This window comes from Wolffia australiana, chromosome 19 (assembly GCF_029677425.1).
Source record: "Wolffia australiana isolate 7733 chromosome 19, ASM2967742v1".
NCBI classification, from domain to species: Eukaryota; Viridiplantae; Streptophyta; class Magnoliopsida; order Alismatales; family Araceae; genus Wolffia; species Wolffia australiana.
In genome coordinates this window covers 7,502,316-7,574,404 of record NC_135853.1, presented here as the reverse complement: position 1 = coordinate 7,574,404, position 72,089 = coordinate 7,502,316, and the positions used below count along the sequence as shown (strand labels likewise).

The 72,089-nt window shown below is 40.6% G+C and overlaps 2 protein-coding genes and 2 non-coding genes across 4 annotated transcripts; 2 read left to right on the top strand and 2 right to left on the bottom strand.

Moving 5' to 3' along the window:
* The first annotated feature begins 28,145 nt into the window (after positions 1-28,145).
* On the top strand, positions 28,146-37,786 carry LOC144715551 (NAD(P)-binding Rossmann-fold superfamily protein). The gene is made up of 6 exons (XM_078590480.1): positions 28,146-28,362; positions 30,342-30,511; positions 34,679-34,870; positions 35,522-35,684; positions 36,454-36,640; positions 37,545-37,786. Exons 1-6 carry the CDS (start codon positions 28,251-28,253, stop codon positions 37,681-37,683), a joined length of 963 nt encoding a protein of 320 aa, XP_078446606.1. The 5' UTR covers positions 28,146-28,250; the 3' UTR covers positions 37,684-37,786.
* On the top strand, positions 28,985-29,065 carry TRNAL-AAG (transfer RNA leucine (anticodon AAG)). The gene has a single exon. It is a non-coding gene; the product is annotated as a tRNA-Leu (tRNA).
* A 3,830-nt stretch (positions 37,787-41,616) lies between the features above and the next one.
* Positions 41,617-66,253, bottom strand: LOC144715690 (ARM repeat superfamily protein). The gene is made up of 18 exons (XM_078590654.1): positions 65,237-66,253; positions 61,764-62,304; positions 55,675-55,902; positions 54,974-55,065; positions 53,581-53,791; positions 53,315-53,496; positions 53,038-53,238; positions 51,722-51,879; positions 44,997-45,090; positions 44,847-44,900; positions 44,636-44,770; positions 44,368-44,436; positions 43,481-43,591; positions 43,154-43,315; positions 42,937-43,065; positions 42,761-42,862; positions 42,477-42,550; positions 41,617-41,998 (listed from the first exon to the last, which is right to left on the bottom strand). Exons 1-18 carry the CDS (start codon positions 66,209-66,211, stop codon positions 41,740-41,742), a joined length of 3,777 nt encoding a protein of 1,258 aa, XP_078446780.1. The 5' UTR covers positions 66,212-66,253; the 3' UTR covers positions 41,617-41,739.
* On the bottom strand, positions 52,498-52,622 carry LOC144715962 (U11 spliceosomal RNA). Its single transcript, XR_013584786.1, has one exon. It is a non-coding gene; the product is annotated as a U11 spliceosomal RNA (small nuclear RNA).
* Positions 66,254-72,089: the final 5,836 nt, after the last annotated feature.

Below are 72,089 nucleotides of genomic sequence, written 5' to 3'. Positions count from 1 at the left end.
CTAGGATGCAAGATGAGATGAGAAATGGTCTAGAACTGGGAATTTAAGCTCATATATTCAATCAAAACCAAAATGCAAAGATAAACACAATTCAATTCATCTCCAAGGGCATGTACATTTCGCCCATGCCTTGGTGTTTTAAAATTATTGAAGAAGATATTCAAATAGTGAAGAAAAACTTACAATTTGAATCCTTAAAGCAAGATCTGTTAACTTTAGAAGCCAATCATGTGTCCTTCCTGGACAAACTAGTTGGGGGAGAGTTTCCTCGGTGGTTTTCCCCTTCTTCCTGACCTCTATTTAAAAATCCAACCATATGGATCGTAGATGGTGAAACGACAAACCCACCCTCAAAATTTGGGTGCAATCAGACTATGTCTCAAGATATCGCCATTTAACTGGCAATTAATCCTAGTCCTTAGATCATTTTATCTCTCCTCAACGCAGATCCTAGTCCATTCATTCTCTCTATTGTTTGGGTGGGATGATATGGAATTAAGTAAATTTTGCTAAAATAATTGTTAAATGCAAACTAAATCATACAAATATATTCTTTTAACTTTAAAAATTGTTTCTTGGCTCAATACTGGTCAAACAAATTATAAAATTTATGGAAAAACTCTAGAAAAATTAGTCCATGAGATAGGAAATGAAAACTATTAGCCCCACATGAGGTTTGTGAATAAGTGATTGTCTTATAATGAGCAAGGAATTAACAAATGTTGCTTTATATAATGGGTATGGAGATAACATATTCCTACGTTTAGTTTCTTAATTTAATATTACCTTATATAACGCATTTTATATTATATACCCATTGAGGATTCAAAATATCACAAATTGATCGATTAAACAGAGATTCAGCAACTCAAAGAAAGATTGATTCTTTGGGATCCTTCCTTTAGTCAAACGGAACGAACAGAAATAGAATCAGAATGATTCCCAAAATGCTTTTTTGGATCTTCAGCAATGTCCCGGCTATTCGAATTGTGAGAAGCTGATAAATAATCATCTGCTTCCGTAAGAAATTGAAAATTTCCTTGGGAATCCTGCAAGATCAATTCATTCTTTTTTTCTCTAACAAATGGTCAGAACTTCATCTGGGTTCGAATCCTACTGAGAGGTCCACAAGAGATCAGACATTTTTTCAGAAAAAAACAAGATGTTTCTTTTGTCCCTTCTAGGCAATCAGAAAATAAAGAAATGGTTGATATATTCAAGATAACGAAATGATTGAACAACCGGGATCAAACAACCATCACTTACGGGTATTTACCACAATGAATTCTTTTACATGACCCAAATAACCATCACTCTGGGGGATCAAGTTAATATAGAAAAACTCACATTGGGTTTAGGGATAATCAGGCTAAAACTGATGACTTCCACCACGTCAAGGTGACACTCTACCGCTGAGTTATATCCCTTCCCGGCCCCTATCAAGAAATAGAACTGACTAATCCTTAGTCAAAGGGTAGAGAAACTCAATGCCAAACAATTCAAAATGAAAACTACTAACCCCATTACTATGCTTATAGAAAGAATTTATATGATTACATTTTTACCTGGATAATATCTCTACTTCCAATACCTATTACCATGATTATTGGAGTTGGACTTCTCCTTTTTCCAAGAGCAACAAAAACAATCGTCGTATGTGGGCTTTTTTTAGTATTTTACTCCTAAGCATTGGTCTTATGTTTTCGGCCAATCTGGCCTTTCAACAAATAAATGGAGGTTTTATTTATCAATATCTATGGTCTTGGACCATCAATAATGATTTTTCCTTGAGTTTTTCTTAATCGAATGGATTCTGTCTTATACACAAGCGAGGAAGGTAATAAAAAATGAAAGAATACTCTGACAACATCTAGGGTTCCTCGAACAAAGTGATATCTCAAACCAGAAAAATCCTAAACCCTTCCTCCTCTTACTAATACTACAGAATGTTCTTGTAAATTATGGCCAATGCCAGGTATATAAGCAGCGATTTCAAATCCAAAGTTTAATAGTACTCTGGCCACTTTACGTAAGGCACGGCAGTTTTTTCTTTTCGATTCACTGGGATTTTGTTTGTTTCATTTATTTTGTAAATATCTTCTTTTTCTTCGGAACCAAAATAAAGGTTTTCTTTGGTGGATCCCTCTACATCTTGCTTAGTTTATTTTGGTTCCGAAGTTATTTCTATGTCGCTTCCTTGCTCATTTTCCTCGCTTTCCTCTATTTCTGAGGTTTATTTCAGTTTTTTAATAATAATAGGTAAAGGCATTCTGCCTAAATAGTATACACAAGTAAAAAAAATTAGAATACTAAAGATCCGAGCCAGAGAATTTCTCAATTCTGAAAGAATGTACATATTTGATTGAATGGAATTATTTTGCCATATCCAGAATAATACTAATCCAACGCACTTAATTAAAAAATGTGACCAATTAACCAACCGATAAAATTACTTGTTACAAATAACATCTTGGTGTTGGATCCAAACATAGAAATGTTTACTAATCTGACTAGTGTTGAACTTGGTTTAAAAATTATAAAAAAATATTTGGCAAATATTCAAAAGAAAACGTACTCGAGTAATATGCAAATTCTACTACTTTATCAAATATCTCATTAAAAGAATATACAGAGATATCCTACTATGTACCATAAACAGTCTTACGACCAATGCACAACTTTTTCTTGAATCAACAAAAAAATGATCAATTAAGTCTTTCACCACAGTGAAACAGAGAATAACAAATGATTTTTAATTATTTTGAATACCTTGAATAAAGGGTTAACAGCCTCTAGCCAAGCATTTTATGCACTGCAAAAAATAAATTTTCAGTGCACTCGGGTCAAAATGTCATGTAAAAATGCTAAAAAATTAAAACAATTCATGAAAGCTATTAATGTCCATTTAATTATGATAACATGAAAATATGGCCAATAGAACACATAAATGTATGTAATAGTTATCAATTTTATATTATGAATTTTAAGTTATCATACCCCCCACTTAAATCATTGCTAGTCCCTTAACAATGTACCATTGTTTTCTTTAGGTCACATCTTCATCCATCAATCCTTGTTCAGTTGCATGAAGTGTTAGAGATATCAGTGACAAGCTTGAAAGGAACTCCCCTTGATAATTTGGATTTCATTTTTTCAGGAATGTGGGCGCCATCCCTCTTGGTTTGGGCAGAGCTAATGAAATGAGAAACACGTATGTACTTCTCTCCATATTTGGCACTATAATCTTAAGGTTCCTCACTGCACTATTTTTGTGGTAGGCCTCTCGCCTCTCATATCAAGGTCAGTCTCTTCTGAGTAGTTGCTACCTGATGTTAAAATTCTCCCACTAACTGTCCTCCTACTTTTATGATAAAAGCTAGACATTCTCTGCCTACCCATTTGGCACAAAATATCAAAGTGTTGCACTAGTGAGATATGTGTAATGAGGTTAACTTCAGAAAGGATGGCATGGGTAAGAGAATAAGAAAGAAAAGGAATGCTCAAAGGAAAGGAGATGAATTTGGTCGTATGGTTTAATGATGGTCATATCATTTCAGGTTGCCTTCTCCTAAGACTTAGACAAATGAGATGGATATAGAATGAAATGAGTGATGGTGTGTGATGCCCTCACTAGATTCAATGAACAATAGCTTGTAGGTAGATTGATACACCAAGATGCTTATCACAAGGCAATCCCCTTATTTAAAATGATTTATTTTACTCCAGTTTTTCTGGAAGTTGAGGACCCTTTTACTTTCCTTTATTTTTGTTGAGAGGTAAAGAAAATAATAAGGAATTTTATATCAGAAGAGGGTGATCATCAAATCTAGTGAGGACATTATGCAAAATCAAGGGAGAGAAGAGAAACTATTAAGAAGTTGAAGAGCGAAATTAGACAGAGGTGGTGACAGAGATGGTATGTAATCATGATCCCGTAGAATGGGAAATAGAATGACTTGGAAGATGGCTACCATCCACGATGGGCTTATAGAAATGCCTAGGACTTGGATAAATGCCTATCTTTCATTCTAGAGTAGGATTCACTTAATGAGAGGATAAAATATCCAAGTAGGATTAGCTCAATGAAATAAAGGTGTAGTGGGGTTCCTAAATTCACTCAACTCTCTACCTTTTAGAGTCATAGTGCTTCAATCCTTTTATTTCCTATCCCCTACAAAACCACTAGATACCCTGGCCATTTGGAAATTAACTCCGACATTATCCAAAATCAAAGCTTGTTTCATGTTTGGATGGTCATAAAGCGCTATAAAGCTAAACTCCCCTACAAATGAAATTCAGATTAATGGATGAAGATGATTTCCTAGAGTTGGGTTTAGATTTGTAAATGGAAATAATGCGGCAAAGCCCCCAATGCTTAGATTATGAAATGATGATTCTAAGATGATTGCAATTCTAAAAAAAATGACATGTTCTCCCCCCCCCCCAAAACATGAAATGTCCTCAATGTGTATATAGGAAGATAAACATAATTCAGCGGTTCAGAATTGCAAACCAGAGTAGGCATGATCCTTGATTTTTCAGAGCTTATTAATGTTGAGATGACATCTTGTCCTTAGTAGTAGTTATGTGAGAATTGTGTTTCTCCTTGTTTATACTTGGAAATTAAAACTGAAAGCAAAACTTACAAAATGGTAAGCGAGGGAAATAGATGAGTTCTTATTATTTTACCCTAGTAAATTAAAATTAAAGAAAAATAGAATCCAAGTCCTAAGATGCTGACTCTTGTTCAGTAATTGTGGTTGGGTTTTCCAAGAGTACTGTTGTAGGTGCTGTCAGATTTTCCACTTCTATATATGGTTTTAGCCGCATGGCATTCACTTTGAACTCCTTCCCTGTCTTAGGATCACAAATCAAAATTGATCCATTTCCATAAATATTAATAATTGTGAATGGTCCATCCCATCTTGATTTTAACTTTGCTGGAAAAAGTTTCAACTTAGAATTATAAAGCCATACCTTTTTATGTTTCTCAATGTATTTTCGACTCATGTTCTTGTTGTGAAATTTTTTTGTCCTGGTTTTATAAATTCTTGAGTTTTCATAAGCTTCATTCCTTAACTCTTGGAGTTTGTGCATCTGCGATAAACATTGTTTTTCTTTAGCATCTTAAGAGAGATTAAGTTTTTTGATATCCCAATAAGATCTATGTTCTATTTTCATTCAAAGGGCACCAGCCTTACAAAAAACAATCCTATAAGGAGACATCCCTAAGGGTGTTTTAAGCAGTTCTATATGTCCATAGAGCATCATAGAGCTTGCTTGACCAATCCTTCCCATCAGACCTAATAATTTTTTGATAATTTTTTTAATCTCTCTATTTGAATTCTCAATTGGACCATTGGCTTGTGGGTGATTCTAAAATGAACCCCATATCTCTTTAACATGGTCCTGAAATGAGAATTATTGAAATGACTTCCCCCATCAATAATAATTTCTCGCAAACAGCCAAACCTGCAAAATATGTGTTGTTGAATGGATTTAAGAACTACTTTATGATCATGAAAACTAGTGTGAATTGCTTCAAACCATATGGATATATAATCGACTTTCATCAAGATGTACTCATGTCCATATGAATTTGGGAATGGTCCCATAAAATCAATTCCCGATAGGTCGAAGATCTCTACTTCAATTATGGGCTGTAGTGGCATTCTATCTTTCTTTTTTACATTCACTACATCTTGACACTTTAAACAACTAGAGCAGAACTTAAAAGCATCAGAGAACAGACTTGGCCAATAAAAATGCACAATTAAAAAAAAAATATGCAGTTAATTTTGGGGCATATTGTCCATTGTTCCTCCTCGGGTACACATCTTTTAAACTCATGGTCAATGTCTAACTTAAAATTTTCAGATTCATCTTAGTAATAGTAATTAATATCTTTATATATATTTTTTATATCATTAATATCCTATTCATTAGAAAATAACCCTGTGACAAGAAATTTTACTTAAGAGCATACCATGGAAGTTTTTTACTTTGAATTTCTAGTATGTATTCGTCAGAAAATTCATCGTGGATAGGAGTTGATAATTCTATAGATAATCTAGACAGGTGATCTGCTACCGTATTGTCTATTCTGCATTTATCTTTGACTTCTAAGTAAAATTTTTGTAAAAGTAGAATCCACCATAGTAGTCTACTCTTGGTTTTCTTCTTATTCAATAAAAACTTTAATGCAGCATGAACGGAGAAGACAATTATTTTACTACCTAAAAGATAGGAATAACTTTTTGCTAAGGCAAAGATAATAACAAAAAATTCTTTTTCAATGGTTGAATATTTTACCTGAGCTCCTCCTAAAGTTTTGCTTGCATAGTATATGGAAACTGGCTTCTTATAAATTCTTTGAACTAGAATGGCTCCCACTGCACTGTCAGAGGCATCGCACATGATTTCAAAAAGTTTGTTCCAATCTGAAGCTTGTAAATTGGTTCTTGAACCAAAGCATGTTTGATCTGCAAGAAAGATGCTTTAGCATTTTCATCAAAAACAAACAATGTATTTTTTAAAAGTAAATTAGTTAATTGTTTAGAAATTTTAGCAAAATCCTTTATAAATCTTCTGTAGAAGCCAGCATGCCCTAGAAATCCCCTAAGCTGTTTTTGGGTCGTTGACAAGGGGAGGTTCTTGATGACCTAGACTTTGTTCATGTCCACCCTTAGCCCATCCTTTCTGATATGGTGCCTTAGGACATTTCCCTCTTCCACCATGAAGTGGAACTTTTCTCAACTTAACTCCAGATTGTTATGGACACATATTTGCAACATCTTGGTTAAATTAGATAAAAAATTATCAAATGATGAGCCAAAGACTGAAAAATCATCCATAAAAATTTATAGGCAATCCCCTACTAAATTACAAAACATAGCGATCATACACCTTTGGAAAGTTGCAAGTGCATTGCACAACCCAAAATGCATTCTCTTAATGCAAAAGCACCTACTGGGCATGTAAACGTTGTTTTTTCCTGTTCATTTTTGTGAATTTCAATTTGGTTATATCCTGTATATCCATCTAAAACACAATAAAAGTTTTTCCCTTAAAGCCTTTCAATATAATGATCATGAATGGTAATGGGTGATGATCCTTTTTAGTTACTGAGTTTAGCTTCATGTAGTCTATGCACACTCTCCAACTCGAAGCCACTATTGTTTGAACTTCATTTCTATTTTCATCCTTCATCACTATTATTCCCATTTTCTTTAGGCACTACATGTATAGGAGTTACCCATGGGCTATCTGAAATGGCATATATGAAATCAGCTTTAAGCCATTTAATTATTTCTTTCTTAACAAGCCCTAACTTGTGTGGGTTGAGTCGTCATTGAGGTTATCTTGTTGCTTTAGAATTTCTTTCAGTAAAATTCTATGCTCCACTCAACCAAGGAGAGTGTCTTTGTGGTGAGAAGATCGTCAAGATTGTCAAGGAGAGTTGAAAAAGAAGATGTGGAGATCCAAGTGCGACTTGATCATGTGGATACTTCTAGAGGTCGGACACGTGAACGGCTTCACAACTATTTTATCGAGATCAGGTCAAGGGTGGAACAAGTTCCCCATAAGGTAATCTGATGTATGATTTTGTAAATCGATTGTAACTCAATTCACGCTTCTACAGTCATGGAAAAACTTGTTTTCCATGGTTGAACCAAGGCACAGAACCCAACAAGTAGAATCTTGGGTTATGACGGAGGTGAAAATGGGGTGTTAATTTGTCGTTGTGTTATTTTCACTTCAATTAAATAAAATTTTTCATTTGTAAGCTTACTCAAAATTTTCTAGTGTTGAGCAATGTTGTCTCCACAGGGATTGGCTAGTCGAGTTGGAATTGACTATTGACTTAGAGAGTAAAGCAATGAAGGGACTTAGGAGGACGATTCTAAAAGGGAATTCAATTATTGTTTTTAATTGGAATCAAAATAGGAGAATGACATAAATTTTATCAGAAGATTGATAAAATTCAACGTATGAATAAGGAACTCCCCACAACGGTAATAGACAAACACCACTAGGTGTTTGTTGTGATGTCTAAGGGAGAAAAAGAGATAATTTGATAATGAGTTTATAAAGGAAGTCCCACCTAATAATTTTATCTAGGCCTCAAATTTTTTATCTTTGTGGTAGAGGAATATTATTGATTTTAGAAAAAAAAATGATAATTTTTAGAAGTCATTTGGTAGGAGAATTTTGAAGGTCAATGCATGGAGGTAAGGTGTTTGATAAAATGCCTAAATAAAGTAAATGGATATTTATGGATTTTCGATAAGGAACGAGAATGATTTTAAGATGTTTTATCTATGTATGTATATAGATTACGAATTTTGTCTTTAAGGATTTTATCATATATTTTTATAGAATTTTAATTGGTTTAAAAGTATTTAAAAGGGTGGTTTAAAAAATCGTTTAGAAGATGAGTTGGTCAAATGTTTGAAGCAATGCATTAGAGAGGTTTCGACCTTTTTGTGTTTTTGCGAGAAATGGATGGAGGATGATTCCTCAATCCTTTCCTATAATGAATGATATATCAATTAAATCTAAAGCAAAGTTGAATTACTTACTGGATTTTGGTGGTGGGTGGAGATTGTCGACAACTCCTGACATCCGTTCTGGCAGCGTCGTCCTTCAGGTAAGTATTCCTTGAAGATATTGCCTCTGATTTCTCTTTCTTTTAGCTCATGGAAATGGCCCTCCATCGTTAAAAATAAATGTTGATTTGTAAACGTGGAATCCCCCGGGGAAAGATCATTTTTCAGGTGATTTTGAGAACATTTTATAGGTTAGCAATGGTCCAATAACCTTCCTGACTATATGGGACATTCCCGCCTCCGTCTTCGGTGATAATTCAGCAGAAATCCACGTTTTAATCGCCGGAATAATGACTCTGGCAACAAAAATGGTGGCCGAAGGGGGGGAAGGTTGACGATGCCCTTGGGCCATTAGATTAAGCGCTCGGGATTCAACGGCTATGATAAAATTGTAGCCATAGACCCCCTTTACGTATGATGGTTCTCTCCTAGTCAGCAGCTACTCGTCAGCCCCAGCCGTCCACGTGTCGACGTTTGATTTGTCCACGTCGGTGCTCCACGCTGAGTTGTCGCCTGGAAATAAAAGAAGAATAGAAAAGAATTAAAAACGGATCTTGATCGTTCGATCTTCAGAAAGAAGATCGACGGTCAAGACTATATAGTTATTTTAACAAAAGCCCAAACCAAGATGGGCTTCGGGTCGGATTGGCTCGAAGCCCTGTCTGGTTTTGCTTCTAGTTTTCTTAAGATCCAACCCGATAGGCTGCGATCACAATCTTGCCCATTTATGGCCCAGCCCAATCTATTGAAAAGCGATGTGTGTAGCAATCCCATACTGCCATTTCTTGAAAACAAAAACAATATATAAATTCCAAAATGTATAACAGTTTGAATTGAAACAACATGCAGTTACCTTGGGCGCGGGCTGCTCAAACCTCGGGGACGCTTTGAGAGACGCTGGTCTTGGCTGCACCTGCGGGTGTCGTTGTGCGGTTGAGGCCTTGACTGTGGCTGCGAGTGGTGCCTACGGTGTGCAGCCTTGGCTGTGCCTTGGCGGCTCCCTAGGAGCCCCATATTTATTTATTATTTATTATTTATATATTTATTTATTATTATTTTGTTTTTATTTTCTTTTTACTTAATAAACGAATTTCATACTAACTTTTTAATATTGCAAAAATTCATTAAAATAAGACATTTTACATCATGACTGAATAATTGCATAAAAATGGAATTTAACATAAAAATTCATGTTCATTTCATTATATGACTTCATAAACCCTTAAAAATGTTCATTTGCATGCATGTTTATGGTACGTCAGGTTACTTGTTAATACATTGTAGCAGGAGCTAAACACTTTGATGAGGAATGCAATGGCTGTGCTAAGGCTGGGCATTGAATTATGTAGGTGGTGGCATGATGAAATCAGGACATAGAGGTGGCGTTGGAGGGTAACTCCACTATGCTCCATGGTCCATATGTGAGGATCAAGTTTTAAAATATCTGTAACAGAATATCATTTGATGAGAATGTCTATGGCTGATGGGTCATGGAAGGACTGGTGATCATTACTGATATGGTCAATGGTGGTGGGAACAGAGGGACTGATAATAAACCTAAATTTGGTGTTGCTAAATGCAAGCTTAAAAGTGTCGTTTTGATTTAGATTTATGAAATAAATTTATAGAATTCCCTTTTTCAAAATATAGAAAGTTTATGATGAGAAAGGGGTCGAACCACAAGGAGGCACTTGTAAGAGTTTTTATCTTAATTATAGTAATTTAATTCAAGGAGGAATTAATTTTTGCATTTAATGGGCCTTCATTGTGTTGAATTTTGTTGTGTAATTAATCAAAATTAAGCAAAAGGTTAACAGTGATCTTAATATTTTGGATCAAGACACTCTTTTATGTATAAATATGGATTCTTTTATTTAATTAATTTGGATTATCAAGATTTAAATCAATCTGATTTATCAACACACATTTTATGTATTAAAATTGGTAATTTATAAGCAAGAAAGGGATTTTGAAATTGGGCTTTAAGATGGATGCATTTTTCAATGAAATTTTGGATTTAGGTGTTTAAATGTTGAATAGAATTTCAATATCTAGATCTATAGAGAGAAAATGGATGAATTAACTTAGAGAGAGAAATTAGAAAGATTTTGGGGGAAAATAAATTAAAGATGAAATTCAACCCTAAGATGCAATATTAGATGAAAATCAATGTAGAACTAAGAATTCAGACTCAGATCCTAAATCAGATTCAAATTATAATGCTAACCACCATTCAAATCAACTCAAAGGGCATGTACATTTTTCACATGCCTTGGCATTTTAAAATCATTCAAGAAGAAGTTCAAATAGTGAAGAAAAAACTTACAACTTTGATGTTTGAACCAAGATCTGTCGACTTCAGAAGCAACACATGTGTCCTTCCTGGCCTAATTCTTGGGGAGATCTTCCTAGATGATTTTTTCCTTCTTCCTGACCTCTATTTAAAGATCCAAATGTACGGATCGTAGAGGGTGAAAATACAAACCTACCCTCAAAATCTGGGCGCAATTGGACGGCTAGATCTCAAGATATCGCCATTTTACTAGCTATTAATCCTAGACGTTGGATTTATTTTATCTCTCCTCCACGCAAGTAGAAATGTCGTTCTCTGATTTGTCGCCTTGTCTTCTCCGCCCTCGGATAGTGCGCTGTCATGTTTTTGTGCAGAAAACAACGCGTTAATTTTTGTGTAATGAAAACAAAAAACAAATACCTTTTGCGCAGTTGGAAGCGCGCCACGTCGCTCGAGCTACATCAAGACGTCTTGTTTTCAGCTAGAAAAATATTACACAATAATATTCTTAGTTCATAAATGCACAGGAAGATCAATTCTCTGCGTGCATTTATTGCACGAAAAAGCCAAATAAAGTTTTAAAAAAGAAAGTGTAACTTTTCCTCCCCGCCCGCGCCAAGTTTTTTTCGAGATAATGATTTGCTCATTATGGCATTGCACATTGCGATGCCATAAAAAGCCAATAAAGTTCTCATTTTATGCATTTAATCATTCGCCCAAATTTTTGGGTGGATGACGTGGATGCCACAAAATTCATTAAAAAATCATTTTAAAATTACTAAATAAATCGTAAAACATATTCTTTAATTCTAAAATTTATTTCCTCGCTATATAATGGTCAGAAAATTATAAAAAATATGGGAAAATTACAAAAGATTAGTAAAACCCTTAACAACCTCTAGCCAAGTATTTTATGCCATGAGAAAAATAATTCTTCAATGCACTGAGGTTAAATGTCATTAAAAAATACTAATAAATTAAAAATAATCATAAAACTATAGTGCAAGTCATTTATGTCCATTTAAGTATGATAACATGCAAATATGGCTGGTAAAACACATATATGTAATGTTATATTCATCAATTTAACATTATAATTTGCGAGTTATCAATTGGCAGGATTAGCAAATCTAAGGTCATTTGTGGTATGTAGAAAGGAGCCCGCATCATGCAAACCAAAAGTAATGATGTGCTTGGCATAAAGACGTGGGGCTTTGATTCATGACCTTCAATTGTCTTTCCATTGATGGATAGAATGCCAAAGAAAGATGCAAAATTCAGGTTCCATAAAGTGTTCCAAAATTATTTCATAAATTTTAGATCATGGTTAGACACAATTGTCATATGCATGTCATGCAACTTGACCACTTCTGAGAAACTTATCTTGTCAATATGCAATGGATCCGATGACTTGAGGCAAGCAATGGAAGGGGAAATTTTGGAAAAGCTATCAACCACTACAAGGATGGAGTCCTATTTGTTAGCATTGGAGGAAGCCCAAGGACAAAATCCAAACTAAATCTTCCCACAGGTGGGAGGGAATTCGTAATGGATTTTTAATGCCTTCATTCTTATTAACTAGTTTGTGCAAGTCCCAGGTTAAACATCATGTTTTACATGTGAGCTACAAGATAATCCAACCTTAGCCTATAGAATCATTCCCCAACAGCCTCAATGGTCTTGTTACAAGTCTGCATGGACCGGTAGAGCCTTGCATCTAAGTATAGGTTGTGTATAGTTGAAACTCCTTAAAAATAGAAACCCTTTTAAGAGACTAAAGCTTTTGATATTCTCGACGAACTCACACGTCATGTGTGCATAAATCAAGGAAAAAATCATAGAAAATCAGAATAAGATGTGAAGCTAGCAAGAGTTAACATTAGCTAAAAGAATCAGTGACCATATTATCAGTACCCCATATGATGTAAACTGAACTCTAAAGTGTAGATATTCAGCCTACTTTGCATGCCAAAGCTGTCTCTAATTACACAAATTTCATGTTTCATAGTTGGAATAGAGGATCGACTTGCACAAAATAATTTAATGTGTGCAGTGCTTCAAGAGTTGCACAATTGTGTAAAGATCTTTTTTATATAATGAGCAGGATTGTCTTGCCTCATTGAATTTCTCCATATGGAAGGCTACAGGCACCCTCCTTAGCTGAGGGCATCCTTAAGCCATACATAGAAGCTTCAGAGGCCACCTCAAATTATATAAGAATTTTTTAAGCATAGGTTGGAGACACTTACCCCATGTTAATTGTGTTTGGTCATCCTGCCACTATCACATTTGTGTCAATGTTGTGTCATCGTGTTATTTATCTCTCTATTCACCTCCTAATCTTATAATCATCACTTCATTTATGTCTCTCTCTTATCTCCAATCAGTACTAACCATCATCTATCATTCATATACATGTACAACTATTATTTATCATATTCATATAAATCCATTTATCTTTTTCTCCCTACCTCATATTCTATAAGTTTCCATGTTTAATCGCCATTTAAAAGATATAAATTCAATCTCCTTATTCCATGTGGAGATGATCTTTAATCGTCACCAAGGAGCTGAATTTATTTCAGCAAATATTTTATCAATGTATTGATTAAACTCAAGAGCCAACAATGAGATGAATAAAAACCCTAATTGTGAGTTTGTCAACTATATCTTAAAATGTTAGCAAAGTATACAGCCATAACATTGAGCATAAGTTCTCAAAATGTATGGATCATCAGGACCATGAAATTACTTGGAGCATTATAGACCCCAACGAGCACAAAAAACCACTCATAAATCTCATTTTTGGTCTCAAAAGATGTATTCCACTTGCTACTTTGCTCATATTCACTTGGTGGTTCCCAATTAGTGACTTCATTTCATCTTAGAAAATATCTCACCTTAAATCTGAAAGTTAAAATTAATTTTTCAATTTTTTATTCACAGTAATAAAAAATAAACATGTACTCATGTAAATCAATCTAGATAATTATGAATGTGGACTATTTCCACATGGAATGATAATGAAGTATTTGATATATCAATAAATGAGATCTGGGGAGATACATGTAAATTATAATTTTTAATCATTGGGTTTTATGGCATTGATTTGGATGGAACTCAATGGAATTTTACAATGGAAGACTCATAAAGAAATCAAAATGACATTCAAAAACTAATAACCAAATCAGATGGGCATGGATAAGATCCAGGGTTTCTTGGATCGTTGAGTCAAACGTGTTGAGCTTCTCAAGTGTACACCATTTGGATGTATCCACATGATCTCTTACACATCGGATCTCCCCCTCCATACTATCGAGCCTTATTTTCACTTCTCCATCGTCATTACACTCTCCCAATCTCATCGAGAATGGACAGGACGAAGGGGAGAAGAAGGGAAAATGCCCTAAAAATTATGGACTTGAGCTTCTTTCATGGCCTTCCCCTATTTATATTAATTGGTATTTTTCAAAAAAAAACCACAAACTATAAGTATATCTTTCAATGTCCAAATGACCATTTCTAAAGTTGGATCCTCTAAGCCCATGTATCAGTCTAGTTAATGACTCCAATGGCCCAATAACCTTTATTAACCTTATAAATTAATTAACTATATCATCATATAGATTAATTAATGTCAGACTGATTTAACCCAATCGATAGGTTGAGTCTCCAACCCATTGGGTGCCAAGCTATACATCATTCTCTAGAAGATACAAATGAGTTTAATGGCTCACTCGTAGAACATGTCTACCATCGGTTACCTTGAAGTGTAGTCCCTCATCTGATTGAAATTTCTAAGATGACTTAAGATACAGTCAACCATCAAACCCTAATTAATCACCCGAGTTTGTATTAATGCATTTAAAAATCATAATATGACTCTCCTCTGATACTCCACTTCCTTGGCAAAGGAATTCATCGCATCACCTTTCTTGAGTGAACTACTCTTATACCATGGGCAGATGATCTCATCTTAACCACTCAATCATCTTCGTGACATTCGATATATGATGCTTTGAGTATCTTCATGCATCAAATTTCAAGTTTTCTATGAATTGGATTCCTTAGTCTAGTGTAAAAACAAATGAGTGTTAATGATGGGTAACAAAAACAGCATTAATGATAGGTCTTTTAAAGTGCATACTAACATCAGTGCATCAAAGTCTTAATATAATTCCTTGATCTCTGATTGCCTTGAAGTATCCATTGCCAACAACCAGTTAGGTGGGAATCATACCTTTGTGTAACATATTCTCTGAAACCATGAAATTGGTTTCCTCGCATGTCAGAAAGGGTTCCTAGTTGGGTTCTAGAGGCCAATAACCCTTATTGGACTTCCAAATTAATCAATTATATCATCATATAGATTAATTAATGTCTGGTCAATTTTACTCAATTGATAGGTTGAGTCTTCGACCCGTGGGGTGCCAAGCTACATATAATGCCCTAGAGGATACAAATGAGTCTGTATCGTGTCACTCATGAAACTTGTTCGTCATCTTTTATTGTGTACATATAGTCTTTCATCCACTAGAAACTTCAAGTAAGTCTTAGGGTATTGTCAACAGCCAACCCCCGATCAGTCATCAGAGATAGTACTAATGTATTTAGAAATAATTTCAAAACTCTTCTCTAATATTTCATTGCCTTGGCCAAGGACTTCATCGCATCATTTTCCTTGAGTTGTAACCTCTTATATTGAGGGTGAAAATCTCAGATGACCATACTACGATCATCATTAAAGGTAAGTAAGAAGTCAGGGAAGTCAGGTTAGATTAAATTAGGCGCGCGAGTGAGCAGAGTCAGAAGAGTTTACGAGTAAGATAGTACTAATGTATTTAGAAATAATTTCAAAACTCTTCTCTAATATTTCATTGCCTTGGCCAAGGACTTCATCGCATCATTTTCCTTGAGTTGTAACCTCTTATATTGAGGGTGAAAATCTCGTATTGACCACTTAACGCCGATCGTTAGGTAAGTAAGGAGTCAGGGAAGTCAGGTTAGATTAAATTAGGCGCGCGAGTGAGCAGAGTAGAAGAGTTTACGAGCAGGAGCGGAGTCACAGATAAAGAAGATGAAGATGAATGTTTCGTTGCCAAAGTCAAATGGCATCCTTCCCCACTCCCTCTTTTTCTACATATGCGGTGGCGGGCAGAGCGTTCTATATGACTAGCAGTGTCAAAGCAACTTCATCACTTTCATGTACCCATTGGGCAGCAGCCCTTTCGGGGGTTCCTTAGGGACCGATTCACTCTGCGTAGATTTACTGAACGCAGAAAGCCACCCGAACTAAGATTATTTAGACTCCCATGATTAGATACTCGTAGGTCATAGTCAAAGTACAATTTTTTGTCCACAAGACATCTTGGTGTCTCAAGTATAAGGACTACTTATACAATCGTGATATGAACCAATCTGATTGACAGTTTGGTATAATACCATTTAAGGATTCGTACCGACTAATTAAGTGAACTCTTTCCACTAAAGAGCACACAGTACCTATCCTTAGTGTATCCATCCACTATAGAGCACCCACTATCTATAACCAATCATCATATGAGTGAGGCTAGATAGTGTTATTCCTTCTGGATACCTCACTGTCCTTCTCTCTTATCCTTCGAATATGAATATTTAGAAGACATGCTTAAGACTAGTGATCTCCATATTAAGATATCATTTTTAATTCACTATGTCTGATCATGTATTCATGGACTTTATTATAAGTATCACACATGCACTATTATGAATATTTTCTATTAATGAACATGGCATGAGATATGGAATGTGTGATTGGCTTGCCGACCATATATATTTCCATCATTCCTCTTACACACAAATTACATGGGAGTGAAATCCCTCATTTGTTTGTTAAAAAATGTGATTTGATGAAGCGTGAAAATGTGAAGTTTCCTGCCAATCTTTGATGCCTTTGTTTATGAATTTAAGGACATGCATCAATAGATGATTAAAGCATAATTTATTGTAAAAATTTTGTCCCATAATATTCGGGTAATTTGATGTTAATGTGATGCCCTGGTGATCTATGATGTGGATTAAGTAAGAGAGAGGTTGGTGGCGACAATGTCAATGCACCATCTTCAAACGCGCTACCACCGTCATCCGAGACGTCCCGCATCCTGACTCATTGCCAACATCAAGTCAACAATCAAGTCAATGTGCCGGCATTAGACGCGTCTCCACTTACACACAACACGTCACTCATCATGACACGTCGTCAACGCCAGATCCAGAACTTCCCTTTAACGGGACACGATAACACGTCATTTATTTTATCATATTTCTCATATTTTCTCTTTCCTCCAAGGCCTATATGTAGCCCAATGTTGCACGATACACTTGGTGAATCATTTTTCAAGAATTGGAGTTTTCTTTCTTCTTGGAGGATTTGTCCTAACTCTCTCATCTTATCTTCCGTTGCTTGCCATTGTCGCCGCTTGCCGCTGACACCGCCCTCGACTGCTTGTGCCATCGACCGCCGCGCCCGCACCCTCGACTGCCTGCACTCTCGGTCGCCCGCACGCATAGCCGCCCGCACCACACCACTCGCGCAGCGCGCTGTCCACGCCTCACGGCGTCCGCGCCCCTGCGCTACCAACGCCCGCATCATTTGAGTGCCTATGCTGCCAGCGCCCGTGCCCTCCACGCGCCCTCACGACATGCCGCCCAGACCCTACGCCGCCCGTGCCGAATACCACCTACGCCCGCGACTTCAGTGCCTGCATTGTCTGTGCGCGTCGTGCACTCGGCTGCCCGTGTCCCCGGCCGCCCATGCCTGCCGCACCCCAGTCGCCTGTGCCTGCTGCGCCCCCGATCACCCGCGCGCGCCCGTTGTACCCCCGGCCGCCTTTGTAGCCACTTGCCGCCACGCATATCGTTTAGGTTTCGGGGTGCTGCCCCGAGGGCGACTCCCCCCTTGACCCCCCGCCAACTGACCGTGCAGTTGGACCGTGCTATCCGGATTTATTGAACGTGTTGCTTTGTTTTCACCGTGGTGGTTGAAGACAGTACTCCCACCCTCGACGAGGAAAGAGGCTACACCATCACTATTTCATCGGATTTAATTCTTCGGAATCGATCGTGTGATTTGTGGTTTGGTTTATCCTACCCTTTCCTTAGACGTCCAATATCCTACACCCTTTTTCATTCCGCCCCGTCTCCTCTAGTCATCCTGCATCAGCCCGTCCCGTCTCCTCTAGTCATTCTGCATTAGAGGTATAAACAATGACTTAGAGTTCTCCAACTCCAAATAGTGATATCTAACATTCAAAGAGTCTAGGGCTAAAATTTTGAGGCTAACTGTGTATTTTTTTCCTCGATCTATCCAAGATATTAGATCTCAAAATAGCACCCCCGAATCAATGTAAAAAGGCCCCCCTTGTTTTTTTTCACAATTAAGTTTAACAAGCGAATTCTGTGTTTAAATTATATTATGTATCAATTTTTATTTTTAAGAAGGATGGGTTATAGTAGTGTTGTATCTAATCAATAGCCTCAAACAAGGTTTTAGTGATCTTCCATCATTTACAGTCTGATTTATTTGTCATTTTTCCAGGTTATCTTCTTCGAAGATAGCCTAGGTACTCGCTAGTATGCAGGCCACCACTGCCTCCACACAATGTTGTGTACCTGCCATCATTTTTTTCCATTAAATGTAGTGTTCACATGCATTATATCCATTAAATGTCCAATATCACAGATTCTGATATTCAAGTATGAGTAAAAATGAGACAATTTCATAGGAGGGTAACAGATATCAAACATTTTCTTGATATCGAGACAGATGTCAAAGCGGCCAGAACAATGGCACATGATCGTACATGATATCAGATTTTTGTAGAGAAACCTTTTTCACATGTGGAAAAACATTGTTTCAAGTAAGCAAAAGGAAACTTATTTCAAATAGTATGTTGGTATTCCTATGATTTTCACCATGTTAATAAGGTTTCTTAAGTCTCATAAAAAATAGGCAACATATTTCATAATAATCTTCCAATGGACAAATACCAAATGATATTTAAGCCATTGAAATAATTCTATTGTGAGAAAGTTAAACTCAGCCATCTTTTATTCTTTATGCATTCAAGCTTCTGTTGTAATGATTTCTTGTTGAAGCACTTCCCAGCCATTGCTCTAAAGTTCTATTACCTATAATTTTGATGGAATAAACAATATCATTTTCTTCCAAACCAACAGTTTTGAATTGAACATTATATTATGAACTCACGTCAATTATATTTGAGGTATTTTTAGTGAAACAAAACTTTGATATCAATAAAAAATGAAACGCAAATTAGATACGTGAGAGGAAATTAAGTCTAAGGAGCTCAATTTTTTTTTCTTTGGCTCAGGAGATGATGTAACTTGATGTCAGCCTACAACTCTGTTTAAATAAATATGATGATTGGTTATTTATTCATTTTATTAAAAAAGTCTTATAGGGATGGATTTTTTTCAAGACACTATGATGCTAACAGAAAATCTAAATTAACCATCTAGATTTTACTCTGATCTTAAAATTTCTGTATTTATTAATTTTAATTTAATTTAGATAATTTTTTCCGGTATATAATTTTATTTCTCTGATTGACAATTACATGGTCACATGAAATATTTAAAAGACTTTGGGACTACTCAGTAGCAGATAAATTAGATTAAAATCTAATAAAATCAAAACTTTTGCTGGAGATTAGTTACCTTATGTGATCTTAAAATTCGAAAGATAAAAAATGATCAAGAAAATGAGCGTAATTGGAAGATGTATCTGAAGAATTTTATGATACTGCTAAATTCTAACATATTACTCTTGAAATTTAATTTTCATTGAAACTTCCCTTTTCTTTTTTATAATCTAAATATTTAGCATAAGAAAGAATTTATAGAAAATCAATGGACAAGTAATGCATTCATATGAACATGTCCAAGAAAAACTTTCAGAAATCTACAAGTGTAATATGTCCATCATTCCTCTCCTTGATTAGGCTTGAAATAAGCATTGGTATCCTTTGGCTCATTTTTTATGATTGTCTTTCTTTTCTTTGGAAAATAAATTGAAAACAAATCAATATTTTTTTTCAAAAACTCCCAAGTTGAGCATGCTTAGTTCTTAGAAGTTTCAAGGGTCAAACCAAATAATAAATTCATTGTGGTCATGTGAAAATCTTTATACTAGCTCATCAGTTTATTTTTTGTTAAGGTTGTAGAAATTGGTCTATAAATAGCTGAAAATGTTACTCGAAAGTAAGGTTTTGAGGAAGATGACAGTCAGCAGTATAGACCATATGGAATGGGATGGAATGGCATTTGGTAAGTCATCCATTACAGAGTATTTATTTTTATTCTTTTCCATCTGATTGGCTGGACAGAACATATAGAAACTATGGCCCAGGATGGTCCATTGATAAGTTCATAAATATGTGTTTATATGTCGTTATTTAAGGGTTTTCTGTACTTAATAAATAAAATTTATTTATCACTTAGTGCTTAAGAGGTCAAACCCTAAGGAGGCGATGCTAAAATTCACTTTTTATCGACGTTGGGTTTAGAACTCGTGTTTGAACTACTATAGTATCATTTTCATCAAGAGAAAACAATGCTATTAAAATTGTACTTAACCTTCTACCCTTTTTCTATTCAAATTATCTCAAATAATCAGAGATTTAATCTCTAAAATTTTTATTATCAATGATTATGAAAAACCTTTTTCGCAAAATCTAGTCCAAATTCCTCACAGATTAGAAATCATAAGGTAATGTTTTATGGCATTTTTCTGTTTTACCCCAGTTATTTCGAAATTGCAAACATGCCCTAACTTGCAAATCATGGCTACGATTTTCTAATCGGGGCGATCTAGAGCTGACACGGTGGTGGAAAATTTAGCTTGATTCAACTGTAGAATATCATGCTAATCAATTCTTAACAAGGTTATCCCGAATTAACAAATCAAACTCAAAGTTTCTCTTGTTTTTTTCAAAACTAAGAGCTATCGTATATTGGCAAATCGTGAACACGATTTGCCATTTAAGGTAATTGAGATCTAATATGAGTTGATTAATTGTCAATTTTGATTCAAAGCTATTTAACTAGGACAACTAAATATTAAATGATTCAAAAATAAGAGAAATTTGAGAATGAACAAAATGAAAATTGGAAATTTACCAAAAATTTTGCACGTTAATTGAACTAAGAAATTGCTCAAATTAAACGTAAAAATCAAGTGAAAAATGAATTTGGATTGAGCCTAGAGATAACCAGAATTATTTAAGAGCTAAATTGAGAAGAATTTGCGCACGAACAACCGAATTTCCACGATTTGAGGCTTGAATTTTGGGAACAAATGCGACGCCAGATCGTCAAATTTATTTCCAAACTGAACTCCAAAATGCACTCAGGGCTGTTCTTGAGTCATCCAGGAAGGTAGGCTATCTGTCCTTAAGCTTAAAAATCATGACGAAGCTTCAATTTTGTTTTTCCCCCATATTATCACCACGAAATCGGAAAAACTTCTGATTCTGTTATTTTCTTGATTTTATTTGTTTTGTATGCAGGTTTCACAATGCCTCGCGATTGGGCCACGTGGAGCCACACACGCGTTGCCCTTCGTACACATGGCGCCGTGTGTACATGCACTTCGCACGAATGCAGCTTGCATGGACCATGGCGATCTGCAATCCCATTGGTCCATGAAAGCTTTGTAGGACTTAACTCGCTGCGTTGCACGCAGCGAATTAAGTCACACCTCATTGGTGGAGACTTACCTCTGTATGGTGCGCGACACGCATGATGTTGTGTCTCGCAATGAGAATGCCTCTTGCTGCCTTGATAGACCAGCGCGCTCCACGTATACCCTGCGCCACTTAACACTACATTAGCGCTTAAACTGACCCAATAAGGGCCAGTTTTATTTTTTAAAATGATATTTATTTAAAAGTAACTTGAAATAAATCCTAAAAACCCTTTATTAATGTTGGGTTTGATGCCTATGTTCGGCCATGGAAAACACGTTTCCATGGATGTGGAAGCGTGTCGATCGATTCTCAATTTATCTTGAAAACAAAAATTAAAAGTTCCTTTTGGAGAACTCGTTCCACCCTGGACTTTGCCGCTCCAAGATCATTCTGAAGCCATTCACGCATCCGGCCTCTAGAAGTATCCACGCGATTACTCGATGCTTGGATCTCCACGTCATGTTCTTCAACTCTTCTTGAAAATCTTGAAGATCTCCTCATCGTGAAGACACTCTTCCTTGGATGAGTGGAGAAGAGAGTGGAGAAAGGTAGGGGATCCCATATCAGGCTTGCATGGGTGCTTAAAATGAGACCCCTTTCCCTCTATATATTTCACTTAAGGTTTTTCTCAAAAACCCTCCAAAGTAAAATATATCCACCAATGCCCTTGTGACCTTGCGGGTGTGACCCTCTAGGCCCATGTACTGTTTTTATTAATAACTTTAATGGCCCAATAACATTTATTGACCAACCTTATTAATTAGCTGTATCAACATATAGATTAATTAAATAAGGATTGATTTAACCTAATCGATAGGTTTAGTTTCCAACCGGGGTTGCCAAGCTACACCTCGTGCACTAGAAGATACCGTGTAGTCTCAAACTCTCTCATGGAACCTTTACCGTCATAGTTTACCTTATATGTATAATCCATCATCTGTTTGAGACTCTCAAACGACTTAGGGTATGTTTATCGTCAAACTCTAATCTATCATTCGATTAATACTGATGCGTAGCGGGGATCATTGGAGAACGCCTTCTCCAATATCCTCACTACCCTGGCTAGGGATTTTTTTGCATCGTCTTCCTCGAGTCAATCTCCTCTTATACCGAGGGCGGATGATCCCATCTTGACCACTCAATCGTCTCCGTAAGCTTCTTACTACATCCGATCTATAACTTATTTGAATTCCATGATTAGAGGCTCGTAAGTCATAGTCAAAACGTAGTCGTCCACTCACGAGATGTCCTTGGTGTCTCAGGTAAGTGGATCACTTATACAATCGTGACTTGAATCAACCTGATTGACGTTTAGGTATAATACCATTCAGGGATTGGTACGGATCAATTCAGTGAACTCTTTCTCCAAAGAGCACCCACTATCTGTCCTTAGTGTCACCACATTAATAGCTACAGGATCAGCTATAGTTATTGTATAAGTAGGATCAGCTAGTACTATTCTATCCGGATAATTCGATGTCTGTCTCGAGTATCCATCGAATATGAATATTTAGAATACATGTTTAAAGCCTAGTGATCACTGTATTATGATCTCATCATAATTTACTAAGTCATTGCACGTATTCATGGACTTCATTATAAACATCACACGGAATAATAATGAACGCAAATATTTTATTCAATGAACTTAAATAAACATGCTAATGTGGTTGGCTTGACGACCACATAATATCCATCAATTAATACGTAGAAAAATGTTTTATTAATTTATAAAATAAGTCTTATTGTTCCTTTTTTTATTTATAGAAATAGGTCAATTAAAAGCATTTAATTTCATATAAAATTCAATTTTAAGACATTTAAAATGTTTTAATTAGCCTCATTATTTGTCAAAAGTATTATTTCTCTTTCAAATTAAGAAAAGTGTTATTTTAACATAAAATCATGATAACATGCATTAGAATTTAATATTTTTCAACATTAAAAACCTACAAATATGATGAAATTATCCTTTTATTAGCTCTTCTTTGCATGTTATCATTCATCATCAGTTCCATCTCTTAGTGTCATCAATGTGTTGTCCCAACCAGGGAACATGAAACATAACAAATGTTTTTACCTTACGTTACGTCCCCTTTCGTATCTGGTGTGTGAGATTTACTCTAGGTTTACAATTGTATGTCGTCCTCTAGTGCATGTGATTTACCATAGGTTTAAAATATGCTTTAGAGATGGAGGATATACAGCAGAGTAGGACAGATGGGCAGGATGACATTTTGGTCAGTTATCGGTCACGTGTGTAGTTTTGTTCTGTTGCATCAAGCATTCCATTTAGCTCATCAGATGGAAACAGAAAAAAAGTGCAGACTCTATGATGGATGACATAATAGCCATTCCATTATGTTCGGTTATATTCTGATTTCCATGATCAACCCCTGAACCACCTAGGGATGATTGCCTGGGTAGGCCTATAGGTGAAAATTTCCAACCACCCCAAACCCCTTGCGTGGTGAGCATGGCAGTTATCAGGCAGAAATCCTAATGGCACGCTCGTTCAAACCACCAAAGAGAGACGATAAATTAGATAGAGAGATGCCATCAACTTCTCATATCCAGGTCCTTGGTCAAAATTTAAAAAAAAACAGGTACTGCTTTAGAACTATGCCAAATCCATAAGATGACGAATGATTACAAACAAGGCATGAACATCTTATTGACCATGGTTTGCACCTTCAATGCTCCATTTCAGGCCTAGGCTTCCTCCTCAAGTATAGCTCAAGGATTTTAATTATCCTTATCTTGATTTATCTCCAGAAAATTAAAATTCAATTACATTATCTTATTCAGATAAAATCAGGAAAATATGAGAACCTTGTCATTTAAGTTCTTGGATATTAAGTTAAGTTAGTCTAATAAGTAAATAAAATGATACTCTTTAGAACTTAGGCAATGAAATCACATGAATCATAGTTTTAATAATACTTCATGCATAATTTTCTGTTCATTCTAAAATAAGTATGCTTATCATATACCTTTGAATATGCTAATAGAAAAAAAATTACTAAAAATTATTAACAAGTGCATTAGATAATATAAAATCATCCTTGAGTCAGTGTCTCTTGCACTCAGTGGGAATGATCTCATATTGAATACACAATTATCTTTGTGTACTTGTTCATGCATCCAAGCTGAGTCACAATGAAAACACAATCATCCATCCACATAGTATCTTTGGTATCTATGATCTAAGAGACACTTAGACATCATGAAATCAATTAACCTTATTGGCAGCTAGGTATAATACAATTCAAGAATTCATTTGGATCAATTCAAAGAACTCTTTACCTAAAGAACACCCACTATCTGTCCTTTATGTCTTTACACTTGTGGCTACAAGATATGCTATACTCATCATTTGGGTGGGACTAGATAGTGCCATTCTATCTGGATATTTTGTTGTTAATATTGAATATCCTTTTAATAGGAATAATTGGAGCACATGTTTAAAGACTTGTGATCACTGGATTATTAAGTCATGATAATTCATTGATTAATTGCATGTACAAAGGCATTGTGAGGAAATCATTATAAAGAAAACATTTCTTGAAATGGCCATCAGGTGGAAACGGCTAAGGTAGAGGTAATTTAGAACCTCCCTTGGTCTAAACTCCAAATGAAACTTAGAGATATTTTTGCAAATTTCTATTTATGGCCTAAGGAAGCCCACGTCTGTTTTTAAAAATCTCTAGGTGCATTCTGTTATACATCGCTTGAGGTTTGAAATCAGTTCTACTTGGCCATATCCGTCAATCTATAAGAGAGAGAGAGAGAGAGAGAGAGAGAGAGAGAATGACACGACCATTCTGCCCAAGGGTCTGCAAAGTGTGGGGTTGGATGCTTCACACTGTGCAATGACCACACAGAACCTGATGTAGGACGACTAGGAAATGGACGACTGGAAGGACGGAGAAAGGATAAGGACGGGTGGAAGGTAATGGATGGATTGGGTAAGGGAGGGATAAAACAGACCACAGAAATCCATACGGTCGAATTCGGAGTTTAAAACCGATGAAATATTGGTGGTGCAGCTCCGATCCTCGTCGAGGGCGGGAGTACTGTCTTCACCCACCGTGACGATGCCGAAGCACCAAAATCAACACCCGAATTCACGCCACGATAGAAACACTCGAAGAGAACTTTAGGAAAATCCAGATCAAACAAATCTAACGGCGGTGGAGACTTCTCGTGGAATACTAGACGGAGAACACTTCGACACCAAAGAGTTCAGGCGTACCTCGGCACCGTAGTGCGTGAAGAGGATGCGGGAAATTGTGACCGAGGCAAGATTGTGTGATTCCGGGCGTTGAGCAGCCCACTAGACGATGGGATCTGGGCGTTCCAGGCGTTTTACGGCCCTGGTAGAGAGAGTGAGACCGACGAGTGCAGACACGGGCGTGACGGCTGTGCACAGACAGACAGGACACGAGCCGTTCCTGGAGCAGTACTAGGATTTTCCCTTTGTGGGCGGCCCGAGGCAGGATGCCTGACTGGGCGGCCTGGCGGCCTTTGGGCGACCCTGGGCAAGCAGCCTGAGGTGGCCCTTGGGCGGCCCTAGGCAAGCGGCCTTGGGTGCCCTGGGGCAGCCTTGGCAACCCTAGTTGGGACGGCTTGGGCAGCCTTTGGGCGGCCCCAAGCGGGCAGCCTGGGGGCGGCCTTGGGCGGCCCTGGTAGGGGCGGCCTGGGCGGCCCTTGGCCGGCCCCTTGACGGGCAGTCTGGGCGGCCCTTGGGCAGCCTTGGGCAGGCGGCATGGGGTGGCCTTGGCAGCCCTGATGGGGGCCGCCTTGGCAGCCCTGGTTGGGGCGGCTTGGGCGACCTTTGGGCGGCCCCAAGCAGGCAGCTTGGGGGCAGCCTTGGGTGGCTCTTGGCAGGCAGCCTGGGCGGCCCTTGGGCGGCCTTGGGGCGGCCCTTGGCAGGCAGCCTGGGCGGCCTGGGGGCGATAGAGAGAGAGAGAGAGAGAGAGAGAGAGAGAGAGAGAGAGAGAGAGAGAGAGAGGGAGGAAGGACGAGGGGTGGAAGGCCGGCGACGCGACGACGCGGCGGCGGCGGCGCTAGGGTTGGAGAGGGATAGGGAGGCTTGGGCAATCCTCCAAGAAAAGTTAACAATAAACTCAATTCTTGAATAATGACTGCCCAACTGTTTCTTAAAACAATGGCCTGTACATATAGGCCTTGGAGGAAAGAGAAAATACAACTTAAAGACGAGAAATTAAAGATGAGAAATTAAAGACGCGAGACGTTCTTCGTGTCACGCCAAGGGTCAGTTGTTGATCTGCCGTTGGCGACGTGTCATGATGCGTGAAGGAGCGTGTGTGCATGGAGACGTGAGTGGAGACGGTTGCGGCGCGTCAGTGGCGGAGGCGTTGACGTCGGTTGACTGTGGCGGTGTGTCCGTAGCGGAGATGTTGACTTTGGTTGATGGTGGCGGCGCATCCGGTGTCGATGCGTTGGCGTCCACGCCACTAGAACCACACCGCACACCAACCACACAATCACTCAGATACCTAGAGGGAAACCACAACCATTCGTAACGAATGGAATGAGACAGAACCAGGGGCACAAAATCTTTCATTCCATTTCCCATTCCATAGTCAGGACAAACGACTGATGATGAACAGAATGGGAGGCATAAAAGCTTTCATTCCATTTCCCATTCCATAGTAAGGACGGATAATTGTTGATGGTAAGAGAAAGAATGGATGACGAACAGAACGGGACAGAAGGGAGGCATGAAAGGTTTCATTCCTGTTCTCATGCAATAGTAAGACAGATGACTGATGACTGCAAGGGATAGAACAGATGACGGAGAGAATGGGAGGCACGAAAGATTTCATTCCATTTCCCATTCCATAGTAAGGACGGATAACTGATGATGGTAAGAGATAGAACGGATGACGAACAAAACGGGACAGAAATGGGGCATGAAAGTTTCATTGCATTCCCCATTCATAGTAAGGCCGGATGACTGATGACGGTTAGAGACAGAAAGGATGACGAACAGAACGGGACAGAACGGAGGCCACGAAAGCTTTCGTTCCATTCCCCATTCATAGTAAGGACGGATGACTGATGGCGGTAAGAGACAGAACGGATGATGAACAAAACGGCAAAGAACGGGGGGGGGGGCACCAAAGCTTTTGTTGCATTCCCCGTTCATAGTAAGAACGGATGACTGATGACGGTAAGAGGCAGAACGTGATAACGAACGAAACGGGACAGAATGGAGGGCATGAAAGCTTTCTTCCATTCCTCATTCCATGGTCAGGAAGGACGACAGGCGACGTTAAGGGACGAACTGGATGACGAAAAGGGAAGATTAAGTCAGATAGGATGACGGACGACGATAAAAACGGAACGGTTGACGGATCGTCGTCCTTTCCAGAACCTTCTACAGAAATTTCTAATTCCCAAAGAAGAAAGACAACTGGCTCTGATGTGAAGACGAGGAAGATGCCAGTATATATAGTCCAGATGAAGATCTGGAGTTCATCTGCAGGGCATTTCCTCTCCCGACGAGCTTCGTTGCGCGGGCGATCCTTCGTCGCTGCTTCAGATCTGAAGATCGCAGCTCGGAGAGAAGCGATGAACGGCAAGGTCGTGTGCGTCACCGGCGCGTCCGGTTACATCGCGTCTTGGCTTGTCAAATTGCTCCTCGAGAAGGGATACACCGTCAGAGGAACCGTGCGCGATCTCGGTGAGCAGAATTATCGGATTCATCAGATCTGCGGTTTTTTTTTTGTAGAGGAAATGATAGCTCGATCTGCGTAATTTGCGCGAGCTTGTTCGCGTGATTCGTGCGTTGGGATGGACTTGTCGTGATTTTGATTTGTTCTTTGTGATGGATCCGATTTTTTAAGTTTCTTTGGGCTGTATTTGTGGTCCACGAGGAGAATGTCCAGTATTAGAAAATAGAATCATCCATCAACATCTGTGGATAAACTTTAAATGTAAAGTCGGATTCTCCTGTTGCGTGATTGGAGGATTCCCATAAAGAATCGGTTAGTCTAATTTTTGGAGCGTTGGCATGAAATTACTACATCTCCTTCGCGCAGTTTTGGTCAGTAGACATGTTTTACTCGTTGAATGTTTACTGTTTGTTTTGTTTGTTCCCTTTTAACTTCAGTTGGCACGTCATTTATTCTGTCATAATTTGTCTTCTTCAGTCGCACGCAACCTTATCCGGGATATTTCGTTGATCTTGAAGCCGGACTTTATTTGCCCGATCAATCTTAAAAGTATTATAATATTCTTCAGACTAAACCCTTGTCGATTTCTCGGGTACAACAAAATTTAGTTCCTCCACAATTGCAAAACAAGTTGAGATGGCCGAGTTGGTCTAAGGCGCCAGATTAAGGTTCTGGTCCGAAAGGGCGTGGGTTCAAATCCCACTCTCAACAATTCTATTTTTTTGCCCGAAAATAAAGGATACACATAAATTTTACTTTTAAGTGCTCCTTTACACTTTTAGTCGGAGGAAGAGATCTGCATGACTTATCCTGGTGACTTATCCTGGTGACTTATCCTATTATATGTGAGCTGTAAAAGCCCTTACATGGTCTGAGGACAGACTCTTAGAGCTTGGTTTTGAAGATTTAACTGATCCATGAAGAATCATAACTATGTACAAAATAATTCAGATCACACTTTAATTATCACAGGTTTTCATGAGGAGAGATCTAGCTACTCATTAAAAGTTTCTCTCAACAATTTGATACTTAGGCACTTTGTGCATTGATGTATTTTCTGGGTATGTAGGTTGTCAACCCAAAGAGGGTATTTTCATATTGCTATATAAATATGTCCAAGACATAGCCTGGCCTTTCGGTAAGCTCCAATTGACAGATATGTGAGGCTTGGAAAAGGGGAAGACAGCCCTCGAGTGAACAAGGATTTCTTTCAAAAAACGATTGGGAAACTGCTTCATTTAGATCATCCTGACCAGATGTTGCGTATACTGTGAGCATTCTGAGTCAATTCGTGAATGATCAACATGAAATGTCCCTTCAAACAGCTTATTATTGACTGATCTACCTCAAAAATACTATTGGTCTTGGTATCCTGAATTGCAACCGTGGAGCGATCCTCAGACCCAGATTGTTGGATTAACTTTAGATGTACAATCAAAATCAGGCTACTGTGCCTCCTCTGGAGAAAGCCTGGTTGCAAAGGGGAGCAAGCAAGTTGGTGCTACTATTGTAGATCTGTCGGGTAGGCACTTGGGTTATTCCCTCTTTATTTGAATTCTATTTGAATTGTGTGCGTACTGGAGATCAAGAAAAACTTGTGGAATTCCAACAAAATTCCATCTATGCAACCAGTCAAATGCAGGAAGAGGCATAATGTTGGCCCCTCCCTAATATAAGAATCTCCTATAAATGTTCTATCCCTTCACTTACCTCCTGTGATCTTTTCCCTTGTAACTAACACTTGTCCATGAATAGTCTTTCACTTCAATGTGCATCACCAACGTGCCTGTACGTATCAACCATCAGTGGTCACCGTCAGCTTTTTTCTTTATATTTGAATGCAGTAGCTTCCACTCCCTGATTCCTCATTCTGTAGGTTGCTCCCTGGTGATACGTAGTCTAGGTTTTCTGTGAACTAATTTTTCTTTTAGGAGGCATTAAGGAATTTGCTTTTAGTTTTTTTATGAATTAATCTTTGATATTGCAGGGGATCCGAGGAAAACTGATCATTTGCGACAACTTGACGGGGCTAATGAAAGGCTACACCTGTTCCAGGGGAACCTTCTGGAAGAGGGTTCATTTGATGAGGTGGTTGATGGGTGTGAAGGCGTCTTTCACACAGCATCACCCTTTTTTAATACTGTTACAGATCCCCAGGTTGGTTTTTTGTGAACATGAATCAGACTTTTTTCAGCTTTACATGACTTCTAATATTTTCTATGTTGCATATATAGTAAGATGACCTTTTAGATTTCTGTTGTGCCTTTGGGAGGGAGTCCTCCAAGTGAATTTATCCAAACCCAAAGTACAAATACACTTGTAGGTCGGCAATCTCAGATCTGATTCTGATGATGCAACATACTCAATATGCATTCATTAATGTGTTTAATATGTTCATGGAATGCCAGATTGGTGGAGATATGGAGTTATTGTGTATGGCTCCTTGAGGTGCTGAGGCATTATGCTAGCTCCTGAAACACTCTGAACGACTTTGCAGTTAACGTGAGCCATAGCTTGATATTAGGCTTCTGCGTTCTAGAGAGAAGTTTGGACTGATTCTTCCTTTTCCTCAAAACAAGGTTAGTGCCAAGAAACTCACTATAGGTTCTCCTGGAACATTGATTGAAATGAGAATCTACCTGATCTGTGTCAGAGTAGCTGACGAGAAGCGACACAGGGGGAGATGAGAAAATCCCTTGTAGGGCCAGCGGTTCCTCTTAGAGAGATTTCATCATAACAGATTCTTTGGTTGAAGGTGGTTTAAATATCAGAATTACAAGTTAGTTTGCCAGGGCACTCTGATATTGCGTCACTTATTCTCCCACATGAGACTGTGACTGAAAGACAGGACACATGGGCCACATACAGCAAATGCCCCACTTATTCCCTTACGTGAGAATAAGTGAATTAAATAAAAAAAGAAAGGCATGAGGGATGTTTATAATGCATTGTCCTCTTACATAAATAAAGGATGAAAGAACGAAAAAAAAAAAAAATTGGGTTGGGCCACTTATAACTAATGGCCCGCCTATACGAAAGGGGAAATAGAATGAGGTTTCTGTATTGTGGCTTTCATTCTCCTCCCTTCTGTAGGGACTAATTGATCTGGTGGTTCAATATTATGGGGTTGTCATCAAGATATTTTTCTACATTCAGGCTTAACTCTTTTTTTGTTAATTTTCTTCCCCCGAGTCAATCTTAGTGTATTATTAATGTATTTAATTATTGTATTTAACGGGAAGAGTCAATCTTAGTGTATTGAAGAAAAGTGGGAAGATCATTGTCACAATGCCTGCTATGCTCTAATGGAAAAGAAGACTGCAACCATCTATTCTTTGAGTGCTCATTTGCTCGCACGATTTGGGCCAGCCAGGTATTATCAAGGTTGAAGGTGACATCTGAAGAGATTTTCTGGGTCTCAGTCCAGAATTGCAGAGGCGCAGGAAATAAAGGTGGCCAAGCATTGGCTGTGTTGTGGGCCATCTGGTTGTATTGAATTGAGGTGCTGTTCAGGAGAAGAATGGCTTCTACAAATGGAGCCATACACGAATTGGAAGGTTTAACGGCTACATGGCTCCAGCGGGCGACTGGTTGAGAGGAGAGGATTTAAGTGTTCATCGATTCATCGGGTGTTCACCCCTTTTATATTCACAAAAAAAAAACACAACTTCATCACAGTGCTGCCAATCGCCCATAACACTGCAGGGAGCCTTAGCCACTTCATATGCCTACTGCGCGCTCCTTCCCAAATAGAGCCCCAGTAGGCCTCATCATAATCCACATCCACCCTGGTGAGCTTCTGCGAGCTACACATGGCTTGAAGGTGTAGCTCCCCCAGCCCTCCTCTCCACCTGGCGGCAAATCACCTCCCGCTGCAATCCCCAACCCAGAGTGACGTAGGATAACTAAGGAAAAGGTGACTGAGGGGATGGATGGATTGACGACAGGAAGGGTAATAGACGGATTATAGGTAGGGATGAAACAATCCACAGAAATTCACGATCGGATTCGGATTTAAAAACTGATGAAAATTTGGTGGTGCAGCTCCGATCCCTTCGAGGGCGGGAGTACTGTCTTCCCCCACCGCGACTATGCCTAAGCACCGAAATTAATACCTGAATTCACGTCGCAAGGGAATACTCGAGAAGAGGAGAGAAGAGATAGAATCTCAAACCAAATCTAAATCTGACGGCGGTGGAAACTTCTCGAGAAAACACTGAACGAGGAACACTTCGACACCAAAGAGTTCAGGCGTACCTCGGCACCGTAGTGCGTAAAGAGGTTGCGGGCAATTCTGATAGTGACGAAGCTGGGAGAATTCGGGCGTTGAGCGGCCCACTGGACGAGGACGAGGCTGGACGTTCCGGGCGTTGAACGGCCCTGGTTGAGTGTGGTTGTCGTGGGCGCAGCGTCAAGCGTGGGCGAACACCTGCGCGCGCAAAGTGCGCGAAGGGTGCACGGAGCGTGTGGATCAGTGCGCGCGGGCGCTGAGTGCGCGAAGCGCGCCAAGCGCCGGCGCGCGCGCGGCTCGACGCGCGGACGGCGTCCGGACAGGACAGCCGGAATGCGGCCTCGGGCGGCCCTGGCGAAGGCTGCCTGGGCGGCTCGGGCAGCGCGTTGGGGCGCGCGGGCGGCGCGTTGGGGCACGCGGGCGGCGCGCGGGCAGCCTTGGGCGAGAGAGAGAGGGTGAGAGAGAGAAAGAGAGAGAATGGAGAGGAGACGGGTTGCCGACGTCGCGAGGCGGCGGCGGCGGCAGCATCGGCGGTGGCGGCGACGAAGGCTAGGGTTAAGAGGGATAGGGGAGGCTGGGCAGTCCTCCAAGAAGAGTTAACAAAACTCAATTCTTGAAATAATGACTGCCTAAGTGTTTCTTGAAAACATTGGCCTTTATATAGGCCTTGGAGGAAAGAGAAACTGACGAGAAATTAAAGACGATAAAGTAAAGACGTGCGCCATGTCACGCCAAAGGGCAGTTGTGGATCTGCCTTTGGCGTCGTGTCATGACGCGCGTAGGGACGTGCACGGGTGGAGACGTGCTCGTCGACGGTCGTGGCGTGTCGGCTTCGGCGTTGATTTCGGTTGACTCCGGTTGACTCCGGTTGACTGCGGTCCAAAGTATGCGTGTTGACTCTGGTTGACCATGGTGACGCGTTCGTCGATGATATGTTGGAGTCCTCGCCATCACAGAGCCTTAGCCCAAAAAATTCCTCATGGAGGCATATGGGCCCCATTCAATCACCATAGTTAAAGACATACGTTTTCAAAAAACTTAATGACCGGCAGGTAAAATATTGGAATACTAGACAACCCCCATTCTATTATACTCAGGTTTGACATCCCTCCAACCTACTCTCAGCCTTCTTGAACGTCGACTGCCAATCCATGTTCAAAAGCATTTCCGTCGTCAATAACCGTCTTAAATAATGCATGGGTAATGCCCCAACGGGCATCCCCGAAGCCCTGGATCATTCTATCTCTGGCTCCTGAAATAGCCCCAAGCCCACAAATGCTGATTTAGCTCTATTGATATATATGCTGATTTGTGTCCAGGTCTAACAGCGCGGAGATGTTACTAGCCTCCACTACGGAGAATTTCATGAAGATTGTGGTATCTTCAGCATATTATAGTCACAGATTGCCTGTTGGGTAGGCTACTATCTGAAAGCCCCGCAGCAGGCTATGTGAACAATTATACACTTAGGCAGTGCATCCATTGCAAGGACAAAAGTATTCGATTTGCCAAATGAAGCATATCTTCCCTTTTGTCTGTCATGTTGTTAGGACTTTGCCTGTCACTACTGAGCCATTAACTAGTTGCATGCTTGGATTGAATGCTGACTGCAAGGCCCGACAAGATCTCCAACCACCGCCGTAGTCTCTTTGCCAAAACTTTCGCCATGATGAGATAGATGGAGTTTATGTGATATATGCCAAAAATCTCCAACTCTGTTGACCCCTTGATATTTTGGTAGAAGAAATAGGTACCAATCCTCTCCAAGCCATAGCTTCCGCATTGAAACTCCTCCAAAGCATCCATAACTTCTGCCTCAACCAGCATCCAGAACTCACTGAAGATTATTGTATATGGCATCGATAGGTCAGCAGACGAGTTTTGGCTTTTGTGCAGTTAAACTGAATTTATTAACTGAAGAGTTTCTTTTGGATCCTTACCAAAATGCCGAAACTGGATATCTATTTTTTATTTTACTCATCCTCTTATTGTATTCATCTCCCATTGTTTTAGTCATGTTATCAGTTTGTTCTTTGCCAATTGTGTTCTTTCGTTGCCATTTTCTTCGACTGTTGAATGAATTCTCTTTACAGGTGGAGTTACTTGATCCTGCTGTGAAAGGAACGATGAATGTCTTAAGATCTTGTGCGAAAGCTTCTTCTGTCAAAAAGGTGGTCGTTACATCTTCTATTGCTGCTGTTGCTTATAACGAGAGGCCAAGAACCCCTGATGTCACTGTTGATGAGACTTGGTTCTCGAGTGCAAAGCTTTGTGAGGAAAACAAGGTAAAATATTTAACATTGGGTGAGGCACCATTTTTTTCGTACCAATAGTAAGATGAATTAGATTTCCACGTTCCCAAGATATTTGATCTATCTATCTGCTAACTAATATATCTCCATTTTTCTTTTACCGGTGTCCCAGATATTTATTTTTGTATAACATACTACTATCTTTTTTGCTTATTAGTTCTATCATCTTGGATTCCGTCCAAACATAAACTTAAAAGAAAATATAATATAAGATATGAAATATTTTTGATATTACATCCATGCATAAATTGTATCGTTTATATTATGTCTTGACTCTGTACAAGAGGTTGGCTGTTGTCCAATGGTGGGAGAAAATGAGTGCACAGAATACTTTAAGATGTGATAAAAGAATTTGAAGAAATTTAAGAGGTGAAATGTAGGAAAACATCAAATGGCATCGTCTTGAGAACATGTATGTGTCTGAAATTATATGAAATTATTAAACATTTTTGTAAACGTGGATTTATACTGTCCATTTATGCAATGATTTTTTTTAAAGGAAAAATAGAAAAAATCACCCGAGATCCGTGATCAACTTGTCACTTATGAAAATTATTTGAAGCCTTCTGATTCGGTCGTGTCTTTTACTAAACATTGTTTAACATTGTTTTCAATTTCATGTAGTCATGGTATGTGCTGTCAAAGACCCTAGCAGAGGACGCGGCATGGAAGTTCTCAAAGGAGCACGGCATTGATATGATCACCATAAACCCTGCCATGGTTATCGGCCCTCTTCTGCAGCCAACCCTAAACACAAGCGCCGCTGCGATTCTGAATCTAATTAATGGTACGATTTAAATTTTTATGTTTCAATCATATAATATTGTAGTCTTGTATAGCTTGCGAATCAAGCAAGCTGCCAAAACATGCTCTCATATTTCTTGACCTGAATTATCTTTAAATTTTGATCACCCAAAGAATAAAAATCTACCCATTAGATTGATCAGTGTATGGCAGAGTAACAAATACAAATTACCCTTCTGGAAGTGTGTTAAATCCAAATTTTGTGGCTGTTGTGAGGTAAAACCAGGGAAATGACTAGAAACACATCATGGAATAGTATATAAAACCTTGACGGATGATTTAGTCAAGAAATATTTAAAGAAACGAGACCAAACTCGGTTTCAGTTATATGAGGACACCGACAATTTTTATTTATATAAAAGTTTCACCTCTTGATTGATATTTTCTTGGTTTTTTAAGGGGCTACATCTCTCCTTATGTTTAGTATGCCCGAGACTGCCTACTCTATTCTCTTTCCATCTCATACGACGTATTTCATATTTTCTCTGGGATTTGAGGGTGGGAAAGAGACTTTATGTTTCATATGATAAGTTAGTATCTTAGAAATCGCCTCCAATAATGTTTCACTTTTAAATAACATTCATAAGCGCGAAACGGAACTGCTCTTACGGATTGGGATTCTCTCGTTCAATTCCTGTCCCGTTCGTATCCAGATACTAATATCTTAATTCAAAGGATAACTTTACAATTTGAATCTAGACTTCTTCTCTTGAACAATTCTGTGACTTAACCGAAATATTTCATTTCCACAGGAGCAACAACTTTCCCTAATTTTAGTTTCGGATGGGTTAATGTGAAAGATGTTGCAAATGCTCACATTCTAGCATTTGAGGTGCCTTCAGCTAATGGAAGATACTGTCTCGTTGAAAGTGTTGCCCATTTCTCAGAGATTGTGGACATCATTCGAAGGCTATTCCCCATCATCACGCTTCCCGAAAGGTAACTTTTTAATTGATTGACAATACCCCAATAAAACTAAAGATTATGAATTCTAATCGCATGGCGCTTATTACCATATCTTCATTTCAGAAGCTCTATTTTACTTATTCAAAATAATTAAAAGACCCGGAATCGGGATAAACTACAACCTTATTTGATGTGTTGTGATGTCATTCAAGAAATTTTAGCTCTGTATCAAAAGCTTTGTTAGTTGTACTGACTTACGTACTGTTGATAGGGCTAAATGGAATTAATAGGAAAGGAAGGCCGTACTTAGAGTTATGTCGGTTAAACGTTTTAAGAACTTTCCAGAGAAGCAGAACCCAATCCAAATGAGAACCCTGGTGTTTGTTAATTATTAAGAACTTTCTAGACTTCTAGATCTTTGTAGAACTCCCGCAGTTCTTCTTGAAGCTGCTTGAAATCTTCAGAATCATCTAAACCTCCCAGTGTACACTCCCCATCATATCTAGGGTATTTTAGTAATTTGCTCATGGCTGGCATTTCTGTTATTCATGCACTAAGGGGGTATTTAGGTCATTTCCCCTTAAGGTTTGTGTCCTCCTTTAATAGATATTGTCTTCAATTGGGAGGACAGCCAAGAAGTTAACAAAGTCATATCGGTTCCATATCGACTATCTTACCACCAATCTCCGTCCTCTATCCCTCTCTCGGCCGATAAAAACTCCTGGGTTTTTATCGACACAATCACACTAATACGCGATCTCCTCTTTCTGAGGAATACATCTTTTAACAGTTTACTTCGTTTACTAAGATGTTTTCCGCCATGAACTGATATGGTATCTGTGGTGATTTTCCGATGATCCAATTATTTTGACCTACAAAAGGTTAAATAGATTAATTTCTATAGAGTTAAAATTCTCGGAGCCATTTTTTTTGGCAGGTGTGTGGATGATAAACACATGCCAGTGTACAATGTATCGAAGGAGAAGGCGAAAAGCTTAGGCGTCACTTTCATAACCCTGGAAGAAAGCCTCAAAGAGACCATCGAAAGCTTGAAGGAGAAGAAATTTTCCAAATAAGGTCAGCTCGAATAACGTTCACAACATTAGACGCAATTAGAAAAAAGAAACTGATTCTTCTCTTCGTCATTCAATTCAAGTGATCGACGGAGTGTTACATGCTTGAGATTTTTAAATAATTAACTTTTTTAATTCTCAAAAAAATATGGGTGCTACACTTGGTCAGTATCAAGCTTTTTTTTTTTGAAATATAAAAGAGATGAACACATGACGGATCGGTGAACCTCCCATCAGAACCTCTCGTACGGAGCTATTGTTATTCATATGAAGTGCTATGGTAGTGTTACATGCTCCGATTTATAAAAAATTGTGATTTTTAAAAATCTGGAAAACTACAGGCGCTATAGTCATTCGTATCAAGAGATTGTCAGAGTTGTACATACTCTTTCAATGAATCAAATTAAATAATAGAAGTTTTTATTTTTTTACCATGAAGTGACCAATGAGATATTACATGCTTGTTATGTCTTTGAAAATTTGTAAAAATCAAGCATCAAAGTAAGAGCAACTCACTTTATTTTTTTTTGAATAAGAAAAATTGTATGTGGCAATAACCCAACAGACGGTTGGTCACCCACTTAATATTTTAGTTACATAACTCTGTGTCATTCATATTAATAGACTATGACAGTATGAAAGGTTTGAAAATTAGGTGATTTCCAAAAGAAAATTAAAACATTTAGATTTTAAAAAGTCATCACAACATTTTCCCAACAGTAGAGTAATGAAAAATTCTCACATTGATGTCATTCTGATATGATTCCTAACACCTGATAAGTGCAGTCGTAATTTTTTATGTCCGTATGTTCCTTTTCAGTAAGTCACTCCCTTTAGCAGGATGGCCCGTAAAGTACTTTGTTATTGGAAGCACTTGTTCTTCCTCCCATTTACATTTCAAACCATATATTCATCTGCGATCTCTATTCCTTGTGATCATCTCATCTTATGTTCATCTTAACGTGGCTTGTCCCATATCAAATCTCTCCTCCGTTGAACCTCTCCCCTGATCATTTCGTTTATTTTCATCTTGGGCACTCTCCCTTGTTTACCCCTCGGTTCCATTTTATCATTACAGAATTGGAGTGTTCCATCATTGAAATTACATTGAAGACAGTATGCGAGTATATCATTACAATTTTTTAAAAAAATAACAATAAATTTTTTGAAAACTTATCCCAGGCTTAAAATTGACATTCCCACTTAGGGTTTGACGGGATCCCGGTCCGGTCCGGTTTTTTGGCATGAACCTAAACCTTACCTGAAGTTTGGTCCGGTCTCGCTCCAGTCATGTTGACTAGTCAAAGTCAAAGTCAAAATCAAAATCAAGATGAAAAATTGGCAATAACTTTTTCTTAAAGAATGTGCCATTACAAGATAATTTAGAATGTCTATCTTGAAAAGTAAAAAACTATGCAAGATAAGATAGTGTAAGACTATTAACCATCATAATAAGAAATAAGACTACCAAACTGGTAGTCTTATTTCTTCTAGTATGAGAGGAGAAAACAAAACCAAACTGGTACCAAAACAAAACCAACTGGTACGTGAAAAAAAAGATTCTTCTAGTATAAAAGAAGAAAAAAGAAACAACAGGAAAAAAGGAAGATGAAAAAAAGAAGAATGAGAGGAGAAAACAATAAAAATAAAGGAAAATGAAAATAAGATGAAGAAAAGAAGAAAAGAACAATAAAAAGGGAGGAAAATGAAAATAAAATGAATAAAAGAAGAAGAGAACAAGAAGGAAAAAACAGAAGATGAAAATAAGAAGAATAAAAGGAGAAGAGAATAAAATAAAATAACAAGATGAAAAGAACGAAGAAGAAAAAAAAGAGGGAAAGAAGAATAAAAGAAGAAGAAGATAAGATAAGAGATATGAGAAAAAAAAGGATGAAGATAAGAAGAGAAGAGATGAAGACCAGAAGTGACGATAAGAAGAAATGAAGATGAAAATTAGAATAAAAGAAGAATAAAGGAAGAAAAGAAGTAATGTAGATCAGAAGAGAAGAAAACGTAAAAGAGGACCTACAGACCAGATCCGGATCCGGTCCCCCAGGAAATGGCGGACCACCAGTCCTGGTTCGGTCCGGGCCGACCAGTCCCCAGTCCAAAATGTCAAAGCCTACTCCCACCACATTTCGCCCAGAGTAGTAACGAAAATTTTCACAACTCCGTTATCCATACAAATAGATACTTGAGACTTAGATTTATTGGAAAACCGGAATAATTATTTTATTTGAAACGGCGTTCTTTTCCACGCCTCAAGATTTTAGTTGGGATTTTAATGACATTTTTGCCATAAGTAATAGCATGGTAAAATATTTACATGACACCATATGAATTCATAAAAATATATAGGTTATTAGACCTTTATACACGAGGAAGCTCGTAACTTCTCTACATCAAAGACCTATTTACAGACATCTTAGGCCTATAATTCAATGGATCCAAACAGCATTTGTGGAATTCAGGCTTTTTTCAGAGGAAGCATAGTGCGCCAAAGCATTAGGTACACCTATTGGGTCAGTCCATATGTGCTATTTAGGTCTACCACTGACAGTGAGTCGAATCTCGAAGGCATAGTGGCAGCCGGTGATAGAGGTGGAAAGGAGATTGAGGGGTGGCAGAGTAGAGTATATTATAAAAAGGGGGATGTTTGGTATTACTGAGATCGGTTCTCTAAGATACCCATGAGGGTAGGAAAACATTTGGGGGAATAAATGAGAAGGCTTTTTGGGAGGAGCTGGATCTGAGGCTCACATAGAGATGTCTCTAGTTTCTTAGGATGTGTGTACACCCGTGTAGCATGCAGGGTTGGGGGTTCGTCAACTGCAGTCCATGAACCTGGCATTGTTGTCCAAATGAGTTGAAATAATTATGAGAGCAGAGGATCTGATTTTGAATATCATGGAGGACAGGTATGTAACAAGTCCTGGTTAGGAGAGCTTGATTATGAGAGGCTCTTGGTTAGAGGTCGGGGGGAGTCACCACTGTAGGATGGTATGTGACAAGTCTTCCCCCTCATCCAAAAGTCCTTCAGTGTCAAACTAGGAGATCGTTCTGCTTTCCGGTTCTGGACGGATAATTGAACAAATAAAGGCTTTTCACCATGGCATATTACCGGCATGCCACAGTTAGACAATGCTAGGATGGACTTTGGAATCCACGGTTTGAGGAGTTATTGGGCATGCAATTGACACTCATACAACTCAGCCCTTCAAGCAAGTAGCGAGATGGTTGTGAGAGGCATGGCACATCATTTTCGATAAGAGATGCCTATATGAAGATCAGAGGGGGAGCTGTAGACGAGTAGCCAATTATCACCACATGCAACTTACTGTGGAATTTAAGTCCCTCTCAAGATGCAGATCTTCAGTTGACTAATGAGGAGGCGACATGTGGCAATACAAATCTTCTAGAAAAGACTGGTCTCGAAGGTCTATGCAGAATGCCCAATATGCACATGGGGCAACAAAGAAAAGACTGGTCTCGAAGGTCTCGAAGGTCTATACAAATCTTCTCACCTCTTTTTCATGTCAGTTCACCCAAGGAGTATGGAGATTGATGCAAATCCCAACAGTGTATATTTCTTCCAACAATACCTTTTGGAATTCTGTAGAGGACAACAGATACAGCACCAAGCGGGAATGGTGAAGGCTTCTCATGATACTATGCACGATCTGGCTGCACTGCAATGAGGTGATGTTTAAGGGAAGGGCAGTATCAAAATAGATACTGGTATTCGGAATGTTAAGGCACTAATATCATACTAGTTTAGAGAGGGGTGAAGAGAGGATCAATTTGCTTCTTATTTGTCTGAATTGTTTATATATATTAATAGCATCAGTTTGATCACCTTCACCAGATGGTGTTCCATTTTTCTTCTATATATATGTATAAATACTTTAATTAAGATAACTAAAGAATAACTTCTGCTCGCCCCAAAAATTATGGCATTTGTAAAAAAAAATAAAAATAACATCTTTTAAATAAAAACAGCTCTTCTCCTCACGCCAAAATTTTAGCTAGACATTTCAATACAACTCTGAGCGATAACCCTTATGAAGTGACCAAACCTTTCTTCTTCTTCATGAATAGCTTCTTACCTGCTGGCTTTACTTTGTTTTTGAGTTTGAACCGATTGTTGTTGGTTTGATTCTCAGCTAAGGAATCATACTTGTTCCTCTTTGGCTTGTGGTTAACCTGTTCATGGCCACTCTTATTGAACTGCTCACCGGGTGTTTCTTCAACAGGATGTTGTAACCTTCTTTTTTGTCCCCTTGGATTCTTATTTGGATCCACTTTTCTGGTGAATTTCCTGATGAAATAGGATGACATGAAAAACAGATATTAATGTTTCGGTAATAATATCCAGGTACCAATTTATCTTTAATTTCCGAAAAATGGGTTAATAAATATCAGATTGTTTTCTTATTACTGCTAAACCACCATAGATGAATCATGTTTTTGCCTCCCTTGGTAAAAAAAAATCAGAAATACCTTTTTTTTCGAGATTCAACTAAAAAATAGGCATTCAATATTTGGTGCGTGATATCTAAGAAGAGAGTTATGAAATAACAATATTCCAATGCCCTAGGTTGATAAGTAAGTCTAAAAAGAGCAATAGAAGGTTGACACCTCTACTGAATAGTTTAAAGATTTATCATTATCTTTTCTATATTCAACAACTTTATACCTGTTTAAAATGTTTTCCATAAAAAATGTTAAAAATAGATATTCTGAAATTCATGACGAAAATGTTTAAAATGTTTAATAATTCAAACGCAGTAGCAAACCTGGCATTGAACGAGTTCTTCGTGTGGAATTCAACGTTTAATGGTGCAGCGCCTGTATTTGCTTTCGTTTTGGACTATCGCAAGAAAAATGAGATGGCAGGGTACAAATTAGAAACATGAATCAAGTACTGCGCCAGCAACACTTGAAAAATAAGTGGAACACAATTCAGTAAAAAAATGAATTAATTACTTAGTCATATTCTGACAAGAAAAAAGACCTTTAAGTTTTGACTTGTAAAATGATAAAATAGAATAAAAACTGAAGGGGAAGAATTTCGCGGTACCTCAATGACGAGGTTTACAAAACCTCGGTAACTGTCTGGTGTATGAAGGAGAACTGCATCATGCCCGCATTTTCTTAAAAGAATTTCGAAAATAAACTTGACCTGAGATCCATGTACGATGGATGAGAAAAATAAATGAAAAAAAATACTATTTTCGATGAGGAGAATATACATGCCTTTGTCCGGAAATGGTTTTTGGAGACAGATGACCACGGCAGTATCCCATTTATAAGATTAGGAAGTAAATTCCTAATCTCAGTAATGGGCAAGCGAGAGGCCATTACCTTAATCAGTCCCAATACTGCCTGAATATAACCAAAAGAAATAAAACCATGAATTATCAAAATCACAGGGATTTTTTTTTAATACATATATCATGACCGACAGCCTTACTTTTATAACCTCATTAGCTTTGTTCTGGAGTAACATAAGAACAGTTGGGATCAGGTCAGGCACAAGATAGAAGAGATTTGAGTCCTCATAGATGAGCAACGAGATTGCAGCGATGGCAACGCTCATTATTTGAGGTGGAGACCCAGAAAGGTAACCCATAATCTGGGAAACAAAGAAAATGATAGAATCAACGTTAATTGGGACATAAATAAATAATTAATGAACAAAGGATTATTTAATAATTTCCAATAATTTTTTTTTTTTTGTAATGCTAAATTGGATCATGTCATCTGATCAGGTCATAATCAATAATTAGAGTGTGATTACCATTTGAAAAAGTTGTCGGTGATGGACATCTGTGGAAGAAGAATCTTCCTTCAAGGTCTGACTGATATTGAGTAGAGTATCAAATGTCGTCTTCCTCACTTCTTCGTTCGACTGCAAAAATTGTGGATAGAATCAATATGAAGAATATATATTTGCACCCTACTTGATGAAAGCAATGTTATTTACTGTCTCCGCACAAACTCAAAATAAGTCAACACGCAATTTATGTTGTGCAAAATCATCAGATACATTAATTGTTGATCTGCAGACGTTTCAGCAAAACAAAAGAAATTCCAATGAATCTTTGATCAAAGTTCTGAATTCCAAATAAACTTGGCAAATACTTTATTTTTTCCTGGGTATTTGTAAACCCTTCTGAGATGAAAAATATTCTTTATGCAAATCCAAAGGACCTATCTTTCTATGATATATATTAAAATGAACTTTTAAAAATCTGTATGAATTCTTAATTTTCTTCCTTCTTGTTCTTGCGAAGTAATTGAGATATTATTATGGTAGACAGTTTCTTCAAAGAAACTAAAACACTAGACATGCTCGAAAATATTTGGAGAATTCCATACAAACTATAAGAATACAAAAATAATTAACATTGAAAAAATGTAAAAAATTATCTGCCCACAAAAAGTAATAATCAAGAAAGCCTTCTGAGAAATTAAAATTTCAAAAACTATTAAGATACATGGGGTTTCTTCAAGTAGATAACAGAAAACGTCATCTTATAAATCTCAGTCTCCTTCAAAGAACAGAAAACTCAAAAAATAGTAGTCGTTTATCTACTATAGTCAGTCGTTGATCAAGCTATGTATTTTCCGTAGATTTAGTTGAAAATCTTTTCCACTCTCCTCTTTCAGGATTGAGATACGTACATCCTTTAGTAACCTTAAGATTTCATTCAAAATGAGCAAAGCACGATTGTTCTCTCCCACCTCATTTTCCTGCAGAAAAACACAATCAAATAATCAAAGCATTTTTCCACAGGTCCAAGAAAGTAAAGAATCAGAAACTGACACGGGTGAGAAGAAAAACCAAAAGAGAGTCAATAACAGTTTTTTTAAACAAAAAAGCAAAAGGAAAAAAAAGGGTCTAGAACATTTATAGGCTTATATAACTGAATTTCAAAAAGAAGAATCTCACCTTAAGCAAATGAACAAACATAAGATGTAGACATGAAAGACGACAACTAAGAACGGGAGGATCCACCATTGAGTCAATCGTCATAAGCAGATCCATCAGTTGATCGAAGTGCGAGAAGACAAACCAAGGACAGCCCTAAAGGAGAAGAACCCACATGAGAAAGAAGCCACGGATGAGCAACTCACACACCTCAAACACTGCATCATCTGACCTTTATTATTTCTCTCAGAGCTTCATAACCCTCCAATTGACAAAGTCCATCATCCTACAGATGAGACCAAAGGAAAAAAAAAATTTACATCCATTAATTGAAGCAGGCCAGAATTTAATTATGGGGTTAAGCGCAGGTAGATTTATATACCATGAGGTGAGGCTTAATAAAATTAAACAGCATTACTATGAAATCTTGATCGGATCCTTGAACAAATGCAGAAGAAATTTCCACCATCAAACGCCTGTTATTAAAAAGAGAGGTTTATTGCTGAAGTTTCAGAAAGTGATTTTGAGGCCAGAAAATGTGGCAGCGTGAATTACAAAAAGTAACGAAAGGGTGTATACATGACACTGAACTACATTTAAACCCAGGAATGAACAAGGCAAATCAAAATACAACAATGTGAGATGGACAGATTCAGAGACAAATTTGGACGACATTGAAATGTTGCCATTTCTGTGAAATGATAAAGCTGGATTCATTTCTTCCCCCAAATTGCGCTATCTTGATAGAGATGGAGCATAATTAGTCCCCATTTCTACTCTTTCTGAAATGGCATAATGCTCTCTATTGAACAGCGCCATGAGCCCCCCCCCTGTCTTCTCTCTTTACTTCTTCCCTCTAAATCCTTTTTTTCTTCGTTCTTCTGTATCTGATATGGGCCAAGTGCATAAGCCCATGCCGGAGTCTTTCTTTTCATCACTTAAACAAATGACAAAACCAGTAACTCATATTTGGCCTCTTTGAGTTGTAACTCTGATATAAATAAATAATTCAGATATCAGTTTCGAGAAAGGCAAAACTTGAATAGGAATTGGTAGGATATGATTTATTCGGAATCAGAATTCAAATCCAATCTGTTAGTGAGAGACTAGCTACTATGGGCTAATGGGCCCTATTCTATAAGCCCATTAGCCCATCTATCCTTCTCTCTCTTAGGGTATACATACCCACCTATTTACTCAGTTATGTGTATGTCATTATCTTCCTCTTCCCTTCCACAACATGGTATCAGAGCTCCAGAGCTCCTCACCTAGGGTTTGACATCGCCCGCACATCGCCGCTGCCGCTCTTGCAGCAGCAGCCGCCGCCGCCACGCGCACGCCGCAGCGCAGCAGCCGCCACGCCGCGCCGCAGCGCCGCAGCGCGCCGCGCCACGCCGCCGCGCCGCAGCCCAGCCGCAGCGCGCACGCGCAGCCGCCAGCCGCCGCAGCGCGCCGCCGCCGCAGCCGCCAGCCGCCAGCGCACGCGCGCAGCTCCAGCCGCAGCGCGCCGCGCGCAGCCGCCGCCGCCACGCGCACGCGCAGCCGCCAGCCGCAGCGCGCGCGCGCCGCAGCCGCGCAGCCACGCGCCGCAGCCCAGCCGCAGCGCCACGCCGCAGCCCTAGCCGCAGCGCGCCTGCGCCGCAGCTGCCAGCCGCAGCCGCCAGCCGCAGCCAGCCGCCGCCGCACGCCGCCACAGAAACCAACATGCCGTTCACTGAGACTGACTTCGCCGAGAGGCCCTTGTCCTACAAGGTGGCCCATCCGCTCCCATCGGTCCCGGAGGTGACACTCACGGGCCCGAATCTCCTTCAGTGGATGCGCTTTGTCGAAACCGCCCTGAAGGCACGTCAGCTCTTCAAGCACTGCACTGAAGAGCCCTTACATCGACCACCCACACCATGCGGCGTGGGGACGTTGAGGAACAGTTCGTCCTCGGCTGGCTGTATGCGTACACCCTGGCTTCCGACTTCCGCGACCGGTTTCCGCATCAGAAAACGGTCAAAGGATTCTGGGATCAGGCGCGCTCCTTCTGTGGCCGGGACAACGACTGGTGGCGCCTTTATGCTCTTGCATGTCAGGCCAGCAATCTCCGTCAGGGGACGCTGACCATCTCTGAATATGCACTTGCCCACAAGAAGATGTGGGATGAGGTGGACTATTATCTTCCACCCGACGACCCGACATCGAAGACGTACCAGAATGTGCTCCTCCTGCGGATCATGGGCTTCCTCAGCGGCCTGAACCGCGAGTATGATGACATCCGTCGTCGTGCTTTGCACCGCAAAGAAGGTCCACCTGCTCTTGAGGAATTGGTGAAGGAGCTCCAAGAGGAGGAAAGTCACTTTCTCCTCCATGGGACTCCCTCCTCCAGTCCTCCGGGCGAGTCGACCGCACTGCTTTCTGCCCCCACCGCGTCTGCACTTTCTTCCGGCGGCAAGCCCCCGGCGATCCTCCCTACGCCCACATCCGCTGCTCCACCAGCTGGGACGGCGGTTTGCTCATACTGCGGCAAACCGGGCCACGGGAAGAACAAGTGCAAGAAGCGCCTGAATGATTGGAGAAAGAAGAAAGAGGCCGCCGACGGCAAGGCCATGGTGGCCCAGTCTGACTCATCCTCCGCCAGCGCCTCCTCAGTGACCATGGATCAGCTCCAGGCAGATTTGGCCCGACTTCGTGACCAGATGGCAGCCCTGCAGAATCCATCCACGGCTTACTTCGGTGGTTTTGGTGCGTCTTCCACTCCTTCCCCTTCCGATGAATGGTACTGTGGTCATACGGCTTTTCACTCTCCTGTCGTCTCCGATACTACTTGGGTCCTTGACTCGGGGGCCACCGAACATATGACCCCGAGTAATGCCCGGTTTGTGTCCTACGAGCGGCATCAGGGTGGCCGTACTGTTCTCACGGCAGGGGGTGGACGTCTTCGTGTGGCTGGCATCGGGGCAGTCTATGTGGACGGTCTTGGTGTGGTCCACAACGTCCTGCATGTTCCCGACCTGCGGGCAGTTCTTATGTCTCCACAGCGTTTAGTTGATGCCGTCTCCTGTTCATTCCACCTCAGGCCTGACGGTATGTTTCTGTCTGACAAGGTGGGCCGGACTACACCGATTAGGCGGGAGAATGGACTGCTGCTGCTGGATGACAGAGGCCGCTCCCAGTGCTTCATGGTGCACCGGACTCTACCCTATGCGGCTGAGCAGTGTCGGGGTCGTCTTCTGATGGAGCATCAGCGCCTTGGACACCCCCCTTTCTCTACTTTATAGCGTTTGTTTCCGCCGTTATGTTTGGGCGTGGACCTCAAGACTGTGATTTGTGAAGCTTGTCAGTTGGCCAAGCATCGTAGATCCTCTTTTGCTTCCTCTCTGTCTCACACTACGACCCCGCTATTCCGCATCCACAGTGATGTATGGGGGCCGGCCCCACAGCCCAGTCTGAAGGGGCACCGCTACTTCCTACTCTTTGTGGACGAAGCTACCCGCTATACGTGGGTTTACCTTCTGACTGCGAAGTCGGAGGTTGCGCAGAATGTTCGACATTTATGCACCATGCTCTAGACGCAGTTCGGTCGCGGCATCCAGCGTTTTAGGTCCGACAATGCTCGGGACTTCTTCAACGCTGACCTCGACTCTTTCTTTGCCGACCGGGGCATTCTCCATGAGTCCTCCTGTGTGGTCACCCCCGAGCAGAATGGCATGGCTGAGCGGCGGATCGGCTATGTTACCTCGACAGCGCGCACATTGCTGTTGGACTCGAAGGCGCCTAGGCGTTTTTGGGGCGATGCGGTTTTGACGAGTACTCATCTCGTTAACCGTATCCCCACCCCGCTCCTGGAGTTCTCCAGCCCCTTGGACCGGATGACTGCGGCCTTCCCGAACGCTTCCCTGAGGACGGGGCTCTTGCCTCGTATCTTCGGCTGCACGGCCTACGTCCATGACTCTTCTCCGACACGCACAAAGCTTGATGCTCGCGCCCTCAGGTGCGTGTTCGTGGGTTACTCTTCCCTCCAAAAAGGGTATCGGTGTTACCATCCGCCCTCTCGGCGTTTCTTCATCTCGGCAAACATCACCTTTGCCGAGCATGAACCCTACTTTCGGGACTGTTCTACCTCATCACGCCTTCCGCTGGATGAGGCTCCTTCGCCCCCCCCCTTGGAGCCCCGTTTGATCGTGGAGTCTACCACCACCACACCACCCTCCTCCCTCCATGATCTCTCTCCCCTTGCCTCCTCTTCCTCAGTTCCCCCTGCGGGGTCCTTGGACGTGTCCTCCACTTCGTCTTCGTTTCCTGCCCCTCCCCCCTTGGCAACTCCTCCTCTCCCATTGGTCTCCGGTTCACCATCCTCGTCCCCTCCCGGTGAGTCGCCCTTGTCACCTGTTCGTGACCAGCCCTCGTCTCCATCCAACTCATCTTCCCCTCCTACCGCCGACATACCCTCCTCATCCGGTGTGTTGTCTCCTGCTCCTCCCGGGGAGTTCCCCCTTGCTTCCGCTCCTCCCTCTGTCGATGGTGACGATCAGTTGGGATGGCCTATTGCTCTACGGAAAGGGGTCCGTCAGTGCACTAAGGCCTCCCTATACCCTCTCTCTCATTTTATCTCCTTTGACCGGTTGAGTCCTCCCTACCGGTTATTTCTTTCCCGCATCGAGTCCGATCCCGTTCCTCGTCGCTTAGCCGATGCTCTCGCCTCTCCTTCTTGGAAAGCGGCGATGGATGAGGAGATGCAGTCTCTCCTCAAGAACCACACGTGGGACGTCGTTCCACTTCCCCCTGGCAAGAGGGCTGTGGACTGCAAGTGGATCCACGCCAAGAAGCATCATGCGGACGGGACTCTCGAACGCCTCAAGTCTCGGCTTGTGGCTCGGGGGTTCACTCAGTCCTATGGCGTAGACTACTTCGAGACGTTCTCACCAGTGGCGAAGATGGAGACTGTCCGTCTTCTTTTGGCGCTTGCGGCCCATTTCCATTGGACCATCCGCCAGTTCGACGTCAAGAATGCCTTCTTGCATGGCGATCTGACGGAAGAGGTGTACATGCAGCAGCCGCCGGGCTATTCTCTCGGCCCCCCCTGTCACGTGTGCCGCCTGCGGAAGTCTCTCTATGGACTCAAGCAGTCTCCGCGCATGTGGTTTGGGCGGTTCTCCTCCGTTCTGAAGACCGAAGGGTACACTCAGAGTAATGGAGATGCCTCCTCTTCTCCCCTCACAGCCCGACTGGGATCTCCATCCTTGCCGTGTACGTCGACGACATCCTCATCACGGGGTCTGATGCTGCTGAAGCTGTCCGCCTGAGCACCGCCTTGGCTAAGGAGTTTGAGATCAAGGCCCTCGGCCTTCTTCGCTACTTCCTTGGTCTCGAGGTGGCCTACTCTCCTCGTGGGATCTTCCTCTCACAGCAGAAATACACCGTCGACTTACTAGCACTGACTGGGATGACCGATTGTGCGCCGGTGAGCACTCCCATTGATCCCAACGTCAAGTTGGGCAAAGGGGAGGATTCACCACTGACGAATTCCCACCGGTATCAGCAACTGGTGGGGAAACTCCTCTACTTGACGCACACTCGGCCTGACATCGCCTTCGCCGTCAACTTGCTCAGTCAGTTTATGCATTCTCCCCGGGAGGTTCACCGTCAGGCCACCCACCGGGTTCTTGCGTACCTGAAGGGCTGCCCCGGCAAGGGCCTGCTCTTCCCTCGCAGTACTGACCGGACCGTCAAAGTATACACTGATGCTGACTTCGCAGGTTCCGTTGTGGATCATCAGTCTACCACGGACTACTGCACGTTTGTTTTTGGCAGTCTTGTCAGCTGGAAAAGCAGCAAGCAGGACAAAGTATCCCCTTCTAGTGCTGAAGCCGAGTACCGCGCACTCGCTGATGGGGCCTCCGAGGGCCAGTGGATCTATGGCATCCTTCACGATCTCTGCGTGGAGTACGCCGGCCCGATTCACTTCTACTGCGACAACAAATTGACGATCGCGTTGGCCAAGAACCCTGGACAACAGGGACGTATCAAGCACATGGAGCGCAACCGCTACTTCTTCAAGGAGCGAGTCGACGAAGGGATCTTTGACCTTGATTTTGTTGCCTCCGCCGACCAGGCAGCGGACGTCCTCACTAAGGGCCTCTCCCGCCCACTTCTTCAACGTGCCGTCTCCAAGCTCGGCATGGAAGATATCCATACTTCGCTTGCGGGGGGGTGTTAGTGAGAGACTACCACCACCACACCACCCTCCTCCCTCCATGATATCCATGAGCTCATAAAGAATGAGAGAAAGGAAAACGATAATAGCAGAGGTACCAGGCTGATTCCTCTCCCCTCCGACCGCGATGACGCGATGACTCTGTTACTTCAGTCTCCTGGTCTCCAACTGCCTTGATCTCCAATTCTGGAAAAATGAACCCCAACCTTGCCTTCCTGTGCTGGTACTATCTAAAGAGGGTTTGCCCGTGCAACCCAATCGATACATGCTTCCATAAATGCCCATTTTCGCCTCAGTCTTCTCCAATACATTCTATTAAAGAATGTATCATGTAATAAATTGACATGATCCCCAGTCGGGTTTACGTACGATCAAGGCCCAAAACTAAGCCCAAGGAGAAGATAGTGGCCCAGGCCCCTCCCAAGGGTAAAGCCGCCCACCTTCCCTAGTTAGAGCAAAGAACACCTGAGAGTAGGATACCTCCCACCTTGCTCCAAGGTCATCTCCCTTCTTCTAGTCGTGTTCACACTCCCCTTTGCTTGCAGGTCTCTCCAGCCAGCGAGTGACGACTATTCCAGGTGCTCCACCACCATTCCGCTCACCCTTTTGTCGTTATCCCTTCTCTCTCTCTCTCTATCGATCTTCCCCTCTATTCTTAACGCATGGAACATTGAGTTTGTAATTGAATTTGGATACATTTCGACTGTTCACCCAGCGTACATTGGCAAGGAACTTACCATAAACTCTTTGAGAATAAACGAATTTTCAGGAGGTGTCTCTGCATTTGCAGTGCTTGACGCTTTATAATCTTCTTCAGGACCACTTGCTGGAACCCTCTCTCTCAAATATTCTTTTAGATATAAAGTAAAGAGGACAAAAAGAGAATATTATAAGGACATTATACGTACATTTTTTCTTCCACTCCATCATCGTCTGGTAGAGTATGATATTCCAATTCTATCTCGCTCCCACCACAAGCTACAAATCCATATTTTGCAGGCAAGACTGAAAAGAGGTTTTTCAAATCTCCACGATCAAGGATAGACGCCAAACACCTTATAATGTCCTGAAAAGAAACAAGCTTTTATGAGTACTGAATAGGAATAACAGTGACAATGACAAGATGAAATATTTTGTCGTTGTCTCTCCTCTGCAAATGCTATGACAATTACAGTGATATTTTGTCTAGTCGTCATCTCTCATCAACCTCCCTCCGTAAACCTCACTAAGATGATGAGTATATGACGTGGTCATTGGTCTGAGATAGTGGTCATCATTCCCAATGACGAGAGGACAATGACCGGCCATCATCATCCCCGTCATTTCCCTTCCCTTCAACAGGATTAAGATGACAATGACAAAATCATCATCATCACCAGCTGTCATCACCAGAGAGACATTGACAATGATGAGACAAAAGCGTCAATGAAAAACATCCATTAACCTCCCTGAGATGAGGACAAAGGATGATTAAATCATCATCATCATTATTCGTCCGTCTTTGGACGATGATAATTTATTCATCATTAGAAAACACAAGTCTGCAACTGAAATGACGATGATGATAACGAAATCATCATTATCACTCACACTACTGACGACGACAATGATGAAAATCATCAATGTCCACAAACACTACCCCTAACCTTCCATAGTTCCATGTCCAGCAGATAGATTCTTTTTTTAGGATTGGCTGAGTGAGCCAACCCTGCAGTTGCCCCCAAATTATGTCAGTCATATGTCTTCAAAGCCATACAGCACCCGCCAACAAAGGGCGGGAGTGGCACATTTAGCCAACTAACCCTTTATAATCCAGCAAATAGATTCAATTATAAGTATTGCTTTCTGTTGAAGAACAACATCCTGGTTAAAGATGAATAGTGTCCTTGCTATCAGCTCTAGCTTTTAGCACAGTTGGTAAGCATTTGAATCTAATATGGTTTCAGAGCCAGGTGCAGGTTCAAATCCCAGAAGCAACACACCGCACAATTGGGCCATAAATAGGCCAGTGGTAGTTGTTGTGGGAAAGTGTTGAAGAACAACATCCCGCTTAAAGATGAAAAGTAGTGTCCTTGCTTTCATCTATAGCTTTTAGCAGGGTTGCTAATTGCCTAATCCAACACTTTTTTTCCATAACTGTAGTTCATTTCCACTGAACCAGAAATCAAGATATTTTACAAGGAAACAACCCAAGAAAATGAGTGAGACAGAAACAAAGGATAACCTTAATAGATACCCTCTTTTCAGGGGCTGAGGCAAAGAAAATATCAATGAACAATTTGATAATCTCCATCGAATTCAATGCCAGCACTTCAAGGTTCTTACGGGCAACTTCCCGTGGATAGCACATAGGTGTATAAACAGCCTCTCCAGCTGATATATTCGCATAATCTTCCACCTGATCTTTATTTCCATTTACAAGCTCCTAGAAAATGAAACACAGATTAACAAAAATATGAAAGAATAAAAAATACAAATTTGAAACACTCGTCTATCAAAACCTTGATGGCCATAGAAACAAGTTCGTAACTATTTTCATTCTTTTCAAGTCTTTGGACAAGAATCTTTGCCAAGGAACCATAACTATCAGCCAAATCTGTTGGATAACGACAGAAGGCAGGCAGCAGGCTCCAAAAGGCATCAACACTCGACACAAGTTTCTTTTTGGTTGATGATCTGCGTGCTAGAAAAAAAACAGTTGTTAAATTTTGAAGGGAATGCTAGAGAAGTAAAAAACCGCTGTGCAGAAAATACAAATCGAATATACCTTTGACAAGTTTATCCTCAGCAGATCTAACAAGGGGAACAATGTGATCCAAGAAATACTGTAGTGAGGCTCCAGAGGTGTGTTTCTTTAAGATGGGAATAAGCCACATATTTGAATAACTTTTATTTTCTGGATCAAATGAAAAAGGTAATATTGAAAGAATATTCTCAGGCCCCATAGACTCTATAGCAGATCCAAGGCACTGTTGAACCTGCATATTGGGAAGATATACAGACGTGATGATAAGCCAAAAGGAAAAGCGATGCACAACACTAACATGTTTTTGAACATAGATTGATCCTCTAAGACAAGAAGAAGAGACGATAATGCTTTTTAATTTTTTTGAGTAATTAAATATAGGGATGAAAACTCGATTGACAAATTATTTGAAGCACAGTGACTTGATTCTTGATCATGGCAATAATGGGTGGTTCTTTAATCAGAGCAAAAATGGATTGGATAAGATTGGATCTGGTTGAAAGATTCTTTGGACAGGCAGACCCATATCAATCCAATCAATATGCCTGTCTGAAGATCATGTCGATCAGATCAAATGGATTAATCTATAAGATCTGATGGGACCATTAAGCAGAATGGGTACATGTGTCCAATCAAAGGCTTCCACGTGACACTCAAAAAAGAAGACTGAGAGGAGTGATGAAAGAGGTACATGGGCCCCACGGGTTTGTTCAATTGATCGGCTTCCCAAGCTGATATCAGATCAGCTCATTCCTTGATCAACTCCATTGATCAGTAGATTGGATCCAACAAACATAGACAGTTGACCCACTGGGCTTGATTCCTGACAAGGTCTAAAACTGATTGGGCTGATCGGCACTAGTATTAGATCACTCAGATCACTGATCCGCTCTATCCTTCAATATTTTTGATCGAATCTCCACCCCTAACCCATATAAGAGTTTTTAATCTGAGGTACTCCCCTTCGCCAATGACATCAAATTTTCAAAGGACAAGTGTCGCTGGTTGGCGTATCTACAAGGAGAGTTTAGACTCATGTCAGTTTAGAGGGATTTGAATCACGCATGTGGGGACCTATTGGGTCAAGGGTGTAGTTATAAATTTTCTCCTGATTAATCATATAGGGATGATCACTGAAGACTGTGCCATTCCAATACTCGTTACTGCCTGATTAAACACAGGGTGCAACGATAAACTACTTACAGGGGTAAATGATAGTTATGTGGTTCGATATGTGGCTTGCATGTAACACCGTCAAGTAACAGTGCTTGCTTAAAATAAGGGTATTTTCTGAAATAAATATGCCACAATTATCAGAAAAATAAAAGAAGTCAGTAAAAGGTCACGGTGTCTGCACCACAAACATAGAGAGTGAGTTTTCAAGAAAGGCATAGAAGAATGGAATAAGTCTGACATTTTTCTTTTCGTTTGTTCCTTCACCGAGACTTGTCACCCAGGAAGAAAGTTTAAGCACTATTTCACTCATATATGAAGATGAACTTTTCCCTGCAAACGAAAAGTTAGATTATGGAATGAAATTGTAAAAAAGCGAAAAAAGTAGTAAATAGAGGAAGTAATAAATAACAGTGCAACTAGATCCATCTCTGTCACTAAGGGACTCCATTGACTGTAGTAGAAGGATAGAAAAATACACGTATGACTCGTGACAGAGATGAACAAAAGAAAGATGTTCTAAAATTCGAGTAATATTTAAATAAAATATAACAATATACAAAGAGAATTATTTTCGTATCACTTCCAAAGAGACCAAGGCTCTGGCCCAGATGGCCAAGAAAAATTTTTCATTATCTTACACAATCAAAACTTTGAAATCTAATGAACAAAATATGAATCAAAAGGAATCAACCAGAAAAGTTAATAAGGTCTTAAGCAACAGGAATCAGGAATGCACATGGCCTGCCCCAAATAAAGGATGTCATAGCATGATAAGGTCAAGATCTTAAGAGGGGACCAGAACGGAAATCCGAAGGCCAATTTGGAGTATTCTGTTTTCTGTGCCCAATGTCTAACAATTAAAAAGGACATGAGGGTAAAAGAGTTCATCCAAATATTTCACTAGTATTGAACGTATAATCCAAAAAAACCACAGCGTACCAAGTTTATGAAACAAATCTGACACAACAGCTAAAATATGCTCATTGGGAGCACGGCTGGATTTGGACAGTATACTGTAGAGAGAGGAGCACATAGAAATGATATTATCTGTTTCCATTAACTGCACGTCCTTTGATAATTTGTCAGTATGAAGAAATCCAATGCTGATCAGATCTTTCAGAATATCGGCAAAATGTTTGCCCTTACCAGAAGAAGAGATTAAGAGACCTGAAAACATCAATGGAAGAGACATAAATAATCATATTCACCACCAAATACAGAACAAAAAGACTACGTGAACAGCAGTAAACATCAGGGCCTCATCATTTGGGCTGATCTTTTCTCTCTCAGCTCACGTTTCCAAAGTCAACTGCATCTTTATCCTCTTCTGTTATAAACAGAGAGAGTAACATAGAAAGCGACCGCCAAGACACAAGAACGGTTGCACACACAGGAGGAAACTACACTTTAATATACTGGCAAAAAAGGTGGAAGCTGTATCAAGTTTTTACACTCCAAGTCAACATATTAGCTTTGATTCTCTAATACAGGTTTTTGATAAGATCCCAACCAGGATCGTATCAATAACGAGGTTGATCCTGACAAAATGGACGACCTCAAGGGGGACGAGAGAGGCAGAGAGTGGCGGAGTGGATGTCGCCGGAGGAACAGGGCTCGACGGAGTGGAAGTTGTCGAGAGAGGAGAGATTACTGGAAGGGAAGTAACGACTAACAACTCATGTCCTGCCCTCCAACGAGGAGGGCTACATATTTAAAGGAGATGTGAAAGACGAGAATGACCCTAGCGGGCTTACTAGACAGAGTGGATCGTAACAGTTTTCACGAGTAGAAATATGGCAGTGGCTCTTCTAAGGGAGGGGAAAGATGGTAAAGGGTGTCAGGCAAGCTGTATAGAAATGGATCTGTGGCATTGCCTGAGTGGAAACACTAGTCCATCATACTTAAACCTATACCAAGTCAAAACCTTTCAACTGTACTTCAGCATGCAATCCAACTCCGAAATATCTCCTGCCTCTCCCACAGGACGATGGATTCTCCCAACCCTCCCAACCGATGAATTTCGCCTCTGAAGATGGCTTATCACCACGTTTACTGAACCTCCAAACGGCAGCTACAAGATGGCTGAAGAACCGGGAAGCAGATGCTAGGCCAGACATATACAAAGTTCAAAATTTTGGCATTCTTGAAGTGGTTCTCCAACCCCCCTTGATTTAACGCCCCAAAGACAGATGAAGCTGACACTATACCCCTGGTAGCTCAGCTTTAGACACCTGCACAGTCTGAGGTGAAACACAGGTCTGCTGTCATTAATGCCCTAACTATAGTTTCCTTGCTCTGCACAAGCTGGGTAATAATGAAGACATGCTATTTTTATTTTGAAATAACAATTTTATTTTCCCCAAAATAACACCCTTGAGCACTTGAAATCATTGCAGATTTTTCCTCAGACGAGCCCTAGACGACAGGTGGACAGGAGAAGAACCAATAGGGAGAACTAAGAAAAAATGGTAGATCTCAACTCAATCTGTAAAGAAGACAGGTGTACCCCTTATATAATGGGGTACGTGGGTTACACAATGGCCAAAAATAAAAATGTAGAGAAAGACAAGACATGTAACGAAGACATGTTACATGTCATATAAAGAAAGTGTGATAAAGGAAAGCTCACCAGCTAACAATCACATTACCTCTGAAGCAAGCAAAGTTCTCACTCACTGTCTCTGAAGACACATTTCATTCTGCTGAAGGAACCCCTGTCAAAGATCTTGCCTCACAGCAGACCAAGCTATTAAGACCAGACATGCATCCCCGTTTATGCATGCCAATATTTGTGGAGACAAAGCCCATCGGTAACATTCTTCTCTCCGAAGCATCTTTCCATCCTCAGCTCATTGGATTTACCACGTGCAAGATCGTCCATGGACCATCCTCTTTCTAAAGAATATACCCCTTTTAGTTGCACTCTTTTTGGCCAGCATTTAGCGCCAATACATGACTCAAAGGACTTACTCACGGCTTTCTAAATAATACAAAATTCATAGGCTTGACTACAGCAGAAAAGTTTGATGCAACGCATGTGACCCTCAAACGCGAGTCTGAGGAAGATTTCTGTTATTTGTGTAATTGTCGATCTTGGCTGCTTGATGGTCACAAAATGCATATATATCTCTGGACCTCCCCAAATCGTATGGGCTAACCAACTTGGGAGGAATCTTTTCACTGCCAGACACTCGTCTATGATAACTTCCACCTCCACTGTACTAACTGCTCAATGATAAGGCATGTGCTACCCCATTGTTGAACATTATTTTGGGACCACCCCAGAGTCTCAGATCCAGAGTAAAATTTACAGCTATCCTATCATGCTTATAATTCTGAAGTCAAACAGGAATTACGAAGCCCTTCCTTCACAGAATCCCCACCAACGATTTTTAAGATGAATTATGTCACAACTCATCAGAGACAGAAGAATTAAAAGGATGGAGATCACTCCTGCGTGCCCTACCAACACTTCAAAGCCTACATGACATCAAAGGTGTGGCAGAACTGGCTCAAACAATGCATGAAGAAAATGCTTAGTCAGATGGGACGATTCTCTGCCATCAGACTGAGGCCACATACATCCCCTGACACTTGTCAACAAGAAATATGCGATCACAGATGATGAGGGAAGAAGAAGAGGAAGTATCAGCCCAGCGGGGCCTGACCCAGGTGAACCAACCTATCTTTCCCCCGCTTACTTTGCCCACCATACCGCCGGAGCCCAGAGACACGAAGTGGAATAGAAAGTTATGATGTGGCATCAACTGTCAAATAGGAGTCTTCGTTTTGGAGTGGCATGAGTTAAATCTTCCCCCAAATTTGGGAGTTTTTTTACACCAAACTAGGAGATGGCTCTGTTTTTAGTTACTGGTTGGGCACTACATCGGTTAGAGGCACCCTCCAGGTGAAGTTTCCACGACTTTTTGCCCTTGCATGGAATCCTCACGTCGTGGTCAAAATTTGGGGATGGGCCATGGAACTTGATCTTGGAAGCAGCTCTGTTGGATCAGAGGGATGGTCAGAATATTGGGGCGGTGCATCCAACAGGCATTCATACATCCTAGACAATTGAGCAGACATAAGATGGCTGGGAGTGGCGAGGCACTTCCTTTTGGTCACAGAGGCCTACAAGATCTGAGTGTCAAAGGATTTGACAACCATTACCACATGAGGCCTCCTCTGTAAAGATTAACATTTGATGAAAGTTTTAGACACAGGTGTCACCCCTTCCCGCAATCTATATTTCTGTTCTTTTTTCTGTAAATGGTATTGGTGTCCAAGTCAGCACCCCAGAATATCCCTACTGGACCCTCTTCTAATAAGTGCCTTGATCTAGGTCTGTATCGGGAGGAGAGTAGAAAACGTGGCGAGGTAAATGTTCCCGGGGATACGAGAGTAGAAACGGGGATGATTGGAGGGGTCAAAGAGAGGAGGCAGGGATCAACCAGGGACAAGCTGCCTGATTGATGTGGTGAAGGGTTGACAATCATAGGAAGGGGGTTCGTCAGAGACAAAGAAGAGAACTGAACAGGTAGGGATTGGATTGAAGGGGAGTTAGCTGAAGATCCGTGAGACGATCACGGGGATGGTCAACAGGATGGGATCGAGACAGGGAGGACAATCTTACCTTAAGTCTTGTCTAGCCATCTAAAGGGAGGGCTACACATATTAATAGAGGACGCAATCTATCCTAAACCTCCGATTACTAAAGTGCCCCTAATGTTCTGATGAGGAGGACCCAGAACAGACCAGAGCCAAGGAATGGCACTGGTCGCATGGGATACCATCTGCAAACCCCTCAACCAAGGAGGACTAGGTGTTCTGCATACCCAAAGTATGAATACGGCCCTATAAGCGATGTGGGTGACAAGGATGATGCAGCCAAGCGAGGATTAAGTCATTCAAATCTTGAGGGACAACTACGGAAAAGGTCTAAACTGGGACGAGAAATCAGCTCCAGTCAGGGGGGCGTCCCCATTCTGGCAAGGCCTTAGACAAATCTTTCCTTAAGTTCTGGAATTCTACTCAGCCCGAATAGGAGATGGTTCGCTATTTCGTTTCTGGACAGATCACTGGTCGACATGTGGCCCTTTGCGAGCAGCATTTCCATGGCTATCAGCCCTAGCACAACCCCCCGAGGACACAGTGGGAGAGTGTTGGGATGGCACATGGAACCCGAGGTTTGTGGGCGGTCTGTCAGCCGGAAGACGAATAGAGCTTTTAGACATGCAGCAAGCGTTGAATCAGCTTCGACCTAGAGACGCTGTGAGTGATGGCTGGGACAGGTCCAATGCCCCCTTTACAGTGCGGAAAGCCTATGTAGGAATCCGTCAGGCAAACACAGAAAATAGAGATGGCGCACACATGCCAAGTGATATGGCGCCTAAAGGTCCCTCTGAAAGTGAAGATCTTTGGGTGGCTTGTCTTTCAAAAAAGAGTGACAACCCAAGTCTTCCGAAAGAAGATATATCCTGACGCACTGACGGAATGCGTATTGTGCACAGGAGAAGAGGATTGTAATCACCTATTCTTCGAATGCCCTCTCGCGCGCAGGATTTGGGCTACTCAAACTCAGATGGCGGTGAACCCGACATCAGAGGAAGCCTTCTGGGACTCGATACAGAGACTCGGCTCCAGACAAAGAGAAGCGAGGGGCAAAGTGTTGGCAGTGCTCTGGGGAATATGGCGCCACAGAAATGATGCGATCTTTCGTGGGGGGACGGCCTCTACTGATAGGCTAGCCCACGAGGTGGAAGGACTTCTGGCAGCTTGGTTCCCATGAGTCGGGAAAAGAAAGGGGAGAGGATAAACCCCTATGTAGTAGAGCCTCACGGCTTAAGGCATGTAATCAGAGGGTGGTTCCGACCCTTTTAGGGTGACCGCCTCTTTTGTTATTCCTAAAAAAAAACAAAGTGCCCCTAATGGGCTAAAATGCAGAAGATACCTTGGGGGTATAGGATCATATCATCTTCATAGGACCCTTCTGATAGGTGATAGGCTCCTAGGAGTAGTTAAGTCATGTTAGCCCACAGGGGCATTTCAGCCATTTAGTGATTGTATTTCCTTTAAATAGGGATGCCCTCTCTTTAGGAGAGCAGCGAAGAAGAAGAAGTACTCTTGTCTCCCCTCTCCACATCTAGGTCTGTCCTCCCTCTCTCCCTCTACGATCCCCGTCCTTGTGATTGTCTCAACCTCACCACGTCTTCACGCGGCTCGTCCCCGGGCTGATCCCTACCCCCTCAGCTCGGCCTTCCCCCGACCATTCCCGTTGTCCTCTCTACCCCGGGAACTTCTACCTCGCCTCGCCCGTTTACTCCCCTCCGATACGAGACCAGAGTCAGGATCGTATCAATAGGCCCAGAAGAGGACCTTATAAGACATCTCTAAGAAAATATTAAAATGTCATATTTTGCAGACTAACTGCATGTCTGTTTTTGCGAAAGAAACGCATCATAATGACCCTCTGTGCAAGACGGTGAAAATGAAGGAACTTCTGAGACTGAAAAATCCCCACAGACCATTCCAATCCAATGGAGGGCAAAGGGCGAGAATATTTTTTTTAATAAAAAGGCGACAATGTTATTGGATTATTTCAACATTTAACGGAGCTTTTTAATCTTTCAATCATTTTACAGAGCTTTTTAATCAAGAAACATCATTTTAAAAAGTATGGTACGCACCAATTTCTATTTTTGACCATGGAACCGAAGAGTACAGATTCAGTAGTCAATATTTTGCTGGAAGACATCATCTTTGATCCAGAAAAAAGTCAATCTCTGAAATGAGTTTTCTAGAGACCGTTGTAACTAAAACTCTAAAAACAACAAGCAAGGAGAATCACGAAGATATACAGGGAGATGACCATCTTATTTTGGTACAATCAAGTAAATATTCTCTTCAAATATTGCCAGATTCGTCTGATAATGATTCTTCGGCAACAAAAAAGACAGGAAAACGCAGAAAATGTATGAAATTAATGATTTCAAATGCATCAGAAAAGAATTAAGACAAATGATAAAACAAACCTGCCATTGATCTGAATACAGAAGAGAAATGTCTGGTCCAAACCTCAGGTTGTGAATTATGGAGCAAATTCAACGTATCCCGCAGCAAAGTTGACGCAGAAATAAGAATATCACCGGGATTCCTCTTTTTGGGTGACAAAAAGGAAGTGAGTAGGACTAAAACTGCCTCTGCTTCATTTGGAAGTATGTCACCTGATAACTTAAGCAAGATCACCTCAAGTAAACCAATGCCATTTCTGGTCAACACTGAAAAATTTCCATTTAATATCTTGGAAACCTCTGGTAGACACGTCCTGGCTATTGAGAGGGGCATATGTGCAACAAGAATTTTAACTATATTTAGCACATGAAGGACCTCAATGTTATCAGATTTTTCCAAATCTTTACTGCTGGAATCAACCCTGGCTGAACTAAGCTTCATAGCTAAAGGGATGTGGCGCTGAAACAAAGAAAGCACAGAATTGCTCGAACTTTCAATGACGGAAGGACTTTTAAGTGCGCCAAACACTTTCACAACTGATAACTGAGCGCATCTGCGGACCTGAAATAACAATGATAGATAACAATATTTCAAAGAACAGCATACAACGCAAAACAAAGCTTCATATGAACGAAAAAACCAACATTAATGATCCTATCTGATGATGTATGATAAATGCATGAGAAGCGTACCAAAACGACTCCCCATTGAGTGAGAGAAAGATACTAAAAATGAGAAAATAAGATAGTAACGGGTTTGAGTTTAGACACAAAAACTTTTTAACTCGTGGATGACTGGTATACATATCAGTTGGATTAAAGCTCATTATGAATAAGTCATCAGTAAGCCCAAGGAAAAAGACTTAACGTAAACAGCACTTTGGTATGGGGCTAGTTATTTATGGCCCTATACCAGCCTTCCCCCCTCAACCTAGATATGGAAGTTTTCCATCCCAAGCTTGCAGACCATCTTATAGAAAGTTTGATGCCATTAGCCACTTTCTGAGTACATCTGCAATCTGGTCAGAGGATCCAACAGATAGAAGATTCAAAATTCCCGCATCTACCTTCTCATTGATGAAGTGGTGATCATTTTCCACATGTTTATCTCAGATCGTGTTTTACCAATTTCTGAGAGATGGTTAGGGCAGATTTCTTGCCACAGAAAAAGTGAATGGGTCCATGATATGTAGATATGTGACAAACAAACGATTTCGGATGAAATATTGAAAAGAATTGTCACATGTGATTGAACCAAACTCCAAATCCGGACCAATCACGTCTCTAATTGTATCCAGGAAGATAGGGAAACAGACAAATGCTTTAAGACGATAAGAGGCTTTCACGATGGACTCCTCCTCTGGCCACAGTGGCTTCCCGCTGCTCCAGCCACCACAGCAGGGTGGTTCTGAAGGACAGTAGTTCGCCCATGGAAAATTTTTAGTAGATAGTACTTCCTTCTATTGCTGAATTGGTTAAGCAGATGGTACGCCCAGGGAAAATTTTGGAGGGACACTCTAAGCAGCTTGACATGTCCTCCTCTATCCTCCGCCATCGTCAGTGTGACCACTGGCACGAAGAGAGTACCACCAGCAAGACTGTATTCGTAAATAAATATCATTATTGGCTAAAAATGCATTAATAATTTTCTTTCAGAAAATGAATTAATAATTCATGAATAAGCAGGCCCGAATGTGGGCCCACATCAGTACTTTTGCAAGGGCGAATTTGGGTGATGTTCAGTTCGAATTCCCTCCCAGTTTGACCTGCCCCTCATACTGGGGGTTTGGGACAACTGAACTGTGCAACCAACCCAATTCAGACCATTTGTCCAATCTTGGTCGAGACCATCCCAGATAATTAGCATCAGAGTAGAGATATACAGATCTATCACTATCTTTCCTGAGGTGTATTCCCCCCCCCCAGGGTTTCTGATAGATTGTCTCATTGAAATCCATGTCAAATCAAGGAAATGAAGAGGAAATTAGGATAGGGATATATGGGAAGAGAGAAGAAGGACATGAAGAGAAGAAAGAATGGTCTAAACCTCAAGAACTTAAGTATCGGAAGTACTTGATCTAAAGCTACATAGATACAGCTAATTTGAACCAAGAAGAACCTCAATGATCAGTCATCAGATGGTCTACTAAGGCCTCAACAACGGCGACTCTCTTTTCGGCTTACAAATTTTCGGGATAATGACTCCTGACATGAGAGACAACTCTCTTTAAGTCTGAACAGCAAAAGAGTTGTCAGAAAAACTTCACGAGTAGCAAAATGATTAGAGAATCTAAGAGCTCAATGCCATCAACTTAGTTTTTGGGTATATCTTTTTTTTTTGAAAAAAGATATTTGGGTGTACATGATATGCTCCCTGACTTCTTACGGGTAGTTTGGACATTATGTTTGAATTTCCCTTTAAATCATTCAGCCTCCCTCTAGGAGCAAACCAAAGAATTGAATCAAGAAGTTGTCCTTCCCGGGGCCATCTCCTCAAACCAGGCCCAATTGTCCCCCTACGATACCCTATCCCCTATCCCAGGGTCTTCAGCCAGTTTCTCCTTAGGGCTAGTCTCCTGCCCTCTCTCTGGATCAATATCTTCCTCTCGTCAGTCCTCAATCAGGGATCGCTTCCCATTCAAGAACAGTCAAAAGTACACTTCAATAGGACCTTAATCGGGATCATATTAGTATACATCCGTCTACTCCCCACTAGTTTCTTGTGTGGGGTAGACGTACTAACTCCCAGGTACCATTCTTCTTCAAGGCTATCATCATGCTCTCCTAATGTAGCAAAAGTAACTCCTTTCAGCTCTTCCCGTCCTCCTGACTCCACGGCTTGCTTCCTGCTGAAGTCACAGTCGATCACCTTCCAGCAGCACCAAGCCACCGCCACATGGGTACTTCTTCATTCATTGAACATGCTCGAAATGGCTGGACCAAGCCCGTCAAACTTGATAGCAATTTCATGACAGAGAAGCTTGATTATGATCTCATCAGTGCAATGCATGCGAAGGTTTCACAGGCCAACTTTTCCAAATAAGTCTTTGCAAGCCAAGCCAAGATAGATATTCAGTTGCTTTACAATGAAGGGCTGCGAAGAGATTATTAGAACATCTTGTCTTTATCTTGTATTTCCTATCACAGGACATTATAGCTTATAATATGTCTAACCTGTACGCTTAAAGCCAGATCATTATCACAGATCCAACGGTAAGTTTGACTTGTAGTCGCATTAGAAGGGCACTACTCAATGAAGAAATAACACTGTCGCTCTACTCCAGTCCTTGGCTGCTCTAAGAAACATTCATGAAAAAATTCCCCGGGCAGTAATCAAAGATCCAGGAAGCAAAATTCGTGATAAAATTTTCAGGAAGAACATCTCTGATCTCGTTCTGAATACAATCATACATGAAATACATGAAACCACATAACTAATTCAGAAAGAATCAGCAAGAAGACGAGCTGAATTGAACTTAAAAAGGGCAGTATACCTTGGGGCGCCTGTCCAGGGAGAATCTGAGAAGTGTCCAGAGAGGCAATTCTACAGAAACCCAGTCCTCCAAGTCCACAGACTGTGCCAAGAGGCCCAAACACCCAACCAGAGATCGAACCGTCGGCGCCGCCATCCCCTCTCCGGCCAAACTCTCCAGGAGAGCGACGACGGACGACGCGGCCTCCACCGCCTGACGAGGCGGCACCGACTCCGGCGAGACGTGGGGAAGCAGCACAGAGAGGAAACCGGAGAGCGCGGAGAGCGCCTCGCTGTCTGCCTCGTCGACGCCGCAGACGGCGGAGACGGCGGCGGCGAAGTAGGCGGCGGGCGTCAAGGGCAGCCCCTCGTCGAGGAGGAGAGACCGCATGGCAGCGGCAGACGCGCAGAGGTGCCTGTGCTGTGGTGCAGAAGATGGCTTGTATCTCTCCATCAGGAATTGACACACATCACCAGTGAGAGCGGCTCTCCCAAATTCTACTTCATCTGGTTCTACTTCAACACCGTCCTCCCCATCCGCCACTCCAATTGATCTTCTCTTCTTGCTCTTTTTTCCTGTTTTCTCTCCAGAGACAGACCCAGAAAACAAATTACCCATTTGATCATTCTTCGTTCTTGCTCCTGCTTCAGGCTCTTCTTCCTGTTCTACTTCCTTACCCACCGTTTTCAGCTGTTTCTCCGTTTGGTTTTCACTGGTACTTTTCTTCTTGTTCTTCTTCTTCCTCTTCTTTGGTGATCTTGCAATGGATACGGAAGAAGAGGGAGTATTCACCTTATCATTCTCCGCTTCTGCTTCGAGATTTGTCTTCTTCTTCTTCCTCTTCTGTCGGATTTTGTACGAAGGGGGGGAATCGCTGAGCTCAAAATCGACATCTTTCTTCTTCTCGGCGGCCATGGATGATTCTCCGGAGTGATTTTTTCTCTTCCTTTGTGGATTTTGAGCGATTGCGGGGAGACCCACTTCGCCATTCGCCATGATACGTCGCGTGGGGGAAGCCTGGCGACGTTCTGGACTGCTCTTGAACCAAGGAGAGGGAGAAAGCTTAAACCCTACCGTTAAATCTCTGGACCATAATGAGGACGGATGACGGGACGGAACGGAAAGGAACGTACAAAAGGGGACGGGACGGAACGTGGACGGGACGGAACGTGGACGGGACGCGGATGGGACGGGATGGAAGGTACAGTGCAGGGACGCTGACGGGACGGTTTTTCGTCCCAGGACGAAAAAACCGTCCCGTCCGCGAGGTTGGATGAAAATCGGGATGGAAATTCGTCCTGAGTCCTCCGAACGGGACGGTTTTTGTCGACTCAGACAAAAAAACCGTCCCGTCCGGAGGTCTCGGATGAAAAGACCGTCTGGTCCGCGCCACTGCACTGATACCAGACGTCCGACGGGACGATTCGTCCCGTCCCGTCTATCGTCTACGTCCCGGACGATCTAGAACTACAATGGAAGGGGAGGCAATTCATCCGGAACAGAAAAACCGTCCTGTCCGGGGGCCTTGGACGGCGGGCCGGACTGTTACGTCGTCCTGTGGGAGTCAAGCAGGAGCCTAGAGAATAGACGGAACGCCGAGCGGGAGCTGAGAACCCGAGAGGGAAAGCCAAGGGGGAGCTCGGAGCGCAAAAGGGAAAGCCGAGTGAGAGCCAAGAGGGAAAGCCGAGCAGAATCGAGCATTCATAAGGGTGCCCTTTTTTTATTCATACCTCCGATGACATGAGAATCTCTCAGATGGGACGGTTTCCGGAAGTGACGCGATGTGGACGAAGATAATTGGAACGGGACAGACTATGGATGGGACAGTTTGGACGAACCTATAAAAACTAGGATGTGGGACAGGACGATTATCGTTCACTCCCGTCCTGCGTCCCCGTCCCAAACGATCGTGCACTACAGACGCAAAGTATGAAACAGGGCAGTATTTCTGTCAGTCGTCTGTCACAAAGTCTGCAGTTTCATTCTGTTTGCATCCGAGGGGCTTGATGGAGCGGATGACTGAACCAAAGGAGGACAGTTGTAATGCTATAGTAAATCACCAGCACATCGATGATGGTATGGGACAGGATGGAACAGGACTGAATAGTTATGATCCCATTCCACGGTTACAGATGACGAGATAGGACTGAATAGAACGGATGACTGATCATCGTCAGTCTGAGAGACTAGGGGCCATCAGTGGTCTCTGGAACATCGGCTAGACAATTCTTTACACCAATAATGATGATGATGACGATGATGATGATGACAACACAACCCAAAGTAGGATCTTTCCTGGCATCCAATTGGACAGCCAAAAACCTAAAAAACAATTTTTTGAGGGTAATAGTGGCAAAGGTGTAAGCTCCTGTCTGACCAAAAAAACCAAACATCCAGGGTAATGGAAATTCTGTTTCTCTTTCTCTAACCATATTCAAATCTTCATTTCTATATAAATTAATTCGTTTCGTCCTGGTCAAGAATTGCAGAGGTCAAACAGGAATGGCAGTAGGGCTCCCTTGGTAAACCTTTCGGGTGAATTTGTTTCATCACTTTACTTAGTAAACCTCAAAGTTGACATGTAATTTTATGGATATGAATGAATATATAATTAATAATCAGTTAAAATTTCAGATTAAGTTGAACAGAAATAAGCAATCCTTTATGGATAGGAATTATAGTCAAATTACCTTCAACAAAAGGAAAAGGAAAGGAAAGGAATCATCCATCGAATAATTGAGATTAAACATGAAACCCAAATGAAAATTCTTTGGGCCTAATGTCGACTACTCAGCCAATTTGTCCTGCATGTATTACCTGAAACAAAATTAATACATTGGTAGATTAGCATCTCTCATATCGCCTATATTTTGGCCTAATACAAGTTGTGGTACATAGAGAAAATATGACATTGAGGAGAATACGATCATAATTGTTCTATAAGAATAATATATTCATGACCTTTTTTTGAAAATCCATATGGGATATGCAGACAGCAACCTCACTTGGTTCCAACAGAGCATGTGTTTCTTTTCATTTGGCCAGAATATTTTAAATTAAATATTAATATTGTTGTCCTTGCTATTATGATTTTTTTAATACTCATACTACCCCCAAATTGCAGAACACGTTGGAACGATATAATAAAAATATGAAAATAAGATAGGACTAAAACCTGTTTATCCAGATTTGAAATCAACAGTAGAATAATTATTTATAAGGGGTTCTTTGAATGGTTATTCCATTTCCCCTTATCCATTCATGATACCTACTGCTTTTTTGCTACTTACATTGATAGAGTTGTTATAAGATAAGTATTTCTCTCTATCTTATTTATGTTAGGGTGATATTACTTATTATGAAAAAATTATAAAAAATAGCAAAATGTGAATCAGTTTGATATGATATTTTATTGTATTGGCATCTAATTTTCTTTGGTTGAGTGCATAAGAGAATACTGAAGCAGTTTGAGATAACATTGATTAAGCAAATTTAGGAGTGTAATTGACATGTCATGATTTAATTTGATTTAAAAAAATTATTACTTTGTTTAAACTCATTCAGAATGTATAGTGGTGAGTGAGGCCATCACCACGGTGATGCTTCTTAAAGATAAATCTAATTTACATTTCAAAGAGAGGAAGAATAGTCCACCATTCACAAATAGTGGATAATAAAATGCTGACTACACTTCAAACTACATCCCGCATGATGGGATTTAATTTTCGTTGGCATTCTTTAGTGGGATCTAGCATTTTCATCAGTGAAAATTCTATGAACGCATCTGGATGCACTATTGCCCTTGATATCAGAAACAGACCATAAAATGGCATATTTATATTGTCTAAAAATGTTGAGTAATTCATTTTATTGATTCAAAGATAAAGATGACGAGATAGTAATTGGAAAATCATTGTTTACTCCTTAAAATCATACTTTAAAGTTGATCGTAATGGTTTTAAATCAATTTTTACGTCAAGAGAGCACATATCCACATCAACAATTGAAGAATCTAAGAGTTCATGAGATGATGCACATAAAGAGTTGTAATCTATATGCTCAAAGACATCTAGAAAACATAAATCTTTTGAGAATTTTTCTGGATATTTCATCAACTTAGATATGTTAATTTCCTCTTTCTCCTTTCCAACTTTGAGGTCTACTATTCCCTTTTCCCAATCTGTGTTTGCCCTAGCTGTAGCCAAGAAGGGTCTACCTAAAATGATAGGAGCATTTATAATATCATATGTCACCTTCATAACAGAAATAATGAAATCAACTGGGAAATAACATTATTTTATTTTAACAAAAACGTCTTCTAATAATACATAGGATTGCCCAATGAAACCGTTGCCTAATTCTAATTCTAAGCAGATAGGTTCTAATTCCCCAAATTCAAATTTATCATATAAGCCTTTTGGCAAAATATTGACACTAGCTCCTGAATCAAGTAGAGATTTAGAAAAAAATCATTCCTCATATCTCGCACTTGATTAGGGGGGATCCTGGATCCCTACGTTTTTTTCTGGAACATTTTGTAAAATAGAACTGACATTTTCAGATAATTGAATTATTCTGTGTTTTCAGCTAGGTGTGCACAGATTTTTTAAAGATTTAGCATATGACAGAATATGTTGTATCACTTCAGTCAATGGAATATTGATAGTTACTTGTTTAAAAATCTCAAGAAGATTTTCATCACGATGATTTGGTTTAAATCTAGAGTTTTTCAAAGCATCAGGGAAAGGAATGGGCAGAACATACTCTTTTGGAATAGGCTCTTTGAACTTCAGAAATATCTGGAAATTTTTTTCCCATTTCTTAATTTATAAATCGCATCCATGGTTACGTGATTGTGCGGAGATGAACTATGAATTTCAGTCAAATGTAAATTCCTAGAATTAATATGAGGTTGAGTTGAGAGTCGACCTATTTCATGGATAAGGAATCCTTTCTCATCCACTTTACCTTTTTGTTTGAGGTCGGCCCTTGAGTTATTCTCTTCTCTCATCCACTCCATTTCCTTCTTGAATTGTTGGAGCAATCCGATCATTTGATCCTGTATTTGATTCATTTTGTCTTGCTTCTCCTACACATTCCTATAAAACTCATCATACAAAGGGCTAGTAGTTTGATGAAAGTTATTGTGGTCGGCCCTTGGGTAAAAATTTCTTTGTTCTTATTGAAAAGGGGGAGAATTAGATAGGCATTTCTTCGCATGTTATTCTTGGGATACCCACTATCTATAGGATTCCAAGAATTTTGAGCTACATGTCTATTCATCTTGGACCTATCAATAGCCATAACTTGCTCATGCAGCAGACAGTCTACTTCTAGATGATCAGCATTGGAGAAATGATGGGGAAGTGAAATATCCATTTGATAAGGGTGATAAGAATCAGATGATTTTAAACTATCAATGCACATAGTTAAGTCAGAAATAACTTTTATTAATTGTTCAATTTTCATATCATGATCAATAGCACTTACATCAATCATCCCACCTATCTTATAATTTCCATTTCTCCCATTATGATTTAGAGCAGCAAAATGTGCATCATTTTATGCTAGTGTTTCTAAAATGCCGAGCACTTCATCTAAATATTTATGCATAAATGTACCTCCATTGTGGTGTCTATCATCTTTCTGTCCTGATATCTTAATCCTGCATAAAAATTTTGAACAATTTTCCAATATTCTATCTCATGGTTTGGACATTTCGGGTTAACTCTTTTAACGTTTCTCATGCTTCACCTAAGGATTCATCCGGCCCTTGAAAAAATTCTCTTATCGTTCGTCGATATGAATTTGTTTATCCAATAGAATAATTTTTTTTAGAATGGGATTTCCATTTCTCTCCATGAATTAAAGTTCATTGATAGAGATGTAAACCAAATTCTAGCTTTATCTCTAAGGCTGAAGGGAAATAATCACATTTTAATAACCTCATTCATAACGTCATAACGTCATGGAAGTGAAATGTTTGACAACTGAAAGTAAATTCTTCAAAATATTTATATGGCTCTTCCTGAGATAAACCATGAAAGTTAGGGTGCGATTGAAACATATGATGATTAATTTCAATTTTTGAGCTCTCATTTATATGTGCGTTAATCTTAGTAAGTAGCTCATATCCTAGAGGAACAGAATATTCATTTAACCTTCATGTTCTAATTCCTTCATTTTCATTTATAATAAAATCCTCCATATGATCATTTCTATTATTCAAAGTCTCCCCTTTATCTTCGTTACTTTCATTCTCATTTTTCTTTAGTGATCGTCTACCATTCATGATGAGATATATCCTAGAAAGCGTAAAGATTAAAGAGTATCTACGATGAAACTTGTGCCTTCTCTTTGTGTCTTTTTCGGCCTTGTGAAGCTGATTGCACTTCTCTAATAAGGATTAGTAGTTCTAAGAAAATCACTACAGTAAAAAAAATAATCCTTAGTGGCTACCATTCCCTGGCAATGAGCCCAATTGATAATATCAATGTTAGGGTTTTAACATGTCGTCGGTAATTGAGCTTTTTCAATGAATAAATACCAGTACTTAGGAATATTTAGCTAGTGATGAGTACAGATCGTCTCCATAGGGAGCGATGATTAAGGATTCAATTTTATTACTATCATGATTATCAATATGACAAGAAATAAAGACAAAAAGACACTAGGCAAGATAGTGATATCGAGTCAAAGGTTGTAAATAGTTATAATTCAAACTTGAAATTAGCGAAGAAAAGAGGAAATGAAAGTAGATTGACGTGAAGCGTTGGGTGAGGTAGAGAACTTGTCGGGTACACTAATGATCGAGTGCGTGAATGGTATGATGATAAGGAGATGAGATTATGGAGACCTAAGGAGCTGGTGTGAT

Excerpts from the sequence above, each read along its gene's own strand:
- LOC144715551 (XM_078590480.1), top strand. The coding sequence starts at position 28,251 with ATGAACGGCAAGGTCGTGTGCGTCACCGGCGCGTCCGGTTACATCGCG. Across the intron at positions 30,512-34,678 it reads ATACTGTTACAGATCCCCAG|GTGGAGTTACTTGATCCTGC; the intron begins GTTGGTTTTTTG and ends TTCTCTTTACAG. Across the intron at positions 36,641-37,544 it reads ATCATCACGCTTCCCGAAAG|GTGTGTGGATGATAAACACA; the intron begins GTAACTTTTTAA and ends TTTTTTTGGCAG.
- LOC144715690 (XM_078590654.1), bottom strand. The coding sequence starts at position 66,211 with ATGGCGAATGGCGAAGTGGGTCTCCCCGCAATCGCTCAAAATCCACAA. Across the intron at positions 53,497-53,580 it reads TGAGGATAAACTTGTCAAAG|CACGCAGATCATCAACCAAA; the intron begins GTATATTCGATT and ends TTTTTTTTCTAG. Across the intron at positions 41,999-42,476 it reads AAGAACTCGTTCAATGCCAG|GAAATTCACCAGAAAAGTGG; the intron begins GTTTGCTACTGC and ends CTATTTCATCAG.